Source organism: Copadichromis virginalis, linkage group LG17, assembly GCF_057382275.1.
Source record: "Copadichromis virginalis isolate Kocher_CV1m ecotype Utaka linkage group LG17, C_Virginalis_male_GT1.1, whole genome shotgun sequence".
Taxonomy (NCBI): Eukaryota; Metazoa; Chordata; class Actinopteri; order Cichliformes; family Cichlidae; genus Copadichromis; species Copadichromis virginalis.
In genome coordinates this window covers 10,902,785-10,971,636 of record NC_140634.1, presented here as the reverse complement: position 1 = coordinate 10,971,636, position 68,852 = coordinate 10,902,785, and the positions used below count along the sequence as shown (strand labels likewise).

General features: G+C 40.2%; 1 protein-coding gene across 3 annotated transcripts; it reads right to left on the bottom strand.

The window, feature by feature from the left end:
• Positions 1–31,311: 31,311 nt before the first annotated feature.
• Positions 31,312–50,040, bottom strand: b3galt2 (UDP-Gal:betaGlcNAc beta 1,3-galactosyltransferase, polypeptide 2). 3 transcript variants are annotated; one of them, XM_085436504.1, is made up of 2 exons: positions 49,916–50,040; positions 31,312–33,610 (listed from the first exon to the last, which is right to left on the bottom strand). In XM_085436504.1, exon 2 carries the CDS (start codon positions 33,411–33,413, stop codon positions 32,082–32,084), a length of 1,332 nt encoding a protein of 443 aa, XP_085292630.1. In that variant the 5' UTR covers positions 33,414–33,610; positions 49,916–50,040; the 3' UTR covers positions 31,312–32,081. The 3 variants fall into 3 exon arrangements, with proteins under 3 accessions (XP_085292630.1, XP_085292628.1, XP_085292629.1); XM_085436502.1 differs by lacking the exon at positions 49,916–50,040 and adding an exon at positions 42,838–43,683; XM_085436503.1 differs by lacking the exon at positions 49,916–50,040 and adding an exon at positions 43,527–43,683.
• Between the last annotated feature and the right edge of the window lie 18,812 nt (positions 50,041–68,852).

Below are 68,852 nucleotides of genomic sequence, written 5' to 3'. Positions count from 1 at the left end.
ATAAAGGCATTATTTTAGGGGGGAAAAAAATGATAGGATTTAACTTTGCATACTTGATTTTCTGACTGTCTGAAGAACTTAACAAAGAAACTAACCAGATACAAAAATACTTACAGGAGTGTAAGTTGTACTTGTCTCTCCTAACCTTTCAGTTTATTAAGTAATTCATCGTGATATGATATTCAGTTCCATTTGTTTTAGTTGCACCTGTGTTGTCCTTAGCCTAGCGCACTCCTCAGTACCTCCAGTTGTTCACTTACTTCCTTGTCAGATCGTCTTGCACTTCCTGTAGTCAAACATAGTAATTTCTAGTGTGTCTATAATCCCATGTCGTTTCCATTGTGGAACTGACCCAATGGTCTATTCTTGCATTTTGCCTGTGCCTTGTTGGATGTGTTTACTCCACTCATGTTTTCACATTAACCTCCTAAGACCCAAACTCTTATATGGCATGCATTTTTAAATTCTCTTTGCTATTTGGGCTGTTTGGGCCTGATGAATGTAAAAACAAAGAATTTCCAAAAGATTTTTTTTTACCTAATTTTTATCTCTGACAAGGATCCACATAAGATCCACATATGAGGACATTTGTTTTAAATTTCGATAGAACAGTGTCAGTATAATGTTCTCGTAAGTGGATATCAGTCCCTTGTTGAGTAAAATTTTGTATTTTGGTCTAGAAATCCCAAAATCTGATGTCCACATATGTGGACGCCAGGTCCTAGGAGGTTAAAGATTTGGATTTTTTACTTTGGAGCTGCCCTCTTTTGTTCCGTGTTTAGATCATTCAGCTGTGGTGATTCTCAAAAATCGGAGCCATAGATGTCTCCAAAGCATGTGCACTTTGAAGTCAATAAAGTAATAAGTAACCTCTTAACATGACAATAAATGTACTTGTGCTATAACTGCTGATATTAGATAAATGATTATTATACATGGACAGAATCTCCAGTGTGCAGGAAATCATTAATACAGGGAGTGCAGAATTATTAGGCAAATGAGTATTTTGTCCACTTCATCCTCTTCATGCATGTTGTCTTACTCCAAGCTGTATAGGCTCGAAAGCCTACTACCAATTAAGCATATTAGGTGAAGTGCATCGCTGTAATGAGAAGGGGTGTGGTCTAATGACATCAACACCCTATATCAGGTGTGCATAAGTATTAGGCAACGTCCTTTCCTTTGGCAAAATGGGTCAAAAGAAGGACTTGACAGGCTCAGAAAAGTCAAAAATAGTGAGATATCTTGCAGAGGGATGCAGCAGTCTCAAAATTGCAAAGCTTCTGAAGCGTGATCATCGAACAATCAAGCGTTTCATTCAAAATAGTCAACAGGGTCGCAAGAAGCGTGTGGAAAAACCAAGGCGCAAAATAACTGCCCATGAACTGAGAAAAGTCAAGTGTGCAGCTGCCAAGATGCCACTTGCCACCAGTTTGGCCATATTTCAGAGCTGCAACATCACTGGAGTGCCCAAAAGCACAAGGTGTGCAATACTCAGAGACATGGCCAAGGTAAGAAAGGCTGAAAGACGACCACCACTGAACAAGACACACAAGCTGAAACGTCAAGACTGGGCCAAGAAATATCTCAAGACTGGTTTTTCTAAGGTTTTATGGACTAATGAAATGAGAGTGAGTCTTGATGGGCCAGATGGATGGGCCCGTGGCTGGATTGGTAAAGGGCAGAGAGCTTCAGTCCGACTCAGACGCCAGCAAGGTGGAGGTGGAGTACTGGTTTGGGCTGGTATCATCAAAGATGAGCTTGTGGGGCCTTTTCGGGTTGAGGATGGAGTCAAGCTCAACTCCCAGTCCTACTGCCAGTTTCTGGAAGACACCTTCTTCAAGCAGTGGTACAGGAAGAAGTCTGCATCCTTCAAGAAAAACATGATTTTCATGCAGGACAATGCTCCATCACACGCGTCCAAGTACTCCACAGCGTGGCTGGCAAGAAAGGGTATAAAAGAAGAAAAACTAATGACATGGCCTCCTTGTTCACCTGATCTGAACCCCATTGAGAACCTGTGGTCCATCATCAAATGTGAGATTTACAAGGAGGGAAAACAGTACACCTCTCTGAACAGTGTCTGGGAGGCTGTGGTTGCTGCTGCACGCAATGTTGATGGTGAACAGATCAAAACACTGACAGAATCCATGGATGGCAGGCTTTTGCGTGTCCTTGCAAAGAAAGGTGGCTATATTGGTCGCTGATTTGTTTTTGTTTTGTTTTTGAATGTCAGAAATGTATATTTGTGAATGTGGAGATGTTATATTGGTTTCACTGGTAAAAATAAATAATTGAAATGGGTATATATTTGTTTTTTGTTAAGTTGCCTAATAATTATGCACAGTAATAGTCACCTGCACACACAGATATCCCCCTAAAATAGCTAAAACTAAAAACAAACTAAAAACTACTTCCAAAAACATTCAGCTTTGATATTAATGAGTTTTTTCTGGTTCATTGAGAACATGGTTGTTGTTCAATAATAACATTATTCCTCAAAAATACAACTTGCCTAATAATTTTGCACTCCCTGTATAACGATTATCTTGAGCAACACAGAAAGAATCCTTGGTCTGCAATTACTAATGGATTTTTTGGAGTATTACTGTGTTGTCTCACTGTTTCTCTCCACTAAATACACTTTGGGAGCCCTTGACTTTTTCAAGTCATTTACCCAAATGACTCGCACCCCCCATACTGTATTGTAACTCTGCAACTTTGTCGTCAAGCTCAGAAACAGAAAAACCCGGACCACAGCTTTGTCTGGCACATATGCAGCAGTCTGTTCAAAACAAGTCATGTTTTTGTCCATCTGAAGAAAGTAACTCCAATATTCAATTTGTTTTAGCCACCATTTCTATCACTACCTCCAGAGGTTTATCTGGCTGTGCCTCACTGAGTTCACCAACTCATCTCTACCTCTGCAGGTCTTCTGTTCATTGGGAAGTGGATACATCCAGTGGATTTTTAGAGCTTTGTAACTGAAAACAGCCTCCTGCTGCATCCAAAAACAGCATCATGAGATTTTCTGTCCACTAGCAGAGATCCTTTTCACGCTGTCACATTACTTGGACATTGTCATTATAGTTTTTATAAAAATCTATAGAATCAACTTTAATGGGCTGATTACTTTTCATCAAAAAATGCCTTGTACTGTACACAAAAAAGGACAGTTGGGCACCTGTTATTGCAAATTCATTCAGCTATGTGACAGTTAATCCTCTTAACACAGAGCCTGCTTCCCTCATCCCCCATCTGGCGATGTGGCCAGCAAATCTGAGTATAGTATACAGAGAAGAAAGCTTTCCCCTGGAACATCCTAGTAAAGTCTGGGACTTATATTTAAGACATTTTTGAGGTTTATGTTTTTTGTATTTATTTTTCTTTATGCTCCTGTTTTCAATTTGTTGTGCTTTTTGTTTTTAAACCTGATGATTGTTCGCTCACAGTGTTGTGTCAGTAATCATTTTGCTCATTTTTTCCATTGTAATGCAGAAAAATATAGCGACAAATGAGATGCTGATTGTGGATTTACAACTGAGACAGTGTTAACTTGTGGCTCCTATTTAAGCAGTGAACACAGTCTTTTGTGGTTGTTGGCACAGTAAGTTCCAGGGTTTGTTTGGGGACAAAATGTGTATCAAAAAATCTTCTGTAGAAAGAGGGTGATAAAGGCCTTCATAAACTGTTAACTGTGGTGTAAAGCCTGACTCAACATTTGGGAAAGCTAGCAACACAGGGGACTGGGCAACTTCACTGCAAATACAGTTTGGCCCCAAGCAATACGTTAAATACAAGCCTAGTTCTTCATGCTGAATTTTAATACATTTGAAAAATGTTGTGGACAGAAATCCCAGCCTCAGTGCTGGTGCCATGAATAATGAAAATGTTGACTTTCCCCTTTTTCCATCCGTGGCAGATGCAAAACAGAATTGCAGAATATCTGATTCAAAGTCATAATAAGACTAATGGAATTTTTACTCACTGCTGACTGAAACCAAACAGAGCTGCATATCAGAAAAATAACACGGACACTTTCAGCTGATTGTCTTCTAATCAGTTTTTTTCCCCATCCCTATATGCCCAAAGTGTACCATCTTCTGATGGCTTCACCCAGCTGGATAAATCATGGGGATGTGGTGGACCAGGAGACTCACATCATGTATGTGTAGCTGACAAATCTGCAGCAGTTATCATGTAAATCTGGACCAAAATCTTGGAGGAATTTTTACATTACCTTGTTAATTCTACACTATGAAAAATTAAAGCAGTTCTGACTGCAAAGCTGGCCCAACCTGATACTAGCAAGGTGTACCTACCACAGTAGCTGGTGAGTAGCGTTTTGAAGTTCAGTCAGTCAAATTAATGAAGATATGTGTTCTGTATATTGAATACACATAAACATACCTACCTTACCTGATTAAAAGTGACATAAAATGCTACACACATAAAGGGTAATAAACAGCATTGAGCCCTGCATGCTCTCAAAAGCTAATAGAGATGTAACATTGTCTGTGAAGATGGATTTAAGAAATAAGTGCTTAAATTTAAAGTTTTAAAAGCTTAAAGTTAAAATTGGTTGGTTGGTTGCAGCTAACAGACTTACATTCGTTTATGTTAGCTAACCAGTGACAGAATCGACAACTCAGAGGAAAATAACGACACTAAAACTCTTTTCCCAAACATAACCAAATAGTTTACAAAATCTCAGATTACTACATGTGTATCACATCGAATACAATTGGAAATCCCAACATAAGCAAGTCTGCAAGGAAAATTTTCTGATGTGCGGGCTGTTATGTTGTAAAACTGCCTGGATTAGCTTGGGAAGAGCGAGATTATTTTATTTCATTTAATAGCGCTGTTTGCATTATCTGATTGCGCCGCTCGGTACACTAAGTCAGAGAAGGAAAAATATGTTTCTGTCGGTCCGGTCAACCATCTGTCATCTGGTTCAAACAGTCTCTAATCCACACAGTCCTCATTATTAAAGTGCTTTACAAACCCGAACATTACGGCTAACAGCTAGATTTTCCTGTTTGAGTGCAGCTAGCCAAACAGCAAATAGCCACTTACTGCTAAAAACACAGAGTATATCCTTGGTTTCCTAACATAAAACTCATTGTTGCGCCCAGGAGGAGCACAAAAGTGATCCCCTTAAACTGATTTGTAGTTTTACTGTCTTTTTTTTTTCCTCTGAGTTATCGATTCTGTCACTAGTTGGACTTAGTTTATGTTAGCGTTACCTGTTAGCTGCAACCAAACAACTGACCACTTGACCCCAGAAGATGGCGCTAAACAAGTTTTTAAAACTAACTTTTAGAACTTATTTCTAAAATTCAGCTTCAACGACAGAGTTACATACATGTCAGTTTCTGAGAGCAGGGCTCAAATTAAATTAGCCTTATCATGTGTGTAGTGTTTCATGTCCCCTTTAATACTTAATGCAATAGGGTCCAAGTGTGTAACTTGTGACTGCACAGACTGTAGCCTAAATACCATGGCAAGCAGCTGCTTTCCACTCATCCAACGACTGGGAATGGCAGATGGAAATCAAAATAGCTCGGAATTTGTTTTGATTTGTGATGATACTTTAACAACTAGACAATATTCCAGTCTTACTGGTTGTAAATAAAACAGCCAGCCCCTACTTTTTATATTGCTGGAACCCTTCAGCAGGTAGAAGAACTAATGACGCACTTGAGTTTTGTTTTGTTTGTTACAGTTCTCCAGTTTTTTTCCTTTTTAAATTAGTACTCTGTGCTGCAATAACTAAGACTGATAGACAAGCACCTACTGATACACACACACGTCTTACATTTTTATCCACAGTCAGCGGTGGCTTTTAGGAAATGTTGTAAACCCATATTTTTATTGCATGCTTTTCATTAAATGTAAGGAAATAGAAATGAAAACCCAGTTGCATTATAATAACTCGCCAGCATGTATTGGATGTGCCAAATACTAAAGACATGGTCATGGATTTTAGTAAAAAATCCCATGAGCTTGTGTTTGTGCAGCAGTATAAACACCTTTGCACTTAATTGATGACGAGCTGACCTTTGATCTTCAGGTGGATGCCATTTGTTGAAGAGCTTGCCACCAGCGCATGTACGTTTATCCTGAGCTTCATGGTTTTTATGTCAGCAGCACCTTTATGAGAATATTTTATTTCTGTCTTATTGAATCTTCTCTTAAGGTCCCACTTATCAGCTGGCATGGTGGGTCACTGAAACTTTGAAATGAAAATAAAAATAGACTGCAAGGTCTTGTTAAATGAATGACCTTCCTGATATTTAAAAGGTTAGGACTTTAAAGAGGGCCCAGACAGTTCAGGCCGATTCTAAACTCTCCTTGTCTAAAGGTGCTGTTCAAGGTGGCTGTGGATACAGTTCGCTAGCATGCAGGACAAAAAGACTCAACAACTTTTTGGTCACTTTTCTTTTAAATAAGGTAATGTACTTTTAATAGCTCTATTTTACTATGGACTTCTGAAGCTTAGAATGTTTTATATGTATTTTTTTTAGTTATATCTGCTTCTTGATGACTGTACAACATATTCCCTTCCAGCATAATAAAGAGATTCTTGATCCTTTATAGTCCTGCTGCTGGTATATTTTAAGACAATAATTATAGTACAGCCTACATGCAGTAGGTAGCAACAGAAATGGAACATTTAATATCTAGTGCATCAAGTCTTTGTGTTTGCCACATCCAAATCAGTTGTAAGGTTAGTCCAACAGTAATTAATGCAAAAACTCTTCTTAGCATTCGTGCCATTTGGTTGCACCACCTAAAATATTTCCCTGCAACTGTTTTTAGCCAAACATATGATATTGCACATCACTGTACATTGACTTTATAAAAGTAATGCTTGCAGAAAGTGTTGGAAATTCTCATGATGTTGTGATGTATGTGGAGCATTTCTTTCAGACCAAATAGTACTTTAGTACTGGATTTCACTAATTAGACCACATTCAGTGAGAGAGGTTTAATCAGCAGAAGCACCTGCTCCCGCTGCTACTGGGCCATATTATTCAGACTTCATGTGGGTCCTCAGTGACAAACACTTGAATGGTTTTACTACAGACATATTATTTTATTGTGCTCACTGGTTGGCAGCTTATCATGCTGACCAGTACGGACTGCGGATGCATGGAGACATACAGTATGGACAGTCTGTATAAATCATGTATGTAACTTCCAGGTCTTAAACTAGCTGAACTCTTTATAATGGCCAACAGGGGTAAATTCTTTTGTAGCCCTCAGCTTCCATAATCTGTAAGCTCAGCAAACACTTTCTTGATTACTTTAGTTTCAGTTCATTAAGTTAATTAAATTGAATTGAATAAAAATTGAAGTACATTGTGTAAATTATGGTCTCCATTAAAGTCCATTAGAGTAAGATTTTGCATGCTGTACTCTTTGTCATCTTGTTGCCCCTCCCTCAGCCTGGTTCTGCCAAAGAGGTCTTCCTGTTTAAATGGGAGTTCTTCCTCCTCACTGTTGCCAAGGTCTTGCTCATTCAGGACTGTGATTGTTGGGATTTTTTTTTTTTGTTACAATATAAAGCACCTTGAGGGAATATTTGAATTGAATTGTCATTAGTCAGTAAACATGCAGTCTGCAGTTTCAGAGCTAGATCCACCCCTTGGAAAGCCCTGCTTTAAAGAGCAAAAAAAAAGAAAAGACAAAGTGCTTCAAACTTCACTAACCAATAGTCCATAGTTTACATTGGTAAACACAAGTCCTACTAAAGTATGACCATGTCCGTCTTTTATTTGCTATTTTTATTTATGTTATCTACAGAACATATATTTAACCCTCCTGTTATGTTGCCGGTCAAATTGACCCATTTTAAACTTTAAAAATCTAAAATCTAAAATAAATAGTTTTAAGTATTTTTTCAGTATGAAGCTTCTCGTTCTTGGCTCAGTAAGGGTAATCAAAATGTTTATATTACAAAGAAACTGTTCAAGTCAATTTGACCCGGCAGTCAAAGGGGCGGTTAAAGGGGTCAGAAGTGACCTCATCTGCAAGTGCAAGAATGCATGTGTTGTTATGACTTTTGATGGGAACCTTTTCTGTTCCTGTGGGCAAACTCCACCCACAACTCCATGATTGAAATGGTTAATAATGGAGTTGTCTGTGAAGGTTCTCAGTCATCCAGGTCATCGTAGTGGATGATGGAGTTAATAATGAGATATAAACAATGTTTTTTGAGGATTTTTTGGTTTCTGACACTTCTGGATAAGTAAACACGACTTGGGTCAAATTGACCCAGGAACATCATTGGTGTTCCTGAGAAACGACCATAACAGGACGGTTAATTTATAAACCAATAACAAACCTGGACACTGGACAGGCATTTACATCCTCAGCGTAATTTTATCTGGTGGAATGTGTCCCTATGTAAATGTTCAGCTGCTGGACTTTTAGCTCCAAGCTCAAACCATCACACCTACCTCGACAGTTGGTTTGCCCTGTGGTTTGTTGCATCATAACTATTTTTCTGTTTGTTTTGTTTCTTTTCCAGAGACAAAACCCTTACGAACAAGTCATACTTGTTCAGCCTTTCTACCGTCATCAGTTTTAACACTTAACATGCTAACCTAAGAATGGCAATGGAGTCCAAGAACCTAAGTGTCAGATCTAGCTGTTGGGTTTTTTGCAGTTTCTTTGTATTTGCTGGGACATCTACTCCTGGGAAAATTGTGGCATTGTGTTAACCAACACTTGAAAATAATATATTATTGAAGGATTTGTACTTTTTTTATTCTTTATAGTGGCTCCATAGTGTAAATGTTTACACATTTGCCTAACAAGTGCAAGATCCTCATTCAATCCTGCAAGGAATCTCACTTGATGACATGTTGTTGTGTATGTATACATGTATCGTGTCACTTTTTATTGTATATTATTATTTGACTTCCATAAGGAGAGCAGACACAATTTTGCCCTATATTTTTAGAGTGATGCCAATTAACATGCACTATCCATGTCAAATAAATAAATAAAAATGGAGTACTTTTATTAAAATCATTAACATAAATTAAAGAATTTAAGCATTTCTCTCAGAGTGCTAAGTGTAATTCTTGTCTCCTTATGCTCAACTATCCTTCAGTAACCTATGTAAATTTTACTCCACTTTGCTTTGAAAATGACTTGCCTATAGAGTAATTTACATTACTGTTGAGCGTTAGACTATAAGTGTGATTCCAAAGGCTGCATAAAGTACTTACACATCTACATTGATCCCCCTGTTAAAATCCATAACTTAACAAAGTGAAAAACTCTGTGCATGTAATCTGAGTCCAAGCTTACCCAGTCAGAGAGCATCTGATGAAGAGCTTCACCAATAACCAAGCACTTAATTAACAGCTCCCATTTTTGCTGGTTGTGGAAGAAAATGATTTTGGATGTCTTAATTAACAAAGAACACTTCCTGCCGGAGTGCAACACTGACCTGCCTGAGCCCGAGCTAGTTGTTTCTCAGGGTGCACTTAAGCACACAGTCGCTAAGTTAACCGTGAAGCAATTATTCCCCTTTTGTGAGCTCAAGTTTGGCTGCTGGTTTATGCTGTCCTTATTAAATTTTTGATACAGATGCACAATGAATGGTTGTGAATGAACAAAAGAAACAGAAGGAATAAAGATAAGTGGTTTTATTGCTTGTTCAAACAAAAAAAAAAGATATTCAAAACAACAGTGAAAAGTTGGTCAAGTTGCAGTTTATATCGATGTCTCTTCAGACTTGACCTTTGACCTTTTGAAAATAGCCACCCCATACATTATACATGAAAAGCAGTATCAGAATTAACGTAAAACTGCCACACTGGCCTTGACCTTTGATCTTTATTTGAATCCGGTAGTGAATTTGTACCAAATACTCTAGAAGCATTGCTCTGACTTTGTTGCAGCCATTGACGAGGTACAAAGATGATTAATTAAATGGTGAATTTGTAGTTTAAAAAACAGCTGTGTGACAGGAAAAAAAGTCCTATGAATGTACAGTCCTATAAAAGAAAGCTACTCCAATGTGAGAACACTTCTATAAAGTTACATCGAAATCTAGACTTTGACTGGCCATTGCAACAACCTGATTCTTTTTTTTTCAGCCATTTTATTGTAGATTTGCTGTTTCATGACCCAGTTGGTATATATATGTCTGCAAAACAAGCTCAAATCATCGCACCCACACAACCGTGGTTGACATTTGGCATGCCATGTGGTTTGTTATTTTATTTTTAAAACCCCTTATAGTCCCACCCGAGGGAGCAGTGTGTAGAGACGGTACTTTGCTCAAGGGTACCTCAGGGTAGCCATACAGTGGATTCAAACCCCGAATCTTCCGATCATGGTGCGCCCACTCTACCTACTGAGCTATTGGTGCAATTTTGATGCAACTTTGCAAACTTAAACTGTGCCATTTGTTGTGGGTGACTTGTTTATATGACTTACAAACAAGTCATATTTGTTCAGCCTACTATGATGAATTTTAACCATTAACATGCTAACAGAAGCCTACGTGGCCCCGCAATGGACATTGGAGAAAAAAAAAAGAACTATTGCGAGATCTCGCAAAAGAACCCGCTACTTTTCGATAGTGGTTCTGTTTCTGTCCGTACAGAAGGGTCCACGGGGTAGACATGGAGGAGCATTTAGAGCGTTTCCTGCAGTCAAGAGAGGTCCCACAAGAGGACATCATGCACATGCAACAAGACAAAATTACAGAGCGCCGCAAGGGACATTGGAGGAAAAAAAGCCTGTGTATGATAGGTAGCTCACGGTTCTTTTGCAGTTTCTTTGTATTTGCTGGGACATCTACTTGGAAAATTATGGTGTCATGATCCGTGGCTCTGTGTCTGAGGAGTGCGTTGGATGCCCCGGCGGCCACACTCTTGGGTTGGGCCGTCACTATCACACCTGCATCTCATCCCAGGCGATTTGATGGAGGACTATTTAACCCTGTCCGGTATGCTGTGCTATCCACCTGCCTGTCCTCCTGCCCGTTTGGACCTCCAAGTAGTCCAACTGTTCTCGTCTACGCCTCCTCGGACTTACCCTCCACAGACGTACTCCCTTCTCTGGGTTCCACTCAGATTGTAAGCCAGATTGCCCTAGACCTGCCTAGTTGTATCTTCCCATGCTCCTGCACTCTAGTAGTAACCTTTTCCCCTTTCTGTTGCAGCCTCCCACGGTCCCGATCACGGCTCCCCTGTGCCCCTTTGATTTCCTGGTTTTCTTTCGACTAGTTCCTCTTTCCCTGGGTTGTCCCGGGTCACTTTTCATTGTGTGAATAAAATTTGAACTTGCCCGCATTAAAGCGTATTGTGTGTGCTTGTGTGGAAACCATGATTCATGACATATGGCATGAAAAAACGCTAATTTGAAAACACCTCTATGAAGTTTCTGCCGTTTGTTTGTGTTGAGCATTCAGGCGTGTGTTGACACAAAACCAAAATCTTCCCAGCAGTGGAAGAAGATTGCGCAAGAACAACTTGTTCATGCGAGACACTGATCAAGTCAGACACCTGTGACTCTGCGCAGAGATTCCTGTAAAAATACACAATGTATCAGCTACAGGAAACATTGTGGGGATGTATACAAGGGGATCATAATATATAATATAATAAATAAGGGTGAAAGGGCTATGGATGTTGAAGAGGTGGTGGTTAGGATGGAGGTGGTCTTTTATAATCGCCCTGGTTCTGCAGAGACATCTAGAGCTGGCAATGGAGTCCAGGGAGGGGCAGTGGACAGTCAACCCCCTTCTCTGCAGTTCTGATGACCCTCTGGAGTCTCGTCTTATCGACAGTTGTACAACACGGAGATGGCGTGCACCAGCTCACTCTCGATTGTGGCTCGGTAGAAGGACACTAGTAGGTGAGTCTGTAGCCTGTTCCATCTCAGAATCCTCAAGAAATTGAGGCACTGCTGGGCTTTCTTCATTAAGGCGGATGTGTTTGTACCAGTGTTTTAACATATGTCCAATCTTTACTACCCCATGCACGTGGCAGTAGAATTAGTGCTTTGTTTAGATGTTAGATGTTGCTCTCTTTGAAGCTTTTCTGTTAGTAGGGGTTTTTAAATCAGACTTTGGTGGCTAGGAGACATAAAACCTCAACACCTTATCAAATAATTGGGTCTCATTTAAACTGCCAAAAAAGATCATCAAAAACATAGCAGAATCATTTTTGGTCTTTGGATTGATCACTATGATTACCGGGAACCAATGGTCTATATAGCAGTACAGTGGCGGCAAGGTGAAAGAAATTTTCGTGATCCCTACAGCAAATGATCACTTATTCATGTCTGTCTCCCAGGGCTGTGACCGTGACCTGTACTCTGTCAGCATTTATACCGGACTAATTAGAATTGAAAATGAGAAAGGCTACGAATACGTTGTCTCAAATCATCTGTTTTGGGAATTAAGTGAGAACTGGGGGGACTTATATCTGCTCTAATTCCGGGACTGCCACTTTTATTTAGCCTCCCTGCGCTGTTATCTTGATTTTTGCATTTGGTTTTAATGAAAGCCTGGATGTTACAAGTTAGTGCACAGCATCAATCACCTCAATTAGGCAAGAGGGAGCTTTAGTCATAGTCTCAGTGTGTGTACGTTTACGTGTGTGTGTGTGTGTGTGTGTGTGTGTGTGTGTGTGTGTGTGTAGAGAGAGGTTGCACAGAGATCTGTGAGAAATAAAGTGAGCCAAAAAAAAGTTTTAATTTTTGTATCCTATATCCAGATCATTTACATTTATGTTTGCTTATCATGAAAACCCTTCTGTTAATGCAGGGGCAGTGAAATTTGTCTGCATGGAGGCTGTACTATAATAGACTACAATTTTGATAATATTTTTCTTTCAGCTCCTCATGCATCTCTTCTTTCTCCCTTCTATTTTGCTCCTGTTAACCAAGGCTGCTGAGCAGACAGGCGGGATGAACACAATGTGAGGCTGTCACACTTGTCTGCCATCTGCAAAGAGCCTTGTCACCATCTCTTTTCTTAGCCCTACATCTGGAAATGGCTGCTAGTATCCACCAACAAGGTCGCAAATCTACAACATAGTTTGTGGATGAAATAAGCAGGAGAGCAGGAAGATTGAGGTGTGGCTGTTTGTGTGTGTGCTTGGAAAGATAGACGGAAATGCTGCCAAGCTGATGTCAGTGATAGGACTTAATCTAGCAGCTTTTGGCAGGGTGGGCTGCCAACCCTTTTGACCACTGCATCATTTGATATAAGGTGTAATTCATTTAGTGGTCCTATTTAAATATTGAAACACTGCACATATTTGCTTTGCCATGCAAAATTAGTTGAGAAGATTTATACAGTCCATTAAAGCTTAAAATCTCATAAAGGGCAGAAGCAGGGGGAACTGTTAGCTCTGTCCAAAGGTAATAAAATCTGCTAATATGAAAATGGTTTGCATCATGGCTTTCATTGGACTGACCATGACTCAGGAAAAATGGGAAGGTCTAAAGATCTCAGTGGAGATCTGAGAAAGACGATCAAAGATTTATACATGCCATGAATATCTCTTTGAACATTTCTAAAGGATCGCACATTCCAAGAACTGTTCAGACAACTGCACAGCATACTGGTCATAGCCAAGGCGTGATCTGATATGAAGTTGGTATGTCTTTTTGGAGATTTCCCAGGAACCAACCAGGCACCCTTGAACTGCATCATATACAGGGTGGGCCATTTATATGGATACACCATAATAAAATGGGAATGGTTGGTGATATTAACCCTTTAAAGCCGGTCGGAGCGGGCACGCTCCGTTTTGTGTAACTATTTAAAAAAAATTTTTGGATATGAAACTGGAGGAGTTGTACTTACATCTTATGCCATCAGCTTGTCCTAAGTCACGGTTTCCTTCCACATATAGCTTTGCAAAAACTGCATAAAAAGCGCTTGCAGCAACAAAAACATAATATTTCAGAAACACGCTTTGCCGATCCGATCAGCTGTTTGTAACACTTCCTACGTCCATCAGCGCGAACTATCGCATGTCCGCCATGACCTGCCCGAAACCGGAAGTGACGTCATTTTGCGGAAATGTAGTTTTTTACCATCAGGGCCTTATGAACCTATACTTATGAACCTAAGTTATGTTTTTAAAAACACAACTTTTAAAAACACAAGTATAGGCTCATAAGGCACAAATTGGGCGAATTGGATGGAACCCACTACTTTTTGTGTAGCCTTTCAAAAAGTATGACTTCAAACCTATTAAAATATGTAACTATATCCAAACACTCAATTTAATTGCTCTATATCAGTCCTTACTAGAAGAGTGGCCAGATGTGAACCTGAATGATGCTAGAAGATTGTTTGTGCCCGAAAACCTCTGAAACAAACATTTGTGTTGCCTGTTTAATTTTGACTCTGTTTTTATTTTGGAAATCTCCTAATAAATTAAAACTTTTGAGCAAGTTCATTAGATTTGCACTCCAGTAGTTGTATGCTGTATAATAATTTTATCCCGGGAAAAAGAACAACTCAAAGAAATCAATGAAAGAATAATGCATATGCACAAGTGTATTTTAACTCTCAGTAGCAACTGTGAGCCTTATTTTTCACGGATATATTTAAGAATGTTGTCAGTCCTGTAATAAGTGTACTTTCTATATTCACACAATTTAAGATGGAGGTTCTCCAGGGCATCCTGTGCATATACTTTTTATGAATGTGCTACCATGTTGACATACTGTTGCAGCTACCGAGTGAGTTGCAGATGTACGTATTCTAGGAAAGTTTTGGCCAACCCTTTCAAGTTGTTGTTTAAGGAATAAGACTTGGTTTTTATGATTAAGGCTACACTCAGGGCTCGTTCTGATGGTTAAATTAGAAGTAAATGGCTGAGAATGCATTATGTCGGTGAATGCCCACACAAAGGTAGCCATACAATCAATACTGTTTAACAATTAAATGACTATGGGCAACGTAACCGGAGTCTTTCACAGCGACCACCCCCTTCAGAGAACTGTCATCAGACTCTGCACTTCCCTTCTCCTTTTAATATTTTAGTGACTTTAAATTCCTTATGGTTTCATGGCCTACATCTTCAGTTTTTCTGTTCAGTCTCTTTTCACAAGTTTCCAGTTTTAGCAACCTAATATAAATTTATTGTATGCCTGGACGGTGAGTCGCTATCTTGTGGATCTATAATGCAGCATCCAGCAAGTAAACAGACAGCCGTATATTCCAACAGATTTCGGAAGAGCACAACAGAGAGAAATTGTTATTAGTTCATTGTATATGGATAAAACCCTTTACGTTTTAAGAGCAAAATTGGCTGGCTGCCCAGATTTGATCCTCTGGGAGAGACTTAGGTGTATAAGTCGATGTGAGTACTGTACACCAGAAGAATTCCAACAATAGGTTGCTAATCTGAGTGCTGGGTCACTGCAAATGATGAATTGACTCACTAAAGCCCTAATACTTTTGTTTTTTGTGACTTTTGGGACTAGCATGACACCATGGCGGTGTCCCAGTTCTACCCAAAAAAGTAGACACTTTGTAATGTGCATAATTAAATAGTTGTCATTTGTCACATGCAGATAAAGCAAGTAGGTAACTGTCCTAAGCTCTAATTAATGGTGTGTACAGTGTAATTGTTGCAATTTGTTTTCTTCGGGTTCCACAATTTAAAAAACAAAAAAGGTTTCGGAGCCACACAGTGAGATCCTCCTAATTAAAATAAGCACTGCACCACTGTTCCCATATGTGTATCACCAGATATTTGCCTGAAGCACTACGAACTGTTACATAGCAGGAGCTCTGCTTTCCACTTTGGAGGATGACACCTCTGAGATTCCCCAGGAAAAAGCGTTTTGTCAGGCTTATATTTTGCCGGCACATAACCCAATAACCCTACTAATGCACCCTCGGCCTGCGATTTGTTCTCGTTTGTCATCCCAGAAAGTGCAAGAGTAAACACCGCACTGAAACATGAGCCTGGCAGAGGTGGAGGAGCTTCGTCTGCCGCTGCCCTCCACAACCTCGCACCAGGGAGAGGGCGGACAGGCCTTAGGGGAGATAATTGGTATCTCCCTCATTGATGCGAGTAGATTAATGGACCTTTTAAAAAGTTGTGATTGTATTCTTCTAGCTGGCTTGCTGTTTTAAGTTCTTCAAACATAAATAAGTGGTATCAAGTTGTTAAGAGAATACTTTAAAAGCAGCCAACAAACAGAATTGGAGCAGCGATGCAAATGTTCCAGATGCTTTTATAAACTTAAATGTGTTAATGGAGGAGTCTTTGTTTTCTTGCCACCATAATACTGTACATGAGCTGGTTTTTTTTTTCCTTCTGTTGTCACCATCTGTGGTGTGAATCACTTATTGCTGCGGTGCTTCTGCACTGCTCCTGGCAGTCGGAGATCACCTGTCAATCAGAGTGGATGCTACTGAGGCATCTCCTTCCTCGAAGTTTCCCCTGCTGACTAAATACTTATTTGTAGTGTTGCTCTTTTAATGCTGAAGTTGTGCTTCAGTTTGATAGAAGAATTAGCCAAAGACCTATTACTGCTTTCCAGTAGAGATGAATCACAAAATTCTAGCATTCAAGGAGTAATGCATTTAGCAGTGGCTGCATTCACACCAGATGTTAAAGAAGTTAATTTTCTGTGGTTATGTATTGGGTTATCTCCAAAAGTTGATTCTGTTCATCTGGAGGTAACGTTTTGGGGGAGAAACGTTTCGTCACTTGTCAGTCTCAGACTTCTTCAGTCTCAGCTGACTGCAGGTTTCCCCAATCTTCTAAACAGTACATTTGCATAATGACTGAAACCAGCCCACTGTAGGAACAATGGGCTGGGAGGTCAGTTCCTTAATCTTAACCTTGGAGAACCCATGGGGTCAAATTTGACCCCATGGTTTCCCTAGTAAACCAATGGGGTCGGATCTGACCCCATTGGTTCTCCATGGTTAATTATGCAAATTGTCATGACCATTGATCAACAACCACTGACCAAAACCTACTGATCAATGGCCGTGAGTACCATTCACAGAGAGTTGGGGAATGGCTGCAATCACAGCCTTGTAAGATGGCAAAAGATGTACCCTTAGGCCCCCTCCTCGATTCAGAGATGGTCTTTCCCTTTTCACATAAATGGCCTCCTTGAGGCTCAGACCAGCATTCCTCCCTGTCCAGGATGTGTACATCCTCATCATGGAAAGAGTGTCCACTGGCCTGTAGGTGTAAATAGATTGCAGAGTCCTGGCCTGACGAGGTAGCTCTTCTGTGTTGTGCCATCCGCTTCGCCAGAGGTTGTTTGGTTTCCCCGATGTATAAATCCTGGCAATCCTCCTTGCACTTAACAGCGTACACTATGTTACTCTGTTTGTGTCGGGGACCCGATCCTTGGGGTGGACCAATTTTTGGCGCACCGTGTTTTGGGGTTTAAAAGCTACAGAGACCTGGTGTTTAGAAAAAATGTGTCTCAACTGCTCTGATACTCCTGATACATACAGGATCACTACAGATTTTCGCTTGGGCAGCGGTTGTCCTTCTCTCCTGGATCGGCTGGAGCTTTCTTTAGGTGCCTTTCCAGCTTTGACAAATGTCCAGATGGGATAACCACATTTACTCAGGGCTTTCTTGATGTGATGTTCTTCTGCCTCCCTGACCGCTGTGTCTGTGGGGATGGTGTTCGCTCTGTGTTGTAGCGTCCTAATGACACCCAGTTTATGCTCCAGTGGATGATGAGAGTCAAACCTTAAATACTGATCCGTATGCGTAGGTTTACAGTACACGTCAGCTTTTAGATGTCCCCCATTACTGATGGAAATCTCACAGTCCAAGAAGGCTAACCTGCCACTTTTCATATCCTCCCTGGTGAATTTGATGTGTCGGCCCACCGAGTTAATGTGATCCGTGAAATGTGGTACGTCCTGAGATTTGATTTTCACACAGGTGTTATCCACATATCTGAACCAATGGCTTGGTGGTGTTCCAGGGTAGGATAGCAAAGCCCTCTTTTCCACTTCTTCCATGTACAAATTAGCCACGGTGGGTGAAACTGGGGAGCCCATGGCACACCCATGTTTCTGCCTGTAGAAATGACCCTTGAATGTGAAGTAGGTGGAATGAAGACACAGTTCTAAAAGCAAACACACTTGGTCGATGCTGAGAGTGGTCCTGTTGCTGAGGTTGGGGTCATCCTGTAATCTCTTAAGGACTACCTCCAATGCTTCTGTGACTGGGATGCAAGTGAAGAGAGATGTAACATCGTACAAGACCAGGGTTTCATCTGCCTCCATAATGACATCTCTCACCTTCTCAACAAAATCTAGGGTGTTCTGGATGCAGTGTTCAGAGCTGCCTACCAGCGGGTTGAAGATCGATGCCAGAAACTTGGAGATGTTATAGGTGACAAAGTTGATCATACAGACAATTGGTCTTAAGGGTGCACCCTTTAAGACCGTCTATCAAAGGTTACAGCTATCTTTATGAAGTTGTACAAAAACGCTTTATTACGCCAAGACAGCTATGGCTTTACTTTAAGTATACTAAACTGTATAGTCTTGTATACCATTTGACCAAACTGCATACAAATGCAGCATTTTGACTATGTTTGTGATTGTTTTGGAGACAAAACTGGCCATATTTAGACCAGGAGTGACTGGTTAGCATACAGAGGGCTGTAATGCACGGACAGATGTTTGGGAATTAGTGCTTCTAGTGGAACAAAATGTTAAAATCGTAGCCGTCTGAATAGTCTGTGCCATGAAACAGTCCGTATCGTTTTTCAGATAATTCCATTAAAGGAATCAAAGGAGCTGAACAGCACATACATAGTAGCTCTGGTTCACTTAAGTGAATTATTTCGAGGCCACGTGGACATACAAGTCAAAGCAGTCAAACCTCTAACACCGAGCCTTAGTACCATCCAAATGCCTGAGTATTTAAAAAAAAAGGAAGAAACACATTTACTATGTAAACACATTTGTGTGTGTGTGTGTGTGTTTTTTTTTTTTAATGCAATAAAGTTGGGCGTTTTAACTTTACAATGTCTAAGAATGTTTAGTCAGCTCTCAAGTGGATACTAGAGCAGCTGCACTTTTTGGCACATCTATGTTGGCATTATTTCTTTTTTACACCTTTGTGGGTTGGTATAGACCACTGTCTATGACCACCCATCCAGTGATTTGGCCATAAAGCTGTGCGGGAGGTGGGACTGAAAGGGCTAAAGGTGTGAATCACTGGCCCTCATGAAATAATATGGGAAGGCGTGGTGAAGAATGCCAGGGAACTGGTGGGGATTTTACAGGCAGCTCTTTCTCTCATTTGGAAGACACCATTCCTTTTTGTGTTGTCTGACAGTTCAGTGTTTAGTTGACCAATGTGGCGAGCAACAGCAACTTAAGACCAAGCACTGCGTGGGCTGGCCCAAATTTCAGGAGTGAAGATAGCTGAGTATCACCTGTATGTAGTGAGGGGCCAGTTTGTCCAAGTCCAGTTTCCTTTGTATCGATGGTAACTTTGTATGACCTTCGAACATAATATGGACTGCCAGACTTTCAGATTTGTGAAAGAGAGATAGGATGGCATTTTCTACAGGAGACTGTATGCAGTGGACCCTATGCTAAAATGTTTAAGAAAAGACACATTAAACAACCTCTAAACGGTACACTTAATCACAGCTGATCCTGTCTGCATATTGTATGATTGTGTGTTACTTTACTTGGAATGCATTAATTTTCCTGTTGTTTATGGCCCTCATAGTAAATACCAGCAATGTTCTATGCATGAATAAAAGAAACCTTGCATTACATTTTTACCATCATGCTGTACAGTTGGCATGAGGTTCTTCCCCCGAAAATCTGTCTTTGCTCTGTGCCAGACATGTCTACTGTTACTGCGGCCAAATGACTCTGTCTATTCGTCTGCCCATAGCACATTTTTCAAAACGGCCTCATCTTTGGCTATATGTTCGCTGGCAAACTGTAATTTTTCCTATAATGTTCTTTTTGGATAACACAAAATTTGTCTTGACACACTATCCATGCACTTCAAATGTGTGCAATACTAGATTGGGTTCTGAATGTACATGTGCATATTTTGTGCATATTTAACACTTGGAACATGCCACAGAGAAATGAGGCTCATGGTGCTAAAATGTTTTTATATTTTTCTCAGTAAAACTAGCTTAAAATCCACATAAATGCTTAACGTTATTATATATTAAAATAAATGCCTGCATCTTCGAAGACGAAGATGAAAAAAATATTTTTCCCTCTCAAAGTTGGGAAGTTGTCATGTTACAGTAACCAAAAAAGTGAAAAAAAAGAACGCGAATTCAGCGCATTAAAATCTAAATATTACACAATAAGGACCTCACAACAAATATAGGTATTATGGTAGAAATTTGGTAGAAATGTATACGTAACATAACATCTATAGCTGTTAGTGAAAGTGTTTAGCTGCATGCCTGTTATGTGGTGAGGACAGTGGTCAGGATCCATTCATTGTCTACAGAGGTCACAGCACAGTCATTCGGATGGCCTGTGTCAGCTGATGGACGGATCCAAACAGTGTGTTGAACTCAAATGTCAACTGCATGATGAATTCTATCGACAAGGATTATGGACACATTCTACCAGCTAGCAGTTCGATATTCAGTTCACAGAAACACCTCTTTGCTGTGGAATATATGACTTTTCAGTCAGAAGTAAGTCAACTCCTTTCCGCTCATTTCCTGTTAACCCATAAAATTCTTGGAGCCAGGTATGGTCGCGCTGTGGCCCAGGAAGTGCAAATGTGAGACTTCTTGCTGCAGTGCTGCATAAAGTGGGTCAAAGTACACTCACTGCGTTCCCTCTGAGTCTTAATCAGCTCTCTGGGTTTTGAAGTTGCAAAACTAGATTTTACGAGAGCTTTGAAACAAAAAGTAATCCTTTAACCTTTGCTTGAACCCCCCCCCCCCCCCCCCCCTCACTTTATCAGGTGAAACAAAAGAAACAGAAAAAAAAAACCATAACAAAATAATAAATTAATAATAAAATAATAATAAATTGTGAACAAATACATGTTCCTGTAAAATTTACTTTCTGGTTACGGTACAGACCATAGGAAGAAAAGCTGGTTAGCCCTAGTTTTAGACACATTTTGCATACATGCTATATTTCCTACACAGACTGCTGCTTGGGTATAGCACTGGCCAAGACAAGGATGCCATGGATTTACTGCTTGCATCTTCTGCCGAAGCTAAAGCTTTTATTGATTTCTAGAGTTGTTTAGTTTACCTGCTAGGAAGTCAGGGGTCAGATTGAAATGATCCATGGAGCAGTTCCCAGCCCAAGACTTATTTTTCAAACGCTCTATAAGGACCTTTTTTTTTATATAAAGAATTAGAACTGGAAAATAAAACTTAACAAACCAAACCAAGAAAGACAAATGCCCCAAATTTCACCAGTAACATCTAAGTTTCAGAAACAAATTTGTTATACATTATAGTAAAAAAAAAGCTACAGCTGGTACTGGTAATTAAGTTTCTATTTACTATGGTGTCATGTCCTGCTGCAAAGGATATGACACCATTTTGTTCTTTCTCTGGCAATGTTTTGTTTGCGTGATTTTAGATATTTAGATACCTAAAAATACACGATCTTATGCATTAAAATAAGGGAAGTAATCTGGCAAATCAGGACACTTCTATTGTTTAAACTCTGGGAAAAAAAAACCTCTATTCCCTCTTCAGCATTTTCATGCTGCTCTGCTGCATTGTCCTAAAAAAAGGTCAGAAATCTGTAAATTTGAGCGTCAGCACTTTAACAACATACAGCAAGCATGTGCAGAGGCACAAGATTCAAAGTAAAGGAAAAGTGTCTTAGGATATATGTACTGAAAATAAAGTCCATAACAGCTTTGAAAAGGCTTTTTTAGATTTTAAAGTTTATTGTAATATGTGTATGACCACTTATGACTGGAAGAATTATACCTTACCATATTACATTGCATTAACTGTTCTGCTGCTAGTGATCCTTTCATCCAGTGTGTCCATTATATAACAAGGTGTATACAAAGGCCATACAACAAAAGCTCACATCTACAGAGGGCTCTTCAAAGTGCTAACAGGATTGGATTTGTTTATCTAGGCCCTGGCAGGTTGGATATCCAGCAGTTCTCCTGCTTTGTGGTGTGTCACTGTCAAATTACATTTATAAATAGATTTTGGCTCAATGCTGGCACCACCCCATCATCCTTGAGTTCTGGCTGGAATCTGCGATCTGTCTAAAACTATTAGGGAGAAATAATACAAGTGAATTGTATTGAGATTAATGAAACTAGCTGGCTCTTTGAAATCAGAAGAAGAGTTGTGGGGGTGCGACGCGTGTGTAAACCATGTAGACTACATAAAGTTAATTGTATTATTAGTCAAGCTAAGATAATCAAGCCTCAAGTTATGTGTTATAAAATATCATTTATTTTTTCTTTAATAGAGTTACTATTAAAACATAATACATTGATATACAGTTTTAAAATAGCAGGGGTGTGTAGTGACTTTTTCTGAAAGGCAAAGATGATAATGAATTGATTTTGCGCTAACTAGAACATGCTGGTGGAGCCTGCACCTGCTCACCCTGCCTGTTTTTTTAAACCAGACATAGCAGAAGTTAACCTCTCGAGGTTTTGCTTGCTAAAGAGCTAAAGGAGATTTTAAAAATAATTTTCACACTACTCCAATTTCTCTGTATCACACATGTTGGTTGCTGATCACATGGGGGTGAAAGCAGAGCCACTGGCACTTTGTCTGGCACACTAGTCTTACATCACCAAAGATTTAAGACCAGGTGACACAGACAGCTCAGCGTTCAACAGCACAATACCAGACAGCCTCACCACCAAACTGGACCACCTTCAGACCCCCCCTGCCACCTGTTCCTGGATGAAAGACTTTATCATAAACCGGCTTCAATCAGTCCTAATCAGGCCCCACTGTCACTCAGCACCAGATCCCCATGGAGCTGCTTTCTCAGCCCCCTACTTTACACCCTGTACACATATGACTGTACACCAACCCACCCAATCAATGTCATTTCCAAGTATGTCAATGACACCATTGTGGTTGGGCTCATCTATGATGGAGATGAGACAGAGGTAGACAACTTGTTCTGCTGGTGCTCAGAAAACAACCTGATGCAGAATATCTTTAAAACAAAAAGACAGTCTCTACTGTCCCTGTCAAATAAAGCTGACAGAAGAGCCAAAGGTCAGGTTTGAACCCAGGCTACCTGCTAATCTCACTGAGCTGAACCAGTGACCACACTTTCTATTGCCTTTCTATCGTTTTGTACATATTCCTCTAGTTTGCACATATTCTATTTAAACTGTATATATCTCTTTCGTTAGTTTTTTATTTCTGATGTCTTTATTATTTATATCTGTTTTTTTTTTTACTTCAGCACAGTTGGTGCGGAGCACCCATAATTTTGTTGTACATGTACAATGACAATATAGAATATTCTATTCTATACTATTCTGCACAATCAACCAGACACATGGGCTGGCCTCAAAGCTTGCCCTTCTGCTGCTGTTAATGTTATGCAGACACAAACATCAAATCCCTGACCCCATACAGATTCCAATGACTCTGAGACAAGCAGACCTAATCCTGCTTCCAGAGATAATACCCAAACTGTGATTATAAAATAAGAGTGGATGGATGGATGTAAATATGTAAAAAGGTTTATAACAGAACTCTGTTTGAGAAGAAAGGAGAGTGATTGCCCTTTGAGAAATTTCAATTGATGTCCATTTTTAGGTTTTGGGAGACAAAAAAAAAATCTAGTGGATGAAAGTTTTGTGATTAAAATGAGCAGAAAATTTTTTTTGTCTTATTTTTGCATTTTTGTTTTGCAAGGCAGTAGTCATCAAAAGACACTGACATTTATTATTTCCTTTGCCAGATTTACATATTGTTCACCCAAAACCTCCATTAGTAGTTATCAGTCATGCCCACAAAGAAGCATTAGTCAGGTTCTGGGCCCGGCTGTCATGGAAAGGTCAGGAGATTTGTCTCTTCCTCGAGTGTATTTTCTCTTCTATGGTTTCAGAGGAACAGTGAGCAGTGATGTTAAAGCCAGGCTCCAGCCTCCACTCCATCATGGCAGACATCTCAATCTGTTCCCACTGTTAGTCTTTTTTACCGCGTTTACAGCAGCACAGGTTTTCAATACTGATCAGTCACTGCTCCTTTCGCCTTCATTCATCACTACCTACTTCCTGCTATTTTTCTCTTTCCTCCTCATCCTTTTCTCTTTCACCTGTACTGTCACCTGGCTTCACTCCATGTTTTCCTACTTCATCTTGCAATGCTTCTTCCTCTCTCCAAAAGCAAAGAAGTCTATCTATCTCTGCCTCAGATTTTCTATTACCTCCTTTAGCCTTCTTCTTTTTCTTTTTCCCCACTCCCCTTTTTTTCCCCGCCTTCCACCATTTTCATCATTTGTAGAAGGGCTGAGTGCCGCCGGATGCTGGTAATCTGGTGCTGTGATTGCATAGGGCATGCATGAATGATACCCAACCTTACTCCCAATATCCTCTTGCTTTGAGTCATGAGTTTAATCATTCCTAATGGAGGGTGATGAATACCTGAGACCAGCTGAGTATTTCATGATTTGCTCTATGATGGAATAACAAGGGCTTCCAAGAGGACTTCTCCTGCTCCTTGTTTTTGTTGTTGATGACCACAGCACTGCGTTTAATGCGCAATCTAAATGCTGGTTGTCGTACTGTTTCTGGCACATGGCTGCTTTCCTTTACAAGTAATAAAACATCTTTTTACAGCTCTGTTATAGTGTGGTATAAACCTTTATTACTGCTCATAAAGTAGGGCATCATGTTGAGGATGTGGAACTGAGACAGGAGGTTTGCTGTGAAAGAGCTGCCTATTTGAGTATTCTGAATCTGCACCGCTGTCCTTTTCTAAAATGTATTAGTGTGGACTGGCAAACGTAAGCAAACATTTGTGTTTATGACTTCTCCAAAAGCAGCTAGAAAGAAGTGTTCTAGTTAAGTAGAAGTGAAACCCCCCTATGATGTCTTGGAGTCCAGCAAATTTGTACATGTGCTGTACAAAAAGAAAGAAAGAAAAAACCCCATTATCATTAAAATGGTGTTAAGGAAAGCACTGCCCTACAAAAAATACTGTGGCATGTGTCACGTTTGAAACTAGGAACAGCGCCTCAGAGGGAACACATCGGATTGGGTACCAATCTGTTGTGGTAAAGTGAGAACAGAGCATAAAAGAAGAAAATGTTCCTACTCTCAACTATGGTCACCAGCTCTGGGTAGAGACCAAAAGAATGACAATACTAGTTACAGAAATTAGTTTCCTTCTAAGGGTCGCTGCTGAGATAGCACGAGCAGGTCGGTCCTTTGAGAGGAGAGTTGGAGTAGAGCCACTGCTCCTCCACATCCAAAGGAGCCAGTTGAGGTAGTTCTTTGTATCTGAAGGCTCCTGGACACCTTCTGAATGAGGTATTCTGGGTATATCCTATCGTGAGAAGGCCCTGAGACAGACCCAGCACTTGCCAGAGAGAATACATCTCTCAGCTGGCCTGGGAACAACTTGGTGTCACTCGAGGTGAGCTGAAAGAGGTGAGGGAAATTTAGGCTTTTCTGCTCGGACTGCTTCTCCAGTGGCCCAAACTCAGATAAGCTGTAGAAAATGGATAGATAGGTGAGACTTTGACCAAATCTTACAATCAGCTACAGCCAGCATCTGACAGAGGTTCCCTTTTTATCCAATTGGACTGTGAATTATTTCGAATGATTCAATGAAATATTAAAAGCACAAGTCTGCTGGATAAGGATTAGACGGAAACCAACTTTGACACGGGGATATGTGGCTCACCTCACTTTGCTGTTTCATGAAAGAAATCAACTATGACAGAGAGGTGTACGGTCATACTATCACTTCTGTACACTGATGTCCTTACACTCGCACATTTCCACAAAACAGAGGTTTTAAACTTATATGCAGAGCAGGAAACTTGTTAGATTTACATTTAACCCAGTACTACAAGAGGCAGCCCTAATTATTATATATACATCAGTACCGGTACTTTTAAACCGCCTGATTTTAACCACATCTTTGCTTCAGGCTCTGCAGACTAACAAAGGAGAAGCAGAAGGCGGAGGTCTGTGTCCTGAGCAATGTGTTTTCAATATTTTGAACATTGTGAAATAAATGTTGATCACTGTTGCTATTTCGACTGGTTGTGTGTGTGTCTAATTTTTGAGGTTTTACAAGAACAGGCAAAGTTTAGTGAATTTACTTTGGAAAATTAGGTTTGGTGCTCAGAGATTTCAGAACGAAAGGGCAGAATATTTAAAAAAAAGTGTCTGAACAACTGTAAGTAACTTACCGCATCACACACTGGGGCATTTTGAGCAGCTGGCTTTGAGTGCAGAATCTCTTCAACACATTCCCATTTGTGTTTTACTCTTTCAAGTAAGATCATGCTTTAAAACAAGCTGCACATGGCGATGTGTTTCCTATTTTTAGTTCCAAAGATACATGAGCAATACTTCCCGAGCCCTGACTTGCCCATCCACTCCAAAATCATTAGAGTAGATGTCAATCTCCATCAGCTGCTCAGCCCCAATGGGGTCAGTGTCCTCCTCAGTTATGCTAATTACCTCTAACACCGCACTTAGCTTCTGTGAGCGGAATCATTAGCCACTGCCATTGTGGGTGTTTAATTCTTTCATTACTGAGCTGTATGACATAATTTTACATATAATTGTAATGGTATGTCAATGGAATTCAACTGAGGGGGCACGTTTTGGGATAGATTAAGAACACCGAGGCCCACTTACAAGCTGAAGTCTATCCCAGCTGTTATAGGTCAGGATGTGGGGTATTCTCTGAGCAGAGCTAACACAACAATGGACAACCATCCACACTCACATGCAGTCAATTTAGAATCACTAATTAAACCTACTCATGTTTTGAAATGTGGAAGCTGGAGTACTTGTAGTGAATCCACACACATGGGGAGAACATTATATAACCAAAGTAGGTATTAGTGATCAGCTAGGTATAAATCTGAATGCATGTGCAGGGACTATCAGCCCCACTATGAATGACTGAGAAGGTATAGGATCTGAGTCTGTGACCCCCCCCTAGAGCAACTGACCTACAACTGTAACAATGTTTTCACCTATCTGGCTGTTGCAAGTATGGATGAGGTGATCCAGGGTTTAAGTTCTTCCCTCAAAATTAAGTTTTCAAACAGTTGTGTGTGTGTGTGTGTCAGTGTGTCTGTGTGCTTCTGTACAGGATTATCATTAAAATGGCAGGATGCCACACAGATTGTGTCTTGCAGCGCAGAAACCCACGAAAAAAGTGACGTGGAGCACATAAAAACTGCCTTAGACAGCTAGCCCTCACCGAGAGCGTGCATATTTGTACCTCAGATTTTACATGCGAAATTATCTAATAGTTGCTACGGTCATTTTCTTTAAGTTACTCCCTTTAGAGATCGGCACAGTCACCCAATCTCTACCATGCTCCTCTGTCTCGTAGACCCTCTGCATGTATTTCACTACATCCATGAACCTCCTCTTAGGTCTTAATCTCAGCATTCCTGGCAGTTTCAGTTTTAGGAAAGAAATCCAAGATTTCTTTACTTTAAAAAAATCTTTATGAATAAAAACAAATGTAGATTACTCACTTACCACTCACTGAGAGGTAAAGCTGACGGAGAAAAAACAACTGCTGTTTGCATGATTTGCATATATATCTCCGATGTCATATTTGCATTGTGGAGCAGACTGTTGAAATGCAGCCTTAACAGACTCACTCTGTGTAACTGCTGTGATAACTGTTAAACCAAAGTTGATACGATGGCATAACCCTTTACACGAATGTGTACAGAGCAACAAATAGAGCTGTTGTGTCTTTGCCTGCGGCTCCAGCATCAAATAATTCCTCACTGCTGTGCAGTTTATCTGAGATGAACATCTTGATATTCTCTCCCTCTGCCGTCTTCACCCATTTCAGTTTCCTCCTCCCTAAAGACACTTCAGCTCAGTGATTAGCGGCTTAAAAATATACCATTGTGTGATCTTTCCTCCTTTTTTTTCTTTTACATCACTCTAAACAGAGTCACTCAAATGTGCAGGTGATTAAAACGAGACTGACAGGCGTGCAGAGCAGTCTGTGGAAAGAGAGCAGGAGCTCCAGCTCTCCATTAGTTTAATTAAATTACCTTAATCTGATATAGGCTATTTCAAGTCATCACCCAATTATATATGCTCTTTTTGTTGGTGGCCCTGAGCACTGAAGTGTGTATTTATTTATTGCCTCCCTCCAGCCCAACACACACACACACACCCATAAACACACTCATTTGTGCAAGTCGAAAAGTTCAGTTACATATGGAGTAGCTCTGACAGCCTTCCACTATCATATGCATTCATTTTTAATTAAAATCTACACTTAGGTGTTTCGCTGCAGAATATTTTATGCTCCCCGGAGACACTGAGTATTTCAGGGCTTAATTCATTTCTCCTCGTCACTCAGCCTCGATATTGGATGATGTTTCTACCTTTGCCGAACTTCTGTGAATGTTTTACTTTTCTATTTGGGAGTTAATGCATTTCTCCAAGGTCCACCAAATACAGTATTACCTTTAATGATCATTGATTTTGTGAGTTAAAAAAAAGAAGAAAGGAAGAAAGGAAAGGAGAAAAAAAGCACTCTTTTTGTGTGGTTTAGGATTAGGTTTGTGGATGTGGGATTTTTACGTAACTGTGCAAACACTGGTGGCCATAGATGAGAGCCGGAGCTCCTAAAGTAATAGACATGCAAAAGTGACAGCAAGCACTACTTAGCAGTCATGTTAATGACACAACAGTTAAATATTAAAGTTCATTCTAATGTCTATATAAGAGGAGCTTTCATTTATTCTACCTGCAAGCTTGTTTCAGAAGATGCCAGTTTGATACTTTTATGATGTATGTAAGAGTCTGCTCAGGTACGAGTGATGCAAATTTATGTAAATAGAAAGCTAGCTGCTGGATTACAAGGACACAAACTATGCATTTGTCCTTAACCGGAATAGAAAACACACTGCTCTGAAATGGTATCATGCCACTAGCAGTAATGAGCAAAAAGCAAAACTAGAGAGAAGCCAAGCGTGAGGGGAAAAGGAAGAGCTACCATCTATGGCCAACACCTACAACAACAAAAAAAAACACTTCCTTTTTGTGGGTTGCTTTTCTGCTTCGTCTCCTGTGCAGCTGTTGTCATTGGCATCAAAGCAGGTGAAATGGATTCACAATACTTTTTGCTTCCGAGCTGAGCAAATTGTCCCTGAACTTTAATTGGAATTGTGTTATACTGTGATGACCGAGTGCTCCCTTAATTCTTTTGATCGGTCCAGTATAGGAAAAATTGTCTGTCCGTTTGTGCATCTGCTTGGAAGTACTAACCCAACTTTAACCCAAAGTTAGTTCATTTTACTCCAAAAATCTAACAGGGCTAGCACCTACAGCCTATGCCTCAGAGGGTTAACACCATCTTTGAATGTGAATGTGTGCGTGAATGGGTGGATGACTGGATGTGTAAAGCGCTTTGGGGTCCTTAGGGACTAGTAAAGCGCTATACAAATACAGGCCATTTACCATTTACCATTTCTTTGTACATTTTCACGTAAAATGTTTAAGTGAATACTGCACCCATAAATTCACTCATATATTTTGAACATGTCTTAAAGGAAGCATTTTCTAAGAAGTGAGACTGAAGTTAACATCATCACACGGTCATCAAAAAGTTAATATTAATAGTGTTTTAGTTCTAGAAATCGCAGTTAAGATTTTCATTAGGAGTGACCAGGATCGACAAGATTAGATTTGGACACAGGGAGGAGGGGGCAGAGGATATATTGGAAAAAAGCTGTTGACGATGAAGCTGGCAGCTAGAGATGGATGCAGATAATCCACTGTGGTGACCTCTAATGGGAGCAGCTGAAAGATGTTCGAGCAGTTGCATTTACCCTCAGAAAATTTTGTGAATTGTGTATATTTGTGAAGATTACCTTGCTCCACAAAACATGAAACTACTGTGAACTTTTTTTTATCCCTTTCGTGATTCCTGCAGCAGTCTATTAGCAAGTTCATCATCATCTCCTGTTGTTTTCAGCTAATTAGTTAGCTGTTCTCTATAGCAATTTGTTTATTGCAGTGACAAACCGGTGACAATGCCTATGTTTTAACACTTCCATATTAGTGTTAATAACTATACTCTTTGGCTGCTAGCTAGCTGTTGTAGCTAGCTCCTGGTTTCAAAATGATATCAGTCATATCAGCAAAACAGTTATTAATGTATGCATTACATCGTATATTGATCCTTGTGATTGATTTAACACTGAAATGCAACCAGTCCACTTTTAATACTTAATATTTTCTAAATGAAAATTCAGATGAGCTGAATAGCAGTAAACTGTAATGCTAAATGATTTCTCTACATATCATTTGCTTCTAAGAGCAGGCATAAACAGATGGTGACAACCTGAATCATTGTTCCCTATGACATATAATGCAATATTTCTATTCTGATGAAATTTGAAAATACCCCCCCATCCAGAAGTGTGGTGGCTGTGAAAGATCAAATGCACTGCAGCTTAAGAAAGCATTTTTGGGAAGACATTAATGGGATGGAACGGCTGCAGTAGTAACTGTGCACTGAGACTCTTCAAAAAAAATAAAGGATTCATTGCTGTGAGGAAGAAAAAGATGCAACCTAATGTACATTTTAATCTCAAGATTCACACATACATGTTTGCTATTAGCCATTTACTGTCGCTTGTGATTTCCAAAACAGTTTCATCACGTTATTGTCTCCCCAGAAACACGTTCCTTGGGTTTGGTGAATTTTTTTTTCTCGTAAGCTTTTGTGGCATTTCATTAATTTCGCTTGTGTGTTTTTTTCCATATGGTTTTCTTTGCTTTTAACTATTTTTCATGTGGTGTTTTGAGTTGCTGTGCATTTGAACAACTTTCACCGCCACTGTACATAAGGTACAGGGCTTATTGCATGGTTTGTGTGGACAAAGTGTGAAGCACAGGACATTGCAGTGAATAGATGTCCGCCCGATTGGATACATATGAGGGAAATTTAGTTATTTCTATTAGCAGAAATGTGTTCCATCCATTCGGTACTCTTTTTGATGCCAAGGCTCACTGTAGCTCTTCTGCTAACGTCCGGTGGTCCACACCACTTTACGTTCGACAGCTTAGGAAGAACCCCCGACAAAACAGACACACACTGCTGCACACAAAGTGATTTTGGAACGTTTATTCGTTAACAGATTCATTGCACATTTGCTGAAGTGCAGAGTCATAGTCAATGTAAAGCTTTAAAAAATACAATCTCAGTCATCTCTGATGTGATTCTGGGTGCGTTCATGTCGATCGTTTTAAATAAAATACAGTATATGACAGATAAACCTTCTCTTTAGGGTGGTAGTCATCGATAGATCTGGAAAGTAAACACTGAGAAACAGGGCAGCATAACTGGTCAACGTCAAAGGTTCATATCATTCATTCATATTTAGGTAGTATAACTTTTTGACATAGTACATGTACATTTCCCTTTGTCTTTGTAAACACACTTGTGTCTTAATGTTTTTCTTTTTTTTTCTTTTGTTTTTTTTGTGTATTCGTAGAATGTGACATACAGTACTACCCTTTAGAGAAGAGCATAAATTACCAGCTTTCTGTTGGCACCTGAATTATCATAAACACCGCTCTTGAGCTGCAGCTTTTTTTCTTTTTCTTTTTTTTTAGCACGCTCCATTTCACACAGAAATGTCCCCCATTCTCCCTTTTGGAAATAGCTCAATAGATTTACAATACATATTTTTTTCATTTTTTGATTAAAAAAATAGTTTGAATCAACTGTACACAATACCAAAAACAATGTGCTTATCCCCATAAGGTATAGTGCTGAGAGTTCAACATGCCCTTCACCATCTGTAGTTACACTGAACTCTTCTATCCTTCCCACCTTTCTTCTTTTTTTTTTAAGATGGGGTGTAATCGCAGGATCCATCACGGAGGCCTCTCTCCGTGGAACTTCCGGTGTCTGTGCCTGCCGCTCTTTTCCTTGGCCATGTTGATACAGGCGTTGTGCTTGTTGCTTTGCAAGTGGTTCCAATACTTGATGAGTTCATTGGGTTGGAACTGATGGGATGTGATGAGGTGGCTGTACTTACAACTGGAGTAAGACACACGCCAGTGGTTGAAAAGGAACTCGTTGGGAGGGGGTGCTGGTTCAATGCGCAGCTTCGCCAGGCAGATTCCCACGTAAACATCCTCCAGGTGCAGCCTGCGTATGCTGAGCGAGGCCTGGTAGATCAGCTCGGCCATGTCCCCTGAGAACACGTACCCCGTGCCTGAGCAGAATATCGGGTAGCGCTCGCTTGGATACACCTCTGGTGGCATGTACCACTTGCTGTCTTTGTTTCGGTTTGGTGCATAGCCCCTCATCAGGTAGCCAGTGAAATACCTCTGCCTCGGAGGCATCTCAGGTTTCAGCAGCTTCTGGATGAGATATTCTGTATTGACAAACATGTCACTATCTGTCTTCATCACGTAGGAAGCATGTGGGCAATAGGTAGCTACCCAGTTCATGCCCATCAGAGTTTTGATGGTCAGGTTGTAGTAAGTGTCCTGATAGTCCTGTTGAATGATATCGTGGTAAACACGGCTCTCTTCCTCGATTCTGCTCTGAAGGAGGGTGTCCGAACTCTTTCCTGTGCCGAGCAGGAAAAGACAGACAAACCCCAGGCCCATCGCCACGCTCTCGTTTCCCCATGTCTGGCGGATTGCATTGCGGGCATTGGCCTGTCCTGGCTCAGCAGCTATGAGCAGGATAAGAAAGGGTGTGCTGTCTCTGCACTTGAAGGGCTCGTTCAGGATGTATCGATAGGGCTGGGCGCTAAGCCTCCCGCCAACACCCATCTCCTTCTCTAGCGTGTTGTTAGTACTCATCGAGTCCCCGAGCCCCATTACACCCATTCTGGCTCCTCCACCTCCTCCTCCCCCCACGACTGCTGCCTCTCCTGCTGCCCCCTCACCCTGCTGAGAGCTGAGGTTGAGGAGAGGTTTTGGTGCAACATTCCCTGTTTCCCTCCAAAGGCCCCTCAGGGAGTTGCTCTGGTTCGCCTCTCCCTTGGGGCTTCGAAGGCCCCTGACAGTGTAGGCAAGCGGGTTTTCGCGAGGCCCGCTGTGCCCTGGCAGCCAGTCTTGGTGGCTGAAAAATAAGAAAACGGCGAAGAGCAGGGCCAGTGAGACGAGCCCGGCCACGTGGGTCCGAAAGAGGGAGCGCTTGACGGTCCAGGTCATCTTGATGGGACAGCAGTGCCGCCGTCTCCACTGCATGATGCAGGTCGGGGTCGCAGGAGGCTGTTGCTGCTGCTCGAGAATGGGCGGCGGCGGTCACATACAGTCACCGTAAACATGTGGTTGTCAACAATCAGAGGGTTATCTGAGCTGACAGACAGGTTGGAGTTAGCCTCCTGGTGGAGTCAGGGGAATGTCTGAACCCCCTCCGATGCAGCTTAGAGCAGGGTTAAAATCTGAAAAGAGAAAAAAAGGAGACTGAGAAAACAGCTTTGGAAGCAGCCCAAAAGCACCTCCTATTCACTGGCACAGAGCCACATGTTAGTTGTCTGAATTGCAGGTGTGGTTTTTATTGTGGGAAAGAACTGAACCTAATTATTAATTGTGCTTTGTTTTTCTCATGGCTTGTTTTGACACGCTCGAGTGACTTTGACTAAAAAACCCTCAGTTAGAGCTTTCTGTGGATGGAGGGTCCAATATGGCAAATGGCTCTCTCGGTAAGCTGACTTAACAGTTCAAAAGGAAGTAGCTGATTCACCGTGAGCACTGTTGTATCTTTGATTGGACAGGGACGAACAACACGGCAGGGCCTGGATGCTGCTCTGAAAATTATGCATACAGTGCATCTGTATGGTTGAAAAACAAGCACTCCCAGTTGTGTCTAGTTGCTGATATACAGAACACATCCCGAATAATTCTATCTCATGGTTTACACAACTGACGGCCATAAATTTGCACAGTGACAGAAAATAAAGGGAATCAGGAATTCATCTCATGGTTAAACCCAGTTAAAATAGTCAAGACTGGTGGAAGCTACATTTTGGGCTGGCAGATTGGTGGTAGGCATGGTGAGATGGTGGTTTCTTTTTTTCTTTGCATGTCATTACTCAGTTTAATGCCTGGGGCAAACTATAAATTGCAGGTTTGGCCCATGGGCAAGCAAGTGTCATCAGCCCCCCGCAGCGTGTCAACAGCTAGGGAGGAGATGCATCTGTCAAAGTGAGTTTTCAGGGTCCAGCAGGCAGCGGTGCCTAAGCCTGAGCCAGCCTTTGGTGATAACAGCCATCACCAGCCATTCACCTTCTACCTCCAGCTTATCAATGCTGCCTACTGTCTAGCTGCGATCACCCAGGCTGCTTGAGGTTGGAACATGGAGACGTACAGTATAAGGAGAGGACAGATAAGGAAACAGGCAAACAGTGTGGACAAAAATCTACGTGATTATGTGTGCTGTCCAACAGGACGTTGTGCACAAAGAGAGACATAATGGTGAATGCGCAGAATGCAACTGACAGACAAGCCACTTAGAAAACTCTATGCCAGGGGTGACAAATTCAAGGTCCGCTGGCCAGAATCGGCCTGGGAAAGCCTCAAATCTGACTGTTTTGTTAATCCTGTGAATTAACAAAAAGTTTAAAGTATTTGTAATTACAGGAAAGTCTAGGCAAGGACAACCCAGAACTACTTCTGTTATTTTTACACATTTATTTCCAATACTGACATATTGTTCATTTACTACAGCAGCCTTTCTTTGTCATATACAAAAAACCAAGACATAAAGTTGAAAATGTCCATCTTTTTTCCCTATATTAAGATATTTCACAGATTAAATGTGTAATTAAAGGGCTTTACACTGACTGACACTTAAGATCAGAGTACGCTGTATGTGGTTCATGATCTAAAATGAGCCTGGCTCTGTAAACGCACTGTTCTGAAGCAGGATTTACCTAAAAAGATTGTGGTATACACGCACCAGCTCAGCGAGTCACCAAGGCAAACAGTCAGCTTGCACAAAAAAAGCATTTACTATGCAATATAGTCAATCACATGGATAGCAAACAGCACACATGCAATCATTTTTGTTGGGATCACTGACAGACAAACCCAGAATATAATGCCGACAAGATTTAATGATACACACAGCAAATACGCTACACACATAATCAGATCTGTGTACACACACAGACAAAAGATGCATGTGCACATCACACATAATTATATTCACACTTGACGCAAACATCATCACTGCTGTCCACGTTGACTAACACACACACACACACTCATGCTGGCAGTACACATCACTAGAGAAAACAGAATATGCCAGCAGAAACTTGGAGGTTGTACTAGACTCTGGCGAATATTAATGTAGCAGCAGTGTAGCAGTCTAGAATCCCCTTTTGCTTCCTGTGTGTGTTAATTTACTGCCTGCCTGCATTGCCTTTCTTGCTTGTTTGCTTGCTTTTTAATAATTTGAGATACGAAACAATGGAGCAATAATTTTTGCAAATGCAACATGCCAGCTTGCTATGAGAGAGTGTTTTTTTTTCTAAATCTAAACTTGCAATTTTCAGTTTCCTGCTATGTTTGCTCATTCATCATGACAACTGACAAGGAACACGATAACCTTTTCAGGCGAGTGTGCTTACCCAGCGCAAGCAATTACAGGAGAATGAGAGAGGCCAGGGCCGGCTTTGTTTTAAAGGTTAACGTACTTTACATCGAAGCACATCCAGCGCTTGAGAGATTTCTGCTGTCAGCTAAATGAGCATGTAGTTCCATGAGCTCTGATGAAGAGTCCACACACAGAGGCGCATACACATAAATATAAACATGTACGCACGGGTACACACGCGAAATCTGACATCTACCCCACCCACGCGCTTACAACCCTCAATGGATTTCTGACGTTGTTTTGGATCTAAATGCCAATTTCACCAGGAGATCAGGCATCCATTTTTAATTTTTACCAGTGCAATTTAATCTGCCAATGCCTTTCCTCATTAATTCATTTTCTTCGCTCCCATCAATGTCCCTTCTATATAAGCCAATTAGTTACACTAGTGCTAATTAAAGCCCCAGCGTTTCAGCAGCGGTCAATAGTCAGAATGACGCCTCGGGGAGTGGCACTTTGGTAACATACTAAGCATACATTGTAGTGCCTTTTCTCTCAGCCTTAAAATCAGCAGGAAGAAACTCCCAATGTTCACACACCAATCACCACGGTTTGCTTTCTTTCTTTCTATGCCTGCATAAGCAGCCTAGACTGCTTTTGCCTGAACATGTTGTGAGACGCATGCAAAACAAGCTTTGCCGATGTCAATGAAGATATGACCTTCATTTGATGAAAAAAAATGCACTTTGTGATAGTGACACATTTTCTTGAGGAAAACGGCTCACAGAGCGGCTGCTCACTGAAGTTAGAGGTTAAATTCTGCTTCACTGGAACCGGTCCGACTGATTATGTGGTTCATTTGACATTCCTGTTTCCTCCAATAACACCAGCCTTGAAGCAACCACTACATTTATGATTTATTTTAATGCTAAACTAGTGTTACGCCATACTGCCTTCATTGGAGTAACGAAAGCTCAGGCATCTCTAAAAAGAACCATCAAAGGCTAAACAACATCGACAAACAAATCCTGAGTGTTGTGGTTGAATGAGATATAACTTGTATGGAAAAACTAGTCTTGTGAAACAATGTTCTTTGGACAGAGAAGACCAAACTAGAGATGTCTGGGCATAATGCACAGGGCTGCGTTTGGCAAAAACCAAAAACAACAAATCGGCACAAACACCTCATTCCAACTTGCAAGCACAGTGGTGGAGGGGTGACATGGCTTATTTTGAAGGCACGGGAACTGGGCACCTTGCATTCAATGAATCTAACACGAACTAGTCTGTAGACGAAAGTAGATCAGCTACAGCTTGACTGAAACTGGTTCATGCAACAAGACAGTGGTCCCAAGCATACCAGCAAGCCTATAACAGAATGGCTGAAAAATAGCCCCCCCTCCGAGTTGCAATACCCAGAAAAAGTCCACAAATGATATGGCAAGAGCTTAGGTCACCTGTGCATTTAGAATGCCTGTAAACATAAGTGAACTGAACCTAAATTGTAAAGAAGAACGGGTTGTACAGAAAATGACAACTTCAAGTTATTGCTGGTAAAGGTGCTTCTAAAAGCTACTGAATCATGAGGTGTACTTAGTTTTCACAGGGCTGCAGAGTCCAGTGAAAACGTTTTTCACAACACTATATATACATCATAAAGCTGTGAAATTTATGGTTTTCAGGGTCTTTATCATTAACTCGGTTTCCCTGGGTCTTTTCCCGTGTTGTAGTTGTGTGTCTTATTTTGAAAGAAATATTTGCACGTTATTCTATATATTCTCCTTCCTTCCTTGTCTTTCCCCTCCTTCCCCAATCAGTCGAAGCAGGTTACTAAAACCCCTCACTTAACCTTTTTCTACCAGAAGTCTTTTCCTGTTAACTTCCTAATATGATCTCCTCAATCATGGACCTTCATCTATAAAGCCCTCCTTTTGGCATCAAGTTTGAAAATACCATCAGTAAAGTATCCAGCACATTCAGGTCTCCTTTGCATAACTGGTTTTCCCTGCGTCAGTAGCACGCACTGGGCTCTCCAAATCACAGACAAACAGTATCCCACAGTTGTTTATGTTTTTGAACCCATTTTGCACAGAGAGGCATTTTTTGAAAATTGTATTGATAGCAATGTTGAATATTATTACACAGGAAACAAACAACTACACGTAAAATAATTACACCGTGGCGCCTCTGCCTTTCTAAATGGAGGGACGGTAGCTGTGTGTGTGTATGTAAGTGTGTAAAAGTTTGGGAACCACTGTGACATAATCCATTCCTCACTTCTGTTCAGCAGCACTCCACTTCAAGAACCTGTCATTTCATTCTCAGCCTTTTGTTTACCATCTGATTGCAGTGAATAGTTCAACATGTAAATCCAAGAATACTAGTAACTTGAGATCAGGGGTGGTGGTCATCCCTATTCTAATTTCCACACTGTTGTTCTATTTCTGAATGGCCAGCTGGCAGCTTTACTTTGGTTATATTTACTAAAGTGAAAAGCAGGGTTTTCACAATCTTAAGAAAACTGCATTTCTTTAAATAAAAATTATTAAAATAAATTGCGTCTTAACTAGTGATGAACCAAAAACTAGTTTCAAGCTCAAACTTTTCTTTACAAAAAAACCCTGACGGCCAAGATCTTTTTGTTGTTGTCTTTTTTCACATTTTTGCCAAGAAAACAAATTAATCTATCCATCTAGTAGATTTTAGGTTGCTTTGATCAACTTCAAATTATTTTAATTCATCCTTTACTTTATACTATGGCAGGCATTGATCTATCCCTTTGTTAAATCTGATGTCATTAGCCATTTCCCAGTCCAATGCTGCTTCAGTTTTCCAAATCAATCAAACTCTGAGCCACCACTCAGAGAGAAAGATCTTTTCAGCCATAATAAAATGATCACTGCGGCTGTTCTCCCAGATATTACAGTTAAGTTTACATTCAAGGGTTCAGCCGAGTTGGACGTTAACAGGAAGCTATCTCATTGGTTTCTAACTAAAGATGAGATACCAGGTTCTGACCAAAGTATGTCTAAAATACTAAACAGAAAACACATTAGCTGTGACATTTAAAGGGTTAGTCAAGCTGGGCCAACTTACATACAATGATGTGCCACATGGTGGCTAGCTACATAGCTATGTTTAGGCTAATATAAATACATTAGCACAGGGATGATAAGAAGTTTTTTCCCAAAAGCTTATATCAGCTGTCTCTAATGGGCCATCATGTGGAAAACTTCAGCCAAGAGATGAACCAACCTCAACACCAGGCTGATCACTAATATGTTTCTATGGTGGGCTGTGCAGCAAATGAAAAGCAAGTGAATAAAAAACCTGAAGAGACTAAGAATTCAATCCAGTTCAGTTAAGGTTTATTTAGGTAGCACGAAATCAGAATAGCACTCCCGTCAAGGTACGTTCTACTGTGAGGTAAAAACCCTGCAGTTCTGGAGAAAAATGGCAACAATCAATGTCTCTCCTATGAGCAAGCACTTTGCAATAGTGGTGAGGAAAAACTCCCTTTTAACAAGAAGACACGTCCTGTAGAAGCAGGCTCTGAGAGGGGAAGCCACCTGCCACCATCAGTTGGTGGTTAGGGGAAGGAGAAAAGAAATAAAGAGAAGAGAAAAATGACAGAATAGCAAAACCTCGAAAAATAGACCCGAACTCTTCCACGGCATGCATTTTTAATTATTCTTTGATATTTGGGCTGATTGGGACCTGATGAATGTAAAAACAAACAATTACCAGATTTTTTTTAACCTAATTTTTGTTTCTAATCAAAATAAGAGCCACAAATGAGGATATTTGTTTAAAATTTTGATAGAACAGTAGCAGTATAATGTCCTCGTAAGTGGATATCAGGCCCTTGTAGAGCAAAATTTAGTATTTTGGTCTAAATAACCCAAAATGCGATGTCCACATATCTGGACGCCAGGTCCTAGGAGGTTAAGAAGCAAAAAGACACTTTCACTTACTCTGCAGTAACAGCTGTTACGTGGAATATCTGGAAAGGAAGAATCTCCACCAACTGACTTGTTGCGCCAGTGGCATCCTGTTACAGTAACACACTCAAATTCAGTGAGTACTTTAGAACAACAATTTATTTGTAGAAGGCAAGAGTGCATGTTGTAGAACTGAATCTAGATGTGCAAATACATTTATGAATTCTATTCAAATTCCATTTGTTTGACAGTCTACCAAAAAATCTTTCCAAGGACTATCAGTCAACTGCACATCTACAGTAACCTTGGATGGAAATCACAGTGTCACCAAAATAAAGGTCAGAGAAAGATTAAAAACAGACACACACACACACACACACACACACACACACACACAGAGAGAGACACACACACACACACACACACAATAAAATAAACTAAAACAGAATAAAATAAAAGTGCTATATGGACTATCCTTCAGCTATAGAACAAAGTTTAATATACTGAAACAGACACTGAAATAAAAAATAGTTTGAGTTTTAAATGAAACCATCTTCAGGTTACTGCTTTTCATATCCCCTTTAATATGCTGCTTCTTCTCAACACATCTGTCTGAGTCTAATCTGCTAGTATACAAATAAAAAAAAAAAAAAATAATAATTTGTAAAATTCATGTAATTCATGTGATACAATTTTTTAATTTCGACACTGGATTAAAGAGCCGGCACACAGTGTATGCTGCTCCTTGATTTCACTGTTTTCTTTTGTCTCTGTCTATAAATCCAAGTGTCCTCTGTCAGTAACGCTTTACTCAAAAACAAACGTTCCTGTGATATATTTAGTTACGTGGACGAGTCGTTTTATCTGTAGAATATTGATAAGGTCAAAACCCAAATACAAAAGAAGGAAATTTGGCATTTGTTGTACTTTTACAGGTTTAAAAATAAAACCGCCTTGTATCTTTACCCCCGCCAAAAGTAAAAGATTGTCATGATGTTTTAAATAATCCACAGACTTGCCGTCCAAGAACTAAAGAAAAAGGATAATTTTCAGACCCTTTGAAAACGTTGTTTGCTGTCTGACTCAGCCTGGAAAGGGCCGGCAGGATAGGGAGGGCTGAGTTCTTGCTAAGTGTTGAACAGACGAGACACTCTGGATGGCCAGCTGCGTTTTATTTTTTTTAATATCCTTCATGACTAGAGCCTGGTCAAATGTGGGCCAGGCCACTTGAGCCCTTCCAACACACGACATAGCCATATCTGATCCTTATCAGGTCAGCTGACCCAAATTACAAACTTTTCTGGTATCTAATCAAGAAGTGTTATTCATATTCTGGTTTTAAGATAGCCATTTCTTTAAACTGACTTTGATTAATCAAATAACTGATAAATACTGTAATATAAATGTTTTTTTGTTGCAAAAAAATGTTTCATAACAAGATAAATTGTTAATGTTTACAACTTCCCCCAAACTGCTGGTAGTTCTCTCAGGCAAACAACTGAAAATAAAACACTGTGCTGTTAGGAAGTGGTGCAAATAATTCACTGAAAATGACTCGCTAGCACACGAATCTTTACCTGACATATTTTACCATGCAAACAAAAGTAGGGGCAACAAACAAATATCAGATGTTACTTACGTCATTTTCTAGTAAATGTATAAATTCAGCAGAAAGCAGGACCTCAGACTCTGCTCTCTCTTTCAATCATCTCCATCATTTTCCCCATAACTGCCTTGATCCTTTGCTCATACCGAGGCTGCTGGTTTGTGGTTGGCTCTGAGCTCTGGGTTTGCTTTAGTCACTTTTCCTTTGTTAGCTTTTTTTTAAAACAACCATGTTTAAGCGTCTGTTTGTTGCTACAGACGGTTTACTTTTATGAATCTTTGTCTTTTGCTCACAGTGAGGAACTTCCACACTAACGTAACCTCAGCTTGTGGCTGCGAGTGTGGAAATCGGCCGATTCTGACCAATGCATCACATTAAACAGATTCTCTTTAGATGTTTCAAAGCTGATTGGATTAAAAAAAAAAGTGATTTAAAAAAATGGATTATTTTCAAACATACATCAGCGTTCTGAACTCCACAGATGTAATCCAATTTCGTGTAAACTGAACCTTTACCACATACACTGTAGACAGTAAACATTTAGACTCGCTTGGTCTTTAAATAGCTTTAGGTCTGAGTAATGGCAGTGACAACAGAAAGTGTTGAGCAGCCTTTGGACTTTGACTTGGACTCCCGACCTTTTAGGAAATCAAGCTTTGGCATCCAGGACCCACCGCAGCTGTAAATATTATGCTACAGCATCGCACTTCTCTAAGCGAGTGACAGACACAGAAAGTGTTATCCACTTCCGTTAATTGTGCTATCTGAAAACTATTACTGCTGTATTTACCTCTCACAGTCCTAACACCCTGCACATGTTCTCTTCCCTTGGACTCTTTTTGAGGACTCGGTTCAGACGCCACTGTAATAAATTATAAGGGGGTTTGAAAATTAGACCCTATTAAAGTTTCATAGTCTGGTGGTCAGAGTGAACACCCTGACGGGGGAGGTTAGCCTTTTTTTCCCTCTCTGTCGCAGCATTTAGCAGATATCCCCCAACTATGCACGGTCTTTAGTGCCCAAAAACACTCAGGCAGCTCGACATGATGAAGTGGATAAAAAAAACCCTGTTAATTGAACTGGATCGATGGAAAGTCCCTGGCCTTGCATCTTGGCAGGTTTACAGAGGGATTTCCTAAACTTGATTTTTATGGAGACTAATACAGCATGCACTACTGACCCCTTTTGCTGACACTGTGCCTCCAGGAATTTCACACAAAAACCAGGCAAGTGGACAACATTCATTTTTAGGGGAAGAAATAATAGTGGAATTTAAATAAGTGGTCCTCTGGTACACCTTCCCCGTGGTATGGGGGGGGGAAGAGGGGCTTCTGGAAAGTATCTGAGACGAGATGCATGATGTTGGGACAAAGGTGTGTGGAGAAATTGATTGATGGCTAGATTGGTACTCGTCAAGGCTGCTGGGGAAGAAAGGTGGATGTAATGGAGGGGAGAGGAGGGCGGGGAAGGCTAAATGAATAATGAGGATGTGGGGGGACCGATGAGACGTGCAGGGCTGCCTACCTCCTCCTCCTCATGCTGCTGCCGCTGCGGTAGCTGATGGGGCTGCGGTCGGCTGAGGGAGAGCAGGGACCCCGGTGCCTGCACTCGCCATCACCGTCTCTCAGGACTGGAAACAATCTGGGCTTTAGTTCCCTTCCCCCTGTTTTTCTAATCGCACTGACACCTTCAATGCGTAAGGTCCCTCCTCCTCGTTCTCATCCCCACAAGCTCAACAAACCTGCGGGTTTTGGTTCTCCTCCTGCTGCGACTCCCCCTCTCCTTCCTCTCCTGTCTTGCGCCTTGTGCCCGCTCTACACTGCTGCCCTCTACTTCATTTACGTATCCCCTCACCTTTCTGTTTCTGCGTTGTTTTCTGATTTTATCCAAGTTTGGCCCGCTGCTCAGATGTGTTATTTCATGTCAGAATGAAAGCAAGAACACCACAGCATCCCCGCCCCGCAAGGCTATCGGGGAGCCCGCTGAAAAGCGACAGAGCAGCAGGAGTACGGCTGGTACTTCACGATGCTCGGAAAGCTGGTGTTAGGCAGAAGGGGAGTAATAAAAATGAGCAGAATAGGAAAAAAAATATATATAATCTTCCATATATAAGTCCAATCACAGCCAAAACATGTTCCCCGAGTCCTGGAGTGGGAAACGGAAACAACAACTCATCTACCTTCACCTCCCTGCTTCGGGTTTTCAGTCCGCACCTTCTTGTTTTTTCCTTCTCCTGTGCTCCGTCTCAGAGCGACCCCGGTCGGATTCCTCAGCCGGGCGAGGTACCTACTGGCCCTGGGAAGCTGGCTGTCAGACACCGCTACACTGACAGAACTCTCCCACGTCACCGCATTCTTAGCGGAGCATCTCACGTGACCCACTTCAGTCACTCATGCTACCTTCAAGGATCGTGGGTGAAAAAATGTCCTCCCTGTATTCTCCCTCTCCCTCTCTCTCTCTCTCTCTCTCTCTTTTTCTCACACACACACACACACACACACACACACACACACACACACACACACACACGCACACACACACACTCTGCGTTCCAGCAAACACTCTTACAATTAAAACTTAATCAAGCCATGCTGCATTCATATTGTTATTTGACAATTTAGGGGACAGTTTTCTTCATCTTTCAGTTTGAGGGTATAATCAAACTGATAACTGAAGATTTTAGAAACTTTATTTTCATCTTGCCACACAGTGGAAATGCTGTAGACATGTTATGGCAATAATGTTTTATCTTTTAATGAGGCAGGTGTTTTGGCTGTAATTAAATGGCTGAACTAAGCCATTGTTTGCTGAAGCCCCAATCGTGATGCCTCAAGGCCATTATTATGGCCTTTGTTATCTTTGTGTTTTGAAATAGATTGTGATAAGTGATATGGGTTGAAGAATGATTGTAACAGATGTGCTATGGAGCCGATGGTCCTAAACTCATAAACTGATGATCATAAAATATAGAGGTAGACAAATTAACCCCATTGGTTGGTGAAGTCCATTGTTGAGCGTAAAGAGGAGCATTTTCGCTTGTCCTTTGAAACTGGACATGCTGATGACTGATAATCCAAGAGACAGAGCAGGCTTGGTGTGTTGTGATGTACTTGGTAGGATCTTTCTAAAAGCATGCCTTCCTTTTTTGACCTTTTAACTCAAATATTTTATACAAAAAGACTTAAGAGTAGGGAAAGAGTGAATAAAATCTGTTTACAGAGGCCACAGATTAATGGAGCTTAGGCCCACTTTAGTTTGATTTAGAAAATAAATTTACAACACGCAAGACATAACCAGCAATGCCTTTTAATCCTACGCTGCAGCCTTCCAAGGCATTCAGCCATAGCTGACTGCATCGACCTGCCATAGTTACATTTCTTGGGGGATGCACATCAGATTACATGAAAGGATAGGGCACAGAGTTTAAAAAAAAAAAGGATTTCCTGTTATGTCATAAATTATGACAGATTTCCTACAGAAGTCTAACTCGGGCCTTTCTCATAGCCTTCTAGTTAGCCAGACTGGCTTTTAGTTTTACAACAGAGAAGAAGCGAAAAGAGACTACAACATCTCAATTGTGCCTCAGACCTACATTCTCAGCAAAAAACTAAAAAGAAAAAAGAAAAAAAAGAAACCAATGCAGAAGGGTCTTAACCCTGCATTTTATTTGGCTGCCAGAAGACTCTGGTCCTATAGAAATCTGTGGAAAAATGGTTTTCTGACTTGACCTCTGTAAACATTTTCTTGACAAGTTTATGGGCTCAGACACTTATGCTGTGTCATAAAAAATTGAAAAATTAAGTTTATTTTGTAAGCCTCGGTCATATGTTTCAAAATGGATATTTATCCATAGTATCCTAATTAATTAATTACCTCTGGTTTTTCTGGTTTCAAAAGGAATGCAGTTGTACAGTCTTCAGGAAAACACCCCTCTGCTCCTTTTCATTTTGACCTCAGTAAACTCTTTATTGATGAGTAATGTGTCTCAATCTCTAGTTTGAAGTCTTATTTCAGGACATTCATTTCATTGAGTAGGATTTAGGGTATGCCTGCCTTGGTGTCTTGGGAAGTCACCACAATATGAAGATGCAATATTTCTCAGCAAAACACCAAAGAAAACTTTCTACTGGACCCTGAACAATGAGACTTTAGCAACCAATGAGTGATGTCACTTTGACCACATCCATCTTTTACTATCATTTTATGACATTAACATTAAATACGATTATTTTTGTGGAATGGCATGTAATGGGAAATCATTTATATTTGGACTAAATTCTCAAGGAGTCTGTATATATTTTTTTCTACCTGTAGTGCAGCAGTTATGCATTTCATTAAAGCTGCAATCCAATTACAAAAACAATACCTCATGTAAAAAGTGGAAGTCACATAAAGAAATCTGACAAAGAACAGGAAATCAAATACGATGTATCTGAGACGGGAATGTGCAGTTGTTGGGTTTTTTTTTTTCCGCAAGTTTTCTCTTTGTTTAGATCCTTCTGGGTGACAAGGTGCACATTTGATTATCAAGGCAAAGAAAATCATGGTTTCTTCTTGCTTTATTCTGATCCATTTATCATCCTTACAATGTTTGAGAAATCAAGAATGATTCCAAGAATCCAGTGAATTGGTGACAGATGTAGTTTAAAAACCAAAAAAGACCTCTCAACAACCCAAAGCTTAGTTCTTCCATTTTTCCCACATCCGCTTGAATGCAACATCACTCCCTTCTCTCATTTCGCTCCCCCTCCTTCACAACCCACCACCCTGCTCCCGCTCTGTGGGCGGAAAAAAGGGGGATTTAACTCGGTAAGAGCATGGTGGCCAGTGGTTGTCTGGTAACAGCTGGATTTGCCTCCATTGTGCTCTTTGTTTAACTCTGCCTGCAATGGTCCTCCCTGGACAGCGCCCTTCTCATTCCAACTGTAAATTAAAAAGGCATCTTTTGCCCCGTCTGCTACATTAGTAATGCATTATGCACACATGATTACCAACTAAATTTAGCATGCTTTTCACATCTAGACTAAGAACAAAACACACACACACATTCGCACGAAAACAAAACAACATGTGCTCCCCTGCAGATTACAGCACAGACTTCCTGCCTCCACTTCATGAGTCTGAAACCCTACCTGCCTCATTAATGACCTAAAGACAATGCAAGACCCTTCATCAACCCTCAGTCCTGTTTACACTCATCCACCTCAAAGGACCAGTGTGTTTCCTGATAAGGGATGAAAGCAAGCTCGCCTCTCTCCCTCTCTCAGTGGAAGTGGACCAGATGGAATTATAGCTCGTGCGAAAAGCAGCTCACCACCGCTCACCAGAGGGAGAGCGGCCTCTCGCAAGCACTGTAAATATTGTAAGGTACATTGCAGCACAGGAGCACCGGTGACTGAATAATTAATAGGAGCTGTGTCTTTGACAGAAATATTTTGGAGGCCGTTAGCTCTGCTACCTGGCCAGTGAGAACATATTTGTCAAACGAAAGCAATGTCGAGGTGGTGATTGATTTCCGGTGGCTGCCAGGTTAGAGGCAGCGTGCCTTCGTACATTAATATCATGTGGCATCTATCACAGGTCACTTCCTCAACTCATCTAGTCTTGGCTGCCCTGCAGAGACTAGCGTTTCAAAATGTAAATCGTCGTCATTAATTGCCAGGTACCCCCGGGGCGTCTTGGAATGCCTGCTCGGGTGTGTTCCACGCAGATATACACTCACCCAAATGCATGCTTTTATGGTGTTTCTACATTTCTTAGAAATGTCTCGTAGTCATTTCTTTATAAACCATTCATATCCGTCCCATTCACTATATATATATATATATATATATATATATATATATATATATATATATTAAAAAGCAGATAACGAGACAAACCATTTTTAACTTATCAATTAATTAATTACACACACAAAAAAAAACAAAAAAAACCCCCACTGCTATAAAACAACAACAACAACAAAAGTGAAGCCAACTTTCTTTTCTGTGCAAAAACCCCAAGTTCAAACACAAACGACCAAACATTTTACTAGCGGCCTGGGAACCCTTTCACATTTGAATAATTTCTCATTTCTATGCTTTGAGTCATGGTCAGTTCGCCATAATGGCTAGTTCTGGAAGGAAATGCTAAATGACATGGAGAATAATGCAGCTATATCTACCTTTTCCCTCTGCGAGTTTACTCATTTGATGAATCAATTGGTTTTTTTTTTTTCTTTGTTCTAAAGCGTTTTTAAGTGCGTTTGCCTCGTGCTGCCCCGTACTTTACATTCTGTCTCTCTTTTTTTCTCCCTTTTCTGTTTGACACTGCTGGGAGAAGAACGGGTTGGTTATCTTGAAGCGACGCCTTTGACGAAATGCAGTCTCAGATGAAATGCGAGCTGTTATTGCTTCTCTTAAAGAGTGCAGTCGCAATATCCTGTGGCAGAGCCTCAAGTACAGGCAGGGCTGTCAGGGAATATTTTCGCCTTGAGTCAGACTCAAGTCTCTTGTTCACAGTACAGATCCTGGGGGTCAGCTCTGTTACAGAAGAGGGCACATTACAAAGACTGAATTGCTTCGATTTCATATTATCTCAGAAAGTTTGAAATTACACTATTAAAATGTGACTTTTTTCATTTAAATCATTAGGACAAAGTGACTAAAATATCTGCTTCCATTGCACATGAAATCCATAAATGTTAATTTTAGTTTAAATCGAGTAAATTCTTTATACAAATCCCACATGTGGCACAAAGAGGAGGAAAAAGGGGGAAAAAGAATTCCTGAAATGTCGCAACAGATGCATTTGGCCACATTGATGACAAAGGCAAAATGTGTAATGTCTATCACATCCATATGAAAATTCACAGAGTGAATTAGAAATGCATGGGAGGCACACAGCTGGCATGCAGTCTGAATAGTAGCATGCCTGTCAGACTGGATTGTCTGGATTCTTGCAGGCTGGCGACAAAAGAGCAGTGCTTACTGCCAATATAGAGAAATAAATTAATGAGAGCCAGCGTGCATGGCTATCAATGACAAATCTTTTATCAGTTTGTGTACAGGTAATTTATTTTAATTCAGTGTATAAATCCACTGCCTGCACAAATGTGCACATAAGATGCTTGGCTTCTTGGCTCAAGAAACCCAGGGCTGTCTGACCGTCAGAGCCAGATATAGATGCGGTCAGACAGTCTGAGATCCAGCCAAAGTGTACAAATAAACCATCTACGCAAGAGGAGCTGGAGGCAAGAGCAGGAAGCCATGAATAGACAGTTACAAGGCAATCATGACATTTATTTTATGGCGGGAGAATATTACGAAGGGATCTCATAATTACCAGCCTTTACAGTGAAATATAACAACCACAGAAAAATGACAAATGGATGTGGAAGGCTAGAATTTTTAATATATGTGTTTGCTAAACTTGGTTACACAATACAATACAAAAATAACACTATAATTGTACTCACAAAAACTGGACCACTGACATCTTGGATGGATTGTAGTATAGATATTACACAGGAAGATGGCAAGTACTGTGCAAAAGGCTGAGGTGTGCCAAATTATGCAGGCAACACACAAATCAGTGGCAGCGGGAGTGATGAATGCAAATTTAAAAGATCGGTCCAGCAGCGAGTGCCTATTTGTTAAACACGGCAGAGGCTCTGTCATGTTGTGGGGCTGCATTTTAGTGTGTGGTGATGGGGATTTTGTCAAAATGGAAGTATGCACTGTCAAATTTTGGTCCAGCTGAGCTTGGAATTTGTGTGGGTAAAACCTTGTCGTGAATGGGCTGCCTATAGGATTAGCCTACATTCTTATTAGCTGTTCAAATATTATTATTTTTATTTTTATCTAATTCTTTCCTGCTATTTAGTCTTTCTATAAGCAATTTTTACAAAGTTTATTTTGATTTTTTTTTTAAATTCTCATTAATATATATATATATATATATATATATATATATATATATATATATATATATATATATATATATATATATATATATATATATATAGATGCTGATAAGATGTGTTTGGTTTCCTCCAAACGTAGCACTGTGCATTATGACCAAACATCTCTATCCAAATTATATTGATCCAGAAGTCATGTAATTTATTTAGATGCAACATTGCAAACCTGAGCTGTGATGCTTTGTTCTCTTTAGACAGAAGAGGCTTTCTCTTGGCAACCCTTCCAAACAAACCATACGTGTTCAGTCTTTTTTTAAAATCGTACTGTCATGAACTTTATGCTAACCGAGGCCTCCAGAATCTGAGATGTATGTCTTGGGTTTTTCACAAGTCCACTGAGCAAAAGAAACCAAATCCAGCTTGGATTTGCTGGGATGTCCACTCCTGCATTGTGTTAACATATAGCTGAATGTTCTCTATCAAAACAGTGCCACAACATGCTGTTGCCAATACCGTTAACACCAAACTGTATGCATACTACTTACTATCACTGAACTGAAACCACAACATGGAAGCAAAAATTAACCACTATTCAAATGAAACCAACAGCATTTGCAAGGTTGACAGATTTCAATATGAGAATGTTAAAATGTGAAGTCAGTGATGCAGAACAAAGGCTAGAACAAAGATTGTGATTACCGTTTCACTAGGTAGTCCTTGTTACGAAATCAGTTTCACCCCGGTTCTTTTTATTCCTCGAGGCATCAGAGACGGCACCGGAACTCAGTAGTCATTTTCACAAAACCTTTATTCATCTTCATTTAAGCATGCATCATCTAGAAGGGGAGACGTGCAAGGCCGGTGTCCCTCTGCAGATCTTCCACTCCTTTGTTTGTTACAGTTAGCTTTATAGAAGCGACCCCATCATAAAACCCCCATGGTGTACTGCAAACTCTGTGTTTGTGTGTGTATGCTCGAGCACGTGAGTGCCTATGTGTGCGCGTACCCATATGTCTATGTAAGTGCACGTAAGTGAATGTGTGCGCGTACCTGTGTGTATGTGCACGTGAGCGAGTGTGCATGTAGGTGTGGGTGTGTCATAACAGTCAAAGCACTGTGTGTGTGTCTCTGTGTACGTGACTTCCTGCCAGTCATAAAAGTAGTCTCCACTCAACATTAACTTCTCTTCGTCTTACTTTCACAGTTCAAAGTGGGGGAGGGCCTCCTAGAAATCTACTCCTAAATTCATGACGCACTCAGGCCTTTATTGCATCCAAGGCAGTGTCAGTGTCTCTACAATAACTCTACATCCTACCTAGCACATTTCTAAACTCTCAAATAAGCTATATCTTCATCTTCCATGATTAAAAGAAAAAAAAAGATGATTAAATATTTCAAAAGGTGTGAGAGCTTTTCATCATACTCAGTATTATGCAAGAAAGCTATAGTGTATAACAAATCATTCAGTTTTTTCTGTAAGAAAACCTGGTTTGGCTTACAGATCTCAACACTATAGAAGCAGTGACAGAGAACAGAACAAACAGAACCAAAGATGATATCCAAAGAAGAGCTTTGGATACTGAAGCCTGGAGAACTGTTGCTGAAGACTGCTGAAAGAAATGACACAAAACCTTGCCTAAGAGAGTTCTGAATAGGTTGAATCCAGGGGCGATTTTAGGCCATTTTCAAAACACCCCCAAAGATTTCTTACTTTTTTGACAATATTTGCTGTTTGTGTGACACACTACTAAAAATATAAAAAGCATATGGTACTTGGTTGAGACGTAACATTTTCACAACAAAAGTATAGGTACCCCCCCATAATGGTTTGTTCCAGCTCCTCTCCCCTACTCTGGCTCTAGAGCCGTTGCTGCTTGAGCGATGGTGGCTCAGCGGAGCGGAGGTTTAAGTGCGTGGCTTAAAACAGGGCATATTAGCTGCATTTAACCTTGAGTTACTCTTTATATAGTTAGGTAGTTATCAGACCATGTTTCTTTTTAGCTGAAAAACATTACACCCAGGTAACCTGCAGTGTTAAAAATGTGTTTTCCGACGATGTTTGCTACCCTACAATCCATCCTGCTCTGTAGCAAAATCAGCGACATTTCACCGTCCTGTTGCTCCCATAGAAATGTATACAGCCTATTTAAAATCTAAAACTTAAAATTGTCCGTAGCCTACTGTTGTTACCACTGTCCTGTTTTAAATGGATACTAACTAACTAACTGACTGAATGCCCATTAACCTTATAACTCCTGTTGTGTGTGTTTGTGTACAGAGAGACAGCCAGGTTCATAATGGATATAAGGAAGTTTTTTCAAAAAAAGCAGCGACATTCAGGTAAAAGTGTAAAATCAAATGATCCGTGAATCAAGAATAATGTTGGATCAGTGTTTCAATGTGTATCTTTTATTAGATGTTCATGTGGTTTGGTTGTTTGCCTTTTGGTTGAAAGTAGACTGAGAGAGGACTTTTTGTTAGTGATCTTAATAGTATTTTTTTCATATTAATGTAATTTTTCATCTAATTGAATATAATCTATTTGCGTATGATTGTTAGTCCAAAGAGGCAGAGAGGAAAGAGGGAACGTAAGGAGAAAGTACAAGGTCAGGAAGAACCAGGTAAGAAAACAGACAGGGAATACAGAGAGCGCAGAATTATTAGGCAAGTTGTATTTTTGAGGAATTATTTTATTATTGAACAACAACCATGTTCTCAATGAATCCAAAAAACTCATTAATACCAAAGCTGAATGTTTGTGGAAGTAGTTTTTAGTTTGTTTTCAGTTTTAGCTATTTTAGGGGGATATCTGTGTGTGCAGGTGACTATTACTGTGCATAATTATTAGGCAACTTAACAAAAAACAAATATATACCCATTTCAATTATTTATTTTTACCAGTGAAACCAATATAACATCTCCACATTCACAAATATACATTTCTGACATTCAAAAACAAAACAAAAACAAATCAGCGACCAATATAGCCACCTTTCTTTGCAAGGACACTCAAAAGCCTGCCATCCATGGATTCTGTCAGTGTTTTGATCTGTTCACCATCAACATTGCGTGCAGCAGCAACCACAGCCTCCCAGACACTGTTCAGAGAGGTGTACTGTTTTCCCTCCTTGTAAATCTCACATTTGATGATGGACCACAGGTTCTCAATGGGGTTCAGATCAGGTGAACAAGGTGGCCATGTCATTAGTTTTTCTTCTTTTATACCCTTTCTTGCCAGCCACGCTGTGGAGTACTTGGACGCGTGTGATGGAGCATTGTCCTGCATGAAAATCATGTTTTTCTTGAAGGATGCAGACTTCTTCCTGTACCACTGCTTGAAGGTGTCTTCCAGAAACTGGCAGTAGGACTGGGAGTTGAGCTTGACTCCATCCTCAACCCAAAAAGGCCACACAAGCTCATCTTTGATGATACCAGCCCAAACCAGTACTCCACCTCCACCTTGCCGGGCAGTTATTTTGCGCCTTGGTTTTTCCACACGCTTCTTGCGACCCTGTTGACTATTTTGAATGAAACGCTTGATTGTTCGATGATCACGCTTCAGAAGCTTTGCAATTTTGAGACTGCTGCATCCCTCTGCAAGATATCTCACTATTTTTGACTTTTCTGAGCCTGTCAAGTCCTTCTTTTGACCCGTTTTGCCAAAGGAAAGGACGTTGCCTAATAATTATGCACACCTGATATACGGTGTTGATGTCATTAGACCACACCCCTTCTCATTACAGAGATGCACATCACCTAATATGCTTAATTGGTAGTAGGCTTTCGAGCCTATACAGCTTGGAGTAAGACAACATGCATGAAGAGGATGATGTGGACAAAATACTCATTTGCCTAATAATTCTGCACTCCCTGTAGTGACAGGCAAAACAGAAACTATTAAACTGACAAAGAGAAAAAAACAAATTTTACTCACACAATCTGGAAGTTGTGTTCTCCCTATATTAAAGCTGCTATACAGAATCTGCAAAACGAACTGGGTTGAAACATTTTTGACCCTCTTTAACAACATTCCAACATAACATTATAATTGATTGGGGAGATTAAAATTAATGATATATTTTTGTGGTTCAGCCACAACTCTACTAAAACCTCAGCCAGTAATAGGTAGGCCAACTTTTGGACCGTCCAGTTGTCTGTATGACTGCCGCAGTACGTACATCACATCAGAAAGTGCCAAACAGCCCTGGTTGAGTGAGGAGCTGTAAAGAGAAGCAGATGCTCTGTTTATATTCTAAAAATGTTTTAAGCTTGTTTCAAAATTCTATACTGCAGCTTTAAATGTTTTCCAAAAGCACACATATACTTATCATTGTTTCTCAAACTTTTTACAGTGTGTACCACCTGATAAAAATGTCAAGCTCTCCTAAGTACCACTATGAAAGCATGAAAGTCATAAATCTTACAACACAAAATTAGCATTATTAAATTAGTAAAATTAACATCTGCAGTAAAGATTTTTTCATGCATGGTATACATTCTACCACAGGCAAAGTTGCCTCCATTTTTTTATATATATATTTTTTATATTTTGTAATAATTTATTTGTAATAATTTATTCTGTTTTGGGAGTGTTTTTTTATGCATCTGTATTATATTATACATACACATTAAAAGTGAATCTCTGTCCAAAAAAATGCACTCAGTTTACTTTTCACTCACTATAAGCATCATTCATAATTCCCCCCCAGTAATTAAGGAACTATATGTATTTTTTAAAATTCCAATCCATTCTTCTTTTGCAGCATTTAAATAACCTTGATCAGATTTGATGGTTTTGTTACAGACTTTTCAAAAAAGTGTTTTGCTTTTCTTTCACAAATGTGGGGGGTTAAATTGTTAAAATGCACAAAACAGTGATGTCATGTTTTGTGACGAGGGAACAGGGAGACTTGATGAATTTAAGAATCTTATGATTTAATAAAGAAATTTGCAGACTTGCACAGAGATGGTCAAATTATGATGACTGATAATGGAGACGAAGACAACAGACGACGAGGACAGGGAGGATGCAGTCTAAGCGGTTAGCAAGTTCTCTGAGTAACTCAGAAACGGACTTGTTTCCTGCAGCCATGCCCTTCACAAGAATTGATACACCTGTAACGTTATTCGCGCCCAGTGTTTTGCATTTGTCGGTGCCTTAAGTTTATTTTGAGCTGCATACTGCCGCCAGCTGCATAGGAGACGCATTGCACCATTAAACCTAAATCGACAATTCATGTGCTATTACTTATGTCTGAGTAAAGGAGCAACCAATCACACAACTGGCTCCGCCCTGTCTCTCTTGATTGACAGACAAAGTCATTCTGCTGAAAAGTCGCATTATGAAATAAATAGACCATTGGGAAAAACGGGATTTTGAAATAAAGACTAACTTTGAAAAAAAGACATTTTGGAATATAAACGGCTGGAAATAAATAAAATGCCTCAGGAATAATCTCTGTTATTGTGAAAAATAATGACCATGAAATAATATTTCACAATAATAAGTAAATTTATATAGCAGAATGCAATATATTTCACAATAATGAGCATTTTTTTCAAAATGTGTTCCATGATTTCACAATATCATTCTCACATTACATATCTGTGTCTTATTTATTCACATAGTTATTTATTTCATCTTGACCTATTTATTTATTTAATTTTGAACACTTTGGAGTTCCATACGCCTAGGCTACACTGTCGAGCGCAGATCCACTGAGCGCTCAACACAGACAGCATCGTCAGAAGGAAGAGCGCAGGGCAAGCTAGCGAGACAGAAGTTAAGCTCTCCTTGCAACATGGCAAATTGAACCTCCCCGACCCTCATTCAGATCTGGCGTTTGGAATTATTTTGGTTTTCATGTGATGTATGACCCTGAAGGTAAGCGCGTCATGGACTAAAATAAAACAGTATGTTGGATGTGCCACGCAATGCTCAATTACATGGGTGGGAACTAGTGTGTTAGCGCAGTTAGCTCGTTAACGTGTTGGCCGTCTAGCCCCATGCACGGGGCGATCAGGGGTAGCTCGTTAACGGAGATTTGCCGTGTTGTGGCGTTAACGTCATTTCAACGAGATTAACCTGAAAGCACTAGTGGGAACACAACGAATATGACTGCACATTTACATCATTCTAGTGCAAAAACAACAAGCATGCATGCTACAAACTTTAGCCGAGTCATTTAGACAGCCGTTAGCACATGAGTCTCCTTATGGGGACCTGATATGTTTAATATGCTGCTGAGAATATAGCCCAGAAGAAGCGGATAGTATAGCTTTTATTTTGGAAAGAGCCATTTCTCTGTAATAAACTCTCTTTTCCAAAGATGAGTGATTCCTCAATCAGATACAGGGCTCGCAATATCGCTAGCCCGACGTCCAGGGGCTAGCGATTTTTCCAGTCAGGCTACCAAAATCTATCTCTGCCCTGCCCGTCGGGCTATTGTAGGAAGGAAAAATATATGTCAATGCTTTTGCATTCTTTCGGAAATGTAGCTGGGTAACTATGTCATTGGCATCGGTGAGCCACTGTCAATATGTGACATATTGAAATCGCGTTTGAATTTGTGCTTGTTTTTTGCTTTCACTTTGCAATCGCTCGGACAGCACTGATTGGTGCGTGATGATAATTTGCGCACCAATTCCTCTGACATCGTCTTATTAATCATTAGCTTACTACACAAACATGACAAGTGAAATCTCCCGCAGCAAGCTTAAACATGTGAGAGGTTGATCGCGCAGAGAATCGCTGAGCGTTATGTGAGTGCGTGTGTAAAAGCAGCAGGATATATATTTCAGTTCTGCTGAGCCAAATAAGACAGGTCAGGGTGAAGAAGTGACAGCCAAAGAAAAGCTTACCACAAAACGGAAAAGTTATGACAAATCAGACTATAAGGCAAAAAGAAAGTGCAGCTTTATGGTTTCATGGACAAAAGAATTTCTGTGGCTGCAATATGACGAGCTATATAACCAGGGCTGCACATAAGTGGTCCGCAGGTGCGCATTCGCTGTCAAAATAAAAAACACACACAAGGGTTAGGGTTAAATTTAAAAACTGTACTTTTGAGTTAAAATATATATTTATAATTTTAATAAATGACAAATTAAAAAGGCATGAACATTTTTTTGTATCGAAAAAATATCGAACCGTGACACCAAAGTATCGAACCGAACCGAACCGTGAATTTTGTGTATCGTTGCACCCCTAATAAACAGTTAACTATATATAAAGAGATGCTTGACTGGTCCCTATTAGTGAGTGATTATCTAATCCATCATTTTTTATTATGCAGTATACAATTATCTAATTAGTTTAATATTAACATACTTTAATGTGATATAGAGCGTAGGAGTTAGGCAGTGAGGTAGAGTGGTTAGAGTGGCTGTCCATCAACTGTACTGAAGGCTCTGTGTGGGCCTCCAGACATGCTGCATAAAATGGCCTGAGCCATGAGACTGAGTATAAACCAGCTGCTGTATAATGATCTCTAACACTGATGTAAAAAAACGTAATTGAGTCACATATCACCATCTGTATGCTCATTTTGAACAGCATTTGTTTCTGTAAATATTAGAAAATTTTTCAGTGTAGATTGGTGCTACAGTGTTAGTGGTTTGTCGATTTGGTTAAAAAAAAAGTAATGAAAGAACATTAAAAATATCAAAAATGACTAAAAGATAAGTCAAAACTGAACACAGAGCTTGTGGTGCTGTGATAAATTAGACAAAAAACTATAAATGTACATTTTCACGAGGAAGTGAGAGGTTTTTCTATCTTAGCACCAATTCAGAAAGCTGGAGCAAAGAACCTATCCATCCATCCATCCATTCGCTTCCGCTTATCCTTTTCAGGGTTGCGAGGGGCGCTGGAGCCTATCCCAGCTGTCATAGGGCGAGAGGCAGGGTACAGCCTGGACAGGTCGCCAGTCTGTCGCAGGGCCAACTCACAGAGACAGACAACCATTCGCACTCACATTCACTCCTGCATTTACACAATTGAGATTGATAAATTAACCTATCCCCACTAGCAAACAACCTAGTTATGTCCAACAACTTAAATAGTTTTGTATACTGTTTTTCTTATTTAAAGTTTGGCAGAACAACACTTGACTGCAATTTAATTCACTGAAATTCAAAGAGACACGAGTCAAAAACTTAAAAACGAATCATAAGAAGGAGCAGTCCAAGAGCGTAAACCTCCGCCAAGGCAACTCACTCTCAGGGAAGAGTACTGCACATATGTACATGTATGTAGTTATTTTGCTTTCTTTGTTCTTTTTAAATGTACTTCAAGTTTGCAGTGCAGGAAAACTCAAACAAGTGAAGCATGACAGATGTTTACTTTGATTCAACAAACATGTAGGAGTAGGCAATGAATAGCTATTGAATTGTAAATAACTGGATGTCTAAGGAGCTGGAAAGAAAAGCATCTGGACTTCTTTAAGTTTCCTTGAGGACGTTTCTCCTCTCATCTGAGAAGGTTCTTCGATTATAAGAGCAAATTGGTAGAGAGTCCCAAACCCTATTGGGAATGTCCCTAAAAGGGTCGTTGATGTGCTATTAATCATCTGCCTAATCTCATGAGCCAAGGTGTAAAAACCGGTGTGGGTTACTATCAGCCAAGGTTTTGGATGAGCCCATTGTGGGACCTTGCCCCGCTTCATCATGTGATTCACTGAGGTCAAATGGCCCAGGATGTGAGTGGGCATTAAGGCGTTGTATGATGCCAATACAAAAAGTAGTAGAATTGTAAGCATCATTTTAAAAATATGTGATGGCCCTCTGCCTTGGCCAGGTGTTGCTATTTTTCTGTTTGTCCCTTTGTGTTGTCTTGCAGGTTCCTAGTAGGCGGGGCTAATCAGTGCAACTGATTAATCAGTTGTTTTCACCATACAACACTATGCATCCTTAGCATTCAATCACACATCCAACTACTGACACACTAATAACACTAATGAAGGTTTTTTAACTTGTTTTTTAATAAACTTGTAAATTTTGGTTTTAGTGGCATCTTCCCCATTGTTTTTCATGGCCCCCGAGCCGGACTTTGACAAACTAAAGAGATTTTATGAAGTTTGATCTCATTTGAAATTAAAGAAGAGGTCCAACGTACTGAGATATTTAGAATCCCCGTGTATTATTCTTGGTATGCCTATATGTTGTCAATACAAACGATGGCAGTAAGAAACATAGTTTTAAATAACTCTATATAGCATTATTTGACCCTCAGATCTATTGAGCTTGAAGGAGAGATCAGAGGTCAAATGTGACATGATATTTGAAATCTTTATACAGTACTTTGTATGTGTTGACAATACACACCACACTTGTAAAAATCATAGTTTTTAAGTAATAAGGCTTTTTGTTCATTTTTGACCAATAAATCATTAAGTCGATCTTGAGGCTAGTTCATATGATGACATTTTTTCACAATTCACAAAATGTATAAACTAAGGAGTGTGAAGTCCCAGTAGAAAATAGTTCTTTTAATGTGTCAATCATGAAGCCACTCAAGCAGATTGCAAGAATGAAAATGTGGTGTTGGAAAAAACATTCGTCCTTAAAAAATATTGTCATTAAAAAAGGAATACAAATTTACTTGTAATAAATCTTGCAGTAAAGATAATAGTATAACAAAAAGAAGGGGACATGCATTTGAGTGTTCTGCATGTGACAAGTTCTTGGTGTGCAGCTGTGTAGTGAATAAAATCTGCATTCAAACTTTAGCATATAGGAAAGTTCAATTAGGGGTCCAATGAAAGACAGCAAGGGAGTTAAAAACAGTCAGGGCCAATAAAAAAAGAAAAAACAAAAGCCTGGGTCAATCATGTATATGTGTATTGGCATTTAGCTCACCATGAAAAGTATTATCACTGGCTGTTTATCACAAAACTACCAACTTCATAATGATGTCAGAACTGTGGGAAGTCACGCTACCAGCTGTTCATAACATTAAAGGTTTTACGAGGGAGAGTGGGTGTGCTCTGATTAAAGCGCACCTGTTCTGCACAATACCCTCTTCTGCTACGGATTACTGCTGTTTTATATACACGGATTTAAGATGGTGGATAAACTGCTGACAGGAAGTATATTTAAAGCGACTTGTCAACCAAGTTTAATGGAACTGCCAGCTAAACCAGACTCTAATATTTCCCGTAGCTGTAATATAACAGGGTATTGCTGTCAGACATACAGTAAGATAAAGAACATTTTAAACTGAAACTTCTGGGGCATGGTGCACACAAAATTGTGGCAGAATTCAGTTGAGATGCTAGGCAGGTAAGAGAACTATCTATTGCCATTTTATTGAGGTCACTACAACTTTACTCAAATGTTTATGTTACCAAAAGGCGCTCAGCTGACAGAGCTGGGCTGATGAGGGGAGATAGCCCTCATATAGATCTTCATGGATGGTAGCATCAAGCAAGATGGACTGAACACGTGTATATTTCTGATAGTGTAAGTGCAACTGGAGGTAACTCTTTGTGCTCTCACCTTTCTCATTTCAATCTACCTTTTCTAGAGGTATTCTAAAATTCCACTGTAAATTGTGAGCATATTTTAGGAGTGGAACCCAAAAAACAGAAGAATTAAATGAAAATTCTTATACAGTACACATAATTGGGGGGTGTCTTTGGTCTTTATGTGGCGATCGAGAAGTCTTTCCAGTGCCAGACTCCTGCTAAAGTAAAAAAACAGAAAAAACAGCCGAGGACACTGAAACAATAGTGTCCAAAGAGGAAGTCCGAAAAGGTGCACCACTGTCAGCCCTAAGATGAGAAACTTACTAGTATTACTGAAAAAAAATCTGTCACTTGCATAAATTGCAGAAATTAGACTGTGATGCTCAGACAGGATGCAGGCAGATTTTAATGAATGTGGATATATTATGCTAACCCTTTAAATTGATCTATAATCACATTGTGCATAAATTGTCTGGCTGACTAATAAAATATGTTCCAGAACAAAGCCTATAGCTGTTCAAGTAATATTTTGTGTTATTTTTATAAGGACATAAGTTAAAATTCAAAGTCACTGGGTCAAGAGTTAAAAGTTTCTTTGTTTGCTAGGCAACCATGATTAAGACAAAAGGTGCCAAGGTCCGGGGGCCACAAAACAAGCCCATATCATTACGCTTCCACCACTGTGCTTGACAGATGCTATGAGGTGTGGATGCTGATAAGATGCTTTTGGTTTCCTCCAAACGTGGCACTGTGCATTTTGGTCAAACATCTCTATCCGAATTATATTGATCCAGAAGTCATGCAATTTATTTAGATGCAATATTGCAAACCTGAGCTGTGATGCTCTCTTTAGACAGAAGAGGCTTTCTCCTGGCAACCCTTCCAAACAAGCCATACGTGTTCAGTCTATTTTTAAATTGTACTGTCATGAACTTTATGCTAACCGAGGCCTTCAGAATCTGACATGTATTTTTTCACTCTGATTTTCAGGGTGTCTCGTTGATCATATTCAATTCCAGCAAATGATGTGGCATCCTTTTATTCCTAACACATTACCCAGTCTATATCAGTATAGATGTCCAGCATGATTTTTTTCCCCCCATTGAAATCTGATGGGCTTTTAAAGTGGCCCTTAAATTTTTTTGAGCAGTGTATGTTACAATGACAGAAAATAAAGAAACGCATTAGTTGGTTTTCAGAGAGCTTTCTGAAAGCTGTTGATGACGCCGAATGTGATGACGTACAGTCTCCTGCCTGGCCTTGAAGTCGCCCTACTCATACAAGGCTGGATATATGGCTATGGCATGTGCCAGTCTGATTTACCACATATTGTTTTCAATATCAAGTACCAGACAGAGAATCTCATTTCACTAACAGGTTCACTTCACAACATGACTCTACAGCACCATGCGTTCGTCTATATGCAGCAGGATACTTATTGTTTCAGTTTAACTGCATCTCCGGGCTGATTGCGAAAGGCGATTGTATTTGCTTTGCTCATTGCTTGTTCTGTAAAATTAACATCCCTGGAGTTTGTTCAAAGGACACACGGGCTGTTCTTTTCTTGTGGAGGATACATGATAACTGTTAATCATAAGATGCAGCCACCAAACTGTTTGTGAGACTAGCCTGAGGTTAATTCACGCTATCACCTCAATGCTTTGTTTCTGATATCTTGTCCGGCACTTCCCCTTTCTCCCTGTTCCTCATCCTTCAGAGGAAACATGATAAAGTCTTCATTTGGTTAGTACTTCATCATGGCCTCCAAAGCAGCATAAGGAGACTCGGCTCTTTGCTGAGCCCAGTTGGAAGCCAATGACAGAAGTTTATGTGAGAGTTATTTGAGAGTCAGATTAACTTCTTCCCCAGAGCATTTATCAATAAACATCAGATTGCTTTACTCGGGTGACAAAGATCCCTTTGATATTTAATTGGCTGGGGTCCAGACATGGTGCACGCTGCTTGTTTTAAATACTTGCAAATAAAAATTTCCAGTAGTTGCCAAACTAAACTCACAAGGGGAGGACGATGAATTGATACAGTATGTGGGTTGTGTGGTCTGTTTTGAATATGCTGTGACACAGTCTGTGTGGCTCTCTTTCAACATTCTTCATTTGAATCTTTTTGCTAATGCATGAGAGCAGGAGTTGGTGTGCCTGTGTTTGGCCTCAGAGTGTGCATCTGTGTGTGTGTGTTGGTGGTGGGATGGGTAAAACGCAGAGGTCAGCTATCACTTTGAAACATGCTGGTCCTTATCTCTGTCACAAGGCCTAATAGAGTAATGAATCAACATAAAGCCTGGGTCTCTCATGAATGGACCGCTGCTTCCTGCAGTAACACTCGTGCTTTACTTCAACTACACTTACTGCCTCTGTAAGCATCTTTTGCCCTCCTCCGTTGTTTATGGGCGGTTTTCAGAAGTGCCTGACTTGTGACTACAGAGGTGTATTCACACATGAGCAAGTCCTACCACCTCGTCCTACACTCAGCTGCTATGAAATAACCACAGCCATGGTATAAACGGGGTGGAGGGGCTTTGTGAAGGGAAGGAAATTGGGCACAAAAAGGAAAGCAGCATATCTGCGATCACCTTCTGATCTTGTCTCATGACCGGTGCCAAATCACTGACTGCATTCATTACGAGCTGTGGGAGCTATCAGGAGGGAGAAAGCATAATTCAAAGCATAAGGAGTAACAGAAGAAAAGCATTTTAAAAAATGAGGTGCCAGGTTTCTACAAAGAATGGATGAAGTTTGTTCGATGCGTTCAATTGGCAGAAAGAAAATGACTTGTGTGAGACTTATTAGGTGTTCAAAGCCTCCAATAGCTGCTATTTAGCAAGCAGCACAAAGAAATAGACATTTTTTTTTCACTGTCACTTTTAGTGAATATGTGTCTCACAGTTTCATTCATTAGCTCATTTATTATGATTGTTGACTCAAAGTAGGCAATTTCCTCCATTACTGAGAGCTGCAGCAAACCTAGCATTGATTATTCACAAAGCGTATAACGTTTTATACAAAGATCTGTAAAAGCGTGTTTGTCTAACACAATATTGGAAACTTCTAAAAACAGCTTGTTCCTATACCTATACATCAGACATGAATTTTACACCAGCACTGAATGTGTAGAGGCTTTTCTTCCATACCACTTTCACAATAAGGCTGCAGTGTTGGCAGGCTGTATTTGGAAAAATTCAATTTTTGAATTTGGGTATTTGCATTCCTTTTCCAGTCACGTTCAGTATTTAAAAAGCAAATGGACTGTAAAGAGAAACCAAAATCTGGGTTTCCCGAAATAGACTGTTTCCAAGCTGACACCATCATGTGTGCAGTTGTTTCAGGATACTACAGGTCATCCAAACCACTGACACACTCTGGCATGCTAGTGCTTGATCAGAACTGCAGGCTTGTCATCCCTTTTAATTTTCTGGGATAAAGGAAATCGCTCTTGAATAACTTTGCATCACAGTAAAGGGAAACAAGCAGCAGAAACCTGCAGATGGTAATGTTTGGCCTCTGTGTTCACACTCTGACTTTTTCTGAAAAAACAAAAACAAAACACACACATGAGCAAAATTGGCACAAATATAATGATAGTCCGCTACCCTAGCATCTAATCACTAGCATTACTGCCAAATGACCATATAAACTTAGGACAGTATTCACTACATTTCTTACCATTTTTATCTTAATACTAGTATATGATTGTGTTCAGTATAACAAACAGAGAAAATAGAAAGGAGCCTTTACAGAAGCCGAGAGATGTCACCAGAAATCAAGAGAATAAGTCATTATATTATAAGTTGATTATTATACAACAATTTTAAGTGACATTGTAAGTGCTGAAACTCATCTAAGCATAATATTCAACGGAGCCCTGACTGAACCTTCAACCTTAAGCTTGCTGCACATGTGGTCATATTGACTGCATGTTAAATAGCCCGTGTAATGAATGGACTTCAATCATGACCCATGGCCATGATGGCAGTGAAGACTTAAGATTGTGCCGTGTTCTTATTAGTCAAGATTAACTAGAGTGAAAAGGTAAATGTCTATAAGACACAAAGGAGGTCACTGGGGAACGTAGGTTTCATATATGATATGTTATTCATTCTTTAACCCTTTAAGACCTACCACAGAACCAAGTCTGCCAGAGCTTATATTATATTTTTACATGCTGTAGTGCCATTTTTGGGAGCATTTCAAGTTGCTATACATCAATACAACTGTTATAGCCCATATTTTAATAATATATATGCATTAAGTCCATAGTAACTACATTAATTGCAAAAAGGGCAATAAACAACAAAAAAATTGAAAATAGTTTTTGGTTTTTTTTACATATATTTCTACTTGAAGAAATTTAAGAGGCTTATCCCTCAAAACTTTAAATACAAAAAAGTTGGAAAAAATAGTTTACAACAACAGGAAATTTATTTTGAGTGTCTTCATAGTTTTATTTTTGAGATACAGCAATTTTTATATACAGCAGGAAAAACGAAAAACAATCGTATGATGCAAATTTGCAAAGAAAACAGCAGGTGCAACAAAATAAACTATTTTGAGCAGTGTAATTCGAGTTTTAAGCATCCCAGAAACTATTCAGGAATGTATAAAGTCAAACATGACTTATCAAAACACCAATATAGGCTTTTAAGGCCTACAAGTAAAAAACTACATTTTCCGCGAAAATGACGTCACTTCCGGTTTTGGGCAGGAAATGGCGGACATGTGATCGTTCGCGCTGACGTCTGTTTCAATGTGGGAAGAGTTATGAACAGCTGATCGGATCGGCAAAGCCTGTTTCTGGAATATTATGTCTTTGTTGCTGCAACCGCTTTTTATGCAATTTTTGCAAAGCTATATGTGGAAGGAAACCGTGACCTAGGACAAGCTGATGGCATGAGATGTAAGGACAACTCGTCTGGTTTCATATGCAAAAAAAATTATTGCGCTAGCTTACGCAGTTCGGTTCTACAGGGATTTAAAAATATTTACGCAAAACGGAGCGTGCTGCTCTGACCGGCTTTAAAGGGTTAAATACTTCCCTTTCGTATGAATCTACTAAACCATAATCTAATTTCTATATCACATTCCATTACTACCTATACTGCTCCTTTCTTAGGAAGGTATTTTCAGCCTGCACGCATATGTTTCATTCTTGCACTCCCATCATATTAGATGTCATTGCATATGCTGAGCAAGTCCTTGCTCATTCAGTCTGCATGATGATGCTTTTATGATACAGGCTTGTAAACCTTGGCACAAATTGGCCATATACCAGCCTTCAAAGGGAATACATTAATCAATTTCCATTGGCTTTGAAATGCTGGTTCTACGTTTGAATTCTGTGGGTGCTCATAGACTGAACTTTTTTTCTTAAATATCAAAAGAAATGGTTGTCCTCAAAAAGAACATACACTCTAATGCCATTCTCTTTCTTCTTTCCCTTTTATCCCCATTGTGTATCTTTTATTTTACCGCAGTTGAATAAGGTCAGCATTTTTTACTAGTTCTGAACTGTACCGTAGATGTCATAATATATGAACATACTGTATCATCTTCAAATATATTGCAGTTTATTGCATGGAGGTTATTATACATAGTGTTTGCACAGACATGCTTGAGGCCCCAGGCCAGCAAGGGACCCTTGAGGGCTGGCAAACTTGACAGTGCGCAACGTTTAACAGTCCGAGAGGTTGACCTCTCTAATGTGGCCCCACCTGACCCAACACGCCCATCCATCCATCCATCCATCCATCCATCCATCTTCATCCGCTTTATCCAGGTCCGGGTCGCGGGGGCAGAAGCCTAAGCAGAGAAGCCCAGACCTCCCTCTCCCCAGCGAACTTCCTCCAGCTTATCCGGGGGAACACCAAGGCGTTCCCAGGCCAGCCGAGAGATATAATCTCTCCAGCGTGTCCTGGGTCTGCCCCGGGGCCTCCTCCAAGTGGGACATGCCCGGAACACCAACCCCAGGAGGCACCCAGGAGGCATCCTTGTCAGATGCCCGAACCACCTCAGCTGGCTCCTTTCGACAACACGCCCATTGCAAGTGTTTTTTAGTTTTGATGTTTTATTTACTCAAAATAAAGGGGCGTTATCCTTCTATGACTAAAAAAGGGACAAGATGAGAGGGAAAAAAGCAAGATAGTAGAGACTGGAGCAGATAAAAACAACCTCCAATGCTAAATAAAGTAACTTCCACAAGCATTACATTATTTTTTTTGTTCCACGTTGACCTTTAGCACTACCTAGCTAAGCTAGCAGAGCAACAAGGTATGTTCATCTCTGCTGGATGTCATGTGACTATATTGAATACAGGAGGTGCAGAATTATTAGGCAAGTTGTATTTTTGAGGAATAATTTTATTATTTGCTTAGACTGCTGCCCCCGCGACCCGGTCCCGGATAAAGCGGATGAAGATGGATGGATGGATGGATGGAATTTTATTATTGAACAACAACCATGTTCTCAATGAACCCAAAAAACTCATTAATATCAAAGCTGAATGTTTTTGGAAGTAGTTTTTAGTTTGTTTTTAGTTTTAGCTATTTTAGGGGGATATCTGTGTGTGCAGGTGACTATTACTGTGCATAATTATTAGGCAACTTAACAAAAAACAAATATATACCCATTTCAATTTTTTATTTTTACCAGTGAAACCAATATAATATCTCCACATTCACAAATATACATTTCTGACATTCAAAAACAAAACAAAAACAAATCAGCGACCAATATAGCTACCTTTCTTTGCAAGGACACTCAAAAGCCTGCCATCCATGGTGTTTTGATCTGTTCACCATCAACATTGCGTGCAGCAGCAACCACAGCCTCCCAGACACTGTTCAGAGAGGTGTACTGTTTTCCCTCCTTGTAAATCTCACATTTGATGATGGACCACAGGTTCTCAATGGGGTTCAGATCAGGTGAACAAGGAGGCCATGTCATTAGTTTTTCTTCTTTTATACCCTTTCTTGCCAGCCACGCTGTGGAGTACTTGGACGCGTGTGATGGAGCATTGTCCTGCATGAAAATCATGTTTTTCTTGAAGGATGCAGACTTCTTCCTGTACCACTGCTTGAAGAAGGTGTCTTCCAGAAACTGGCAGTAGGACTGGGAGTTGAGCTTGACTCCATCCTCAACCCGAAAAGGCCCCACAAGCTCATCTTTGATGATACCAGCCCAAACCAGTACTCCACCTCCACCTTGCTGGCGTCTGAGTCGGACTGGAGCTCTCTGCCCTTTACCAATCCAGCCACGGGCCCATCCATGTGGCCCATCAAGACTCACTCTCATTTCATCAGTCCATAAAACCTTAGAAAAATCAGTCTTGAGATATTTCTTGGCCCAGTCTTGACGTTTCAGCTTGTGTGTCTTGTTCAGTGGTGGTCGTCTTTCAGCCTTTCTTACCTTGGCCATGTCTCTGAGTATTGCACACCTTGTGCTTTTGGGCACTCCAGTGATGTTGCAGCTCTGAAATATGGCCAAACTGGTGGCAAGTGGCATCTTGGCAGCTGCACGCTTGACTTTTCTCAGTTCATGGGCAGTTATTTTGCGCCTTGGTTTTTCCACACGCTTCTTGCGACCCTGTTGACTATTTTGAATGAAACACTTGATTGTTCGATGATCACGCTTCAGAAGCTTTGCAATTTTGAGACTGCTGCATCCCTCTGCAAGATATCTCACTATTTTTGACTTTTCTGAGTCTGTCAAGTCCTTCTTTTGACCCATTTTGCCAAAGGAAAGGACGTTGCCTAATAATTATGCACACCTGATATAGGGTGTTGATGTCATTAGACCACACCCCTTCTCATTACAGAGATGCACATCACCTAATATGCTTAATTGGTAGTAGGCTTTCGAGCCTATACAGCTTGGAGTAAGACAACATGCATGAAGAGGATGATGTGGACAAAATACTCATTTGCCTAATAATTCTGCACTCCCTGTATGTGTGGCCAGGAGTCAGAAGACTTATTTGTGAATCTAACATAGTAAAAAGAACAAATAACCTAATTGTTCTGAATTCAGAGTTTTGGTATTTGTCACCTTTGGTATTCAAAAAGAAAGTGGGGTGTAAAGACAAATAGATAAAAACGGCATCCTCCCAAAAAACAAACTCTCAGGTGTGCAGCTGTTACAGGTCTTCTAAGCCACTGAAAAATTCTCGGTCCTGCCATGCTGGTGCTTAAAGAAATCTGCTTTAGAATACCTTTGCATCATCGTAAATGAAAGCAACCATCAGAAACCTGCAAAGCATAAAGTTTGAAGTGGGGTTCGGGGAAATAATCCCATGGGGTTTTATACTTTTACTTTTGATGCTGTATAGCCTTTCCCACTCAGTACTAAGTTGTGGAAATGTAGGTGGATCTGCCACTACTGGCCTGGCTCAAACATCTCAAGATGGTAGAGAGTGGAAAAGATAAAAAGGACGAGTACTTATTGTATGTTTTACACACATTTGACTTGTCTGCCAGTGCAGGCTCAAGCAGATAAGTTTAATCATATCTCCTGGAACTATTACAATACATATCAAATGAAAAACACTTTGTTCAATTAACTGACTCAAACTTAAAGATTTGTTACTAGAGTGACTTTTATATTCTGATGGTGGTCAAATTTCACTCGCTTTCATTCGGCTTGCTTGATAACAGTGTCAACAAAGAAGTTATACGAGGTGATTTTCATTATCCTCTCAAATGTTAGATAAAAAGACTAATAGCTGTCACATTATTATTCACTAGCACCTCCTGAGTATAGGACAAAGGCTAATGGCTGAATAGTTGATACTCTCTCAGAGCATGACAACATAATTTACTTCTTGACTGCAATGTCTCTAAAATAAAGTCTTAAGATTTCTTAATAAAATATTTGTGCTTGCAGCCTCAAACTTTAGTCCATTTGTTAGGGCAAACAAGGCGATTGGTGTGTGTCTAGAGTTGGCAATTGTCTCTGGAAGCAGGATTACCTCTGATAACAGAACCACTGATGGGGTGGGTGCTCTCATGGGCATGTCCACGTCACATTTCTAATAGCTTTAGCTCATCAAACAGAAAGGCAAGCAGTTCTTTCTGGTTGTTTGCACATAATCAGCTATTCTTTGATTAGAGGCTAGTATATTAGACAAGTTGCTGGTGGGTCTGCATTAGGGATGGGAATCAA

Bases quoted from the DNA above. Each gene is read 5' to 3' on its own strand.
- b3galt2 (XM_085436504.1), bottom strand. From the start codon at position 33,413: ATGCAGTGGAGACGGCGGCACTGCTGTCCCATCAAGATGACCTGGACC.